This window comes from Ovis aries, chromosome X (assembly GCF_016772045.2).
Source record: "Ovis aries strain OAR_USU_Benz2616 breed Rambouillet chromosome X, ARS-UI_Ramb_v3.0, whole genome shotgun sequence".
In the NCBI taxonomy this organism is placed as follows: domain Eukaryota; kingdom Metazoa; phylum Chordata; class Mammalia; order Artiodactyla; family Bovidae; genus Ovis; species Ovis aries.
Genome location: NC_056080.1, coordinates 87,698,236 through 87,770,324, shown reverse-complemented (window position 1 = coordinate 87,770,324; position 72,089 = coordinate 87,698,236). Strand labels below are relative to the sequence as shown.

At 39.0% G+C, this 72,089-nt stretch overlaps 1 protein-coding gene across 20 annotated transcripts; it reads left to right on the top strand.

Annotated features, from left to right (window-relative positions):
* The first annotated feature begins 30,978 nt into the window (after positions 1-30,978).
* FMR1 (fragile X messenger ribonucleoprotein 1) lies at positions 30,979-71,189 on the top strand. Of its 20 annotated transcripts, none has more exons than XM_027963544.3 (17): positions 30,979-31,239; positions 41,309-41,361; positions 45,463-45,556; positions 48,088-48,159; positions 48,435-48,583; positions 50,227-50,320; positions 50,410-50,526; positions 52,728-52,898; positions 52,987-53,065; positions 56,762-56,871; positions 57,545-57,679; positions 58,184-58,246; positions 61,015-61,101; positions 63,478-63,673; positions 65,288-65,395; positions 66,093-66,175; positions 68,767-71,189. In XM_027963544.3, exons 1-17 carry the CDS (start codon positions 31,189-31,191, stop codon positions 68,875-68,877), a joined length of 1,773 nt encoding a protein of 590 aa, XP_027819345.1. In that variant the 5' UTR covers positions 30,979-31,188; the 3' UTR covers positions 68,878-71,189. The 20 variants fall into 20 exon arrangements, 19 of the variants coding, with proteins under 19 accessions (XP_027819345.1, XP_027819343.1, XP_060264443.1 ...); XM_027963542.3 differs by having other exon boundaries at positions 68,716-71,189; XM_060408460.1 differs by having other exon boundaries at positions 68,456-71,189.
* The last annotated feature ends 900 nt before the right edge of the window (positions 71,190-72,089 follow it).

Below are 72,089 nucleotides of genomic sequence, written 5' to 3'. Positions count from 1 at the left end.
TGCCATTGCCTTCTTACGGACTAAATTATGTGCCCCACGAGACCTGTATGTTTACGTCTTACATATGAATGTCAGTATATTTGGTGACAGGGTCTTAAAGAGGTAAATAAGTTAAAATGAGGTCATTAGGGTGGACCCTAAACCAATATGATTGATATTCATACAAAAAGAGTAAACTTGGACACAGACATATATGGAAGGACACACACAAATACATATGTGCAGACAGGGAGAAGAGGGCCATCTATAAGCCAAGGAGAAAAGCCGCAAAAGAAGCCAACCCTGCTGACAGTTTGTCTTAAACTTCTAGTCTTAGGAATTGGTGAACAATAAATTTCTTGTGTGTAAGCCACCCAGTCTGCGGTACATTACAGCAGCCATAGCATAGTATAGGACTGTTATACTAGTATAGGACTAGTATAGGACTTTTTCAAATTCCTCTCAAAATGGCCCAGTTTATCACCCTGCAGTGAAACTCTACATTGACCAGGTCTACCCACAACCTCCAAATGACTGCTTCCAAATGACTTTTGGTCTCCCACTCAAGCATTTTAGCATACATCCAAGGATTATCAGATATCTATGGAATGCTTCCAACATGAAAGATAGAACCCAAAGCAAGAAAATAAGAAACAAAGAAAAAAAAATTCCAAGAAAGCAGCGACTATTCATGAAGGAAAAAGAAAACACTTCTAAAGTACTAATCTATGCTACAATATGGATAAACTTGAAAATAGTATGCCAAGTGAAAGAAGTCAGACACAAAAGGCTATGTAGTATAGGGATACATTTATATGAAATGTCCAGCATGGGCAAATTCATAGAGACAGAAAGTAGGTTAGTGGTTGCCAGGGGACGGGATGGGAAGGAAACAGGGAGAAACTGCTAATGGGTACAAGGTTTTAGCAGGGAGTGATGAAAAGTTTCTGCAATTAGATAATCATTGTTACACAACTCTGAATATACATTGAAAAACTCTGAATTTATACTTTGAAAGGTTGAATTGTATTGTATATGAATTATGTCTCAGTAATCTGCTATAAAAATTATATAATAATATTCTCAGAGATATCTGAAAAGATAGTGTATATAGATATCTATAAACAGAATGCTATAAACAAGGAAAATTTTTAAAAAAAAGCTCTTAGAAATATATTATGGTAAAAAGAATTTAATTCAATATAAGGATTGGAATATAAAATTGAGAAAATCTCCCAGAAAGTAGAGCAAAAAGGTGAAGAAACAAAATATTGGAATTAAAAAAAGGTAAGAAAATTAGAAGACCAGTCTAAGACACAACTTGCAAATAATGGCAGTGCAATAGAGAGAACAGAGAGAAAACAGTGAAATGTATTAGTTATCTATTGCTGCATAACAGGTTCCTCAAACATTCGGTGGCTTAAACAACAATAATCACTATCTCCTGTGATTTCTGTGGGACAGGAATTCAGACGGGGCTTGGTGGGGACTGTTTATCTGTGCTCCACAATGTCTGGGTCTCGCCTGGAAGGCTCCAGGACTAGAGACTGGAATCATCTGAGGGCTCATTCATATATCTAGTGGTTGGTATTGGCTGTTGACTGAAGGCCTAGCTGGGGCCATCAACTGGTATACCCATGTGGCCTAGGCTTTCTCACAATGTAGTGGCTAGATTCCAATAAGTGTTGGGAGAAATAGAGAGGGAAAGTAAGGTCCAGGCAGAAATCATATTTCCTTTCATGACCTACCCTTGGAAGAAGAGCAGTGTTACTTCTCCCATATTCTATTGGTTGAGGCAGTTTACAAATGCCCACCCATGTTCAAAAGGAAAGAATACAGACACTACCATTCCTTGGAGGAATGTCAAGGTCACATTGTAAGATGAGTATATGAGACAGGAGACATATTGGCATGGTCATCTTTGGCAAATGCAATCTTCCATAGAAGAAAAACTTCAAAGCAATATCAGAATATAAGAAAACTTTCCAGAACTGAAGGATATGAGTTTCCAACTTGAAAGGCACCATTGCATGCCCAATATAATGAAAGAAAATAGAAACATACCTAGTCATCTCATTGAGAAATTTTAGAACATTGAGATCAAAGGGAAGATCCTAAAAGTTTCTGTTAGTTTTCTCACTGCCCTACACCTTTTCTTTTCTTTCTTCCCTTTTTTTTTTTCCTTTTTGACTTTAAACTTGTTATTCTGTATTGGAGTATAGCCAATTAACAATATTGTGATAATTTCAGGTGAATAGCGAAGGGACTCAGCCATACATATCCATTCTCTCCCAAACTCCCTTCTATCCACGCTGCCACATAACATCCAGCAGAGCTCCATGTGCTATGCATCTTTTCTTTTTGGAACCTTCCACTGCCCCACTGTGGAGACAATCCATCACCACTCAATACTTCTTCCCCTACCTCAGGAGAGGGTGCCTCCTCCAGGTCAATCGAGGTGTCTGGTTGGTTCAGGAATGAATACATTTAAAAAATAAAGCCAAGCCCGGCTCTTTTTCAAGGACTGTTACAGATATTGGTTCTGAAAGGGCCTCTTCTGAGATTGTAAGCACCAGGGACACTATAAGCCTAGAGCTGCCAGGGGCTGTCTTTGCAGCCAAGTGTGAGAGGCCCACTTGAGAATGAAGCCAACACAAGGGAAGTAAAGCCAAGAGATGGAAAGAGAAAGGGAGAATTGAAACGATATTGTTTGAATGCCTGGAACTAGCTCTAGCCTTGACCATCCAAGGTTATGTAAGCCAACCAATCCTCGTTTTTTGTATAAGCTCATTTGGGATAAATTTCTGTCACCTAAAACCAAGAATATTGACTAATTCAGCAATTCATTACATTGGTATTTCAGAGGAGAATAACCATATGAGACAGTAATCACCAGAATATGCTAACTTTGTCAGTTTCCCAAGGGTAGGTTCCAATAGTAGCAAGCATTCCTAGTACACTCAAAAAATTCAAGTAACAACTATGAAGATTTTCTCCCCAGATTTACTCACATTTCAATGAGGTCTTTTAAGGGAGTAGAAAGATCTTATTCGCCTATCAAGTTATTTTGTACCTGTAATTCATCATTAGTGTGTTGTTGGTGTAAAAACTTAATTTTACAAAGACAGTGTTATCTTCATAAATGACATATATCTTAAATGTGAGCTCTAAGATATATGGTATGACTGAAGACATGACAAAAGCTTATAATTCTGATCTGCTAAGTTTCACAAATCCTTTGGAATCTCTTAAACTTTCCAAATAGTATTTTTTAATTGTTCTAATTTCCTATTCATAGTCTGTATATATGTATTCTCCTCAGGGTATATTTTCAGAATTACAAAGAAAAATCTTTTTAAATACTGCTATAAACAATAAGTTTATGTGGGACTCAGATTAGTGTGAGGTTTTAATTTGTGTTTTTTTTCTTTTGGAAATTGAATACATGCATTTTTCTTTCCAGAAAGGAGGAAGGAAAATGAAAAAGAGGGAGGGAGGGAAAGAAAGGAAAAGCAAAGAGAAGAGAAAGAATAAGTTGGAATTGAATTATTTGTTAATTATGAGTATAATTGCTAATTTAAGGGTGCAAAAATACAAGGCAGAAGATTTTTGCATAATTATAAGTCTATTATGCCAGGTTCCCAAACTGATGTGTTCTAAGCTGGGTATAAACAAATTGTAACTCAGGGGTGTGTATTTTCCCACTACAGTATCTCAGAAGGAAAGGAAGTTTTCAAAATCAGATAGCTTTACCTTTGCAGTTTAATGTCATACAGTTGCCAGAATGAAGAACCAAGTAAACCATCTATTACTAGACATATCTCAAGTCATTTTAAATGGATTTAGAGCCATCAAAACACTTGATCCAGATTTTTGGCTTTGCTTATCTTTTAAACATGTTACTCACCATGGAGGATACAGAGTCAATTAGGATTTTTAGGGGAGTAGAAGACTAAATACTCAAATCACTTTGATTCTTTGGAATTGACTTTCAAAAAAATTAAAATACACGAAATTATTGGCTTCTGTCTCCATTTCTTAGATAAAAAGAAAGGTATTTTAGAGCACAATTTTCCGATGGTTCTTACAGGAACTGGACGGTTGTTTTGTCTCAGACACAGAAATGACATATATATATCTTAAATGTGAGCTCTAAGATATATGGGATGGCTGAAGATATGACAAAAACTTATAATTCTGATCTGCTAAATTTCACAAATCTGCTTAAATATTTCATATATTTTATCACACTTGATTGTCACAAAATCCTGGGTGGTGAGTACTATTATTGTTTGCATTTGAGAACAGAGGAAATAGAAGCATCGCGTTATTAAGTAACTTGCCAGAGGCCTGACAGCTAGTAAGCAGAGGAATCAGGATTTGAACCTCCAGCACAACAGTCTTACAGTCTTAACTACCACTCTCTAATTCCTACAACTAGAACTAGTTTTAAAATGCCCCCCTGGAAGTAGCTAACCAGTCTGGAAAAAACCTTAGTTTGTCTTGTTTAACAGAAAACCACATAATATACAAGTTGGAAATACCAGCCACATAATAAAATAAAATATCTTTCTATTTGATAAATATCTATTCAGATTAAATCATTATTATATAAAATACAGAGAAATTTCATTGTTATAAATATCCAATTCATGAGAATAAGAAAACATCTGAATCTAATTAATCATGATAAACTTTGTGTTTTCATATTCAAAAAGCAATCAAATTTACTCTGTCCAAAATCAGCTAAGAGTGAATTATGGTAATTCATGCATATTAGCTTATCACAACGCAAAACAGCAAGCATCTTTCCCTGTCTTTATTTCTATTTTATAAAAGCAATGAATGCAAACAGTAATCCACCAACAAAAAATCCAAAGACAAGAGGCCACAGACCCTCTCCTTTCTCACTGTTTCCCAACAGGAAATCCACCTCTCAAAAGCAATCCCTTTTTGCTATTTCTCTCTTTAGCTCTTTGGAAGTATGAATGATATGCTTAGACATCTATTTCCTGATTTGTATCTGCTGACGCCCTGATAGCCCTGATATGAAAGAAGCACGTAATTTACAACATCCTTCTGGCCCTCTCTCATCTTCCTGATTGTTGATCTTTGTTATTTTTAGTTCTCTCTCTGGTTACCTTGGTAACTTTAAATATTGTACTTAAAGCTCTATTTCTAGTTCTATCAACTTTTGATAGTATCTCTTGGACAGAATGCAAATATAAATAACATAGACAGTATAGGAGGTGGAATGTGGACAGGGCCAGCCTCTTTGGCATGCAACCTGTGCAATCTACACAGAGCCTCGCACCAAGAAGAACTAAGCACTTGGTTTAATACTCTGCTGTCGTTGTCTTGAAATTCTTAAGATATTAAAGAAAATCCTCAAAATGGAAAAAGATGCCTTGTTCATGGTCAAGTGATCCATAATTCAGTGTAATTCCAACTCAAATCCTAGCAAATTTTTTAAAGGAATTCAACAGGTACATTCTTTAAAATGTACGTGCTCAAGAATATCCAAGGTTTGCCTTTGCTATATCAGATGTCAAAAGTTACTATAAAGCAAAATTAATATAATATTGGTATAGGCCTAAAGAACTGAAAATGAAACAGAATAGGGTATGGAGAAATAAACCCATAAATATATAAAAATGATATGTGCTAGAAATGGTACTATAAAAATAAGATAGATTATTCAACAAATGATGCTGCAACAACTGGTTGTCTGACCATAGGCCATACTCAAAAATCAGTTGCTAGTGGATTAAAACTTTAATATGAAAAAACAAAATTTTTAAAAATTTAGTACAATATAGTAGGATATTTCTATAAACTCAAAGTAAGGAGATATTTCTTAAATAAGACACAGAAAACAATGACAAAGAAAATATTGATAAATTTGACTCCATGAAAATTATTAACTTGTTTGTCAAAAAAGAAAGTAAAAAGTAATAAACAGGGAGAAGATATGTACAACATATCTGGAATACATAAAGAATTCTTACAAATCAAAAAGAAAGGACAAACAACCAATTAGAAACTGGGCAAAGACTTGAACTGACATTTCATAGAAAAGAAAAATGAATGGCACATAACCATGTAAAAAGATGTTCAAACATATTAATAATCAGAGAAATATATATAAATTATATCATTATTAGACATTATTTAATATCCACTAGGTTGCCAAAAGGAGTAGGCAATGGCACCCTACTCCAGTACTCTTGCCCGAAAATCTCATGGACGAGGGAGCCTGGTAGGCTGCAGTCCATGGGGTCGCTACGAGTTGGACACAACTGAGCGACTTTACTTTCACTTTTCACTTTAATGCACTGGAGAAGGAAATGGCAACCCACTCCAGTGTTCTTGCCTGGAGAATCCCAGGGACGGGGGAGCCTGGTGGGCTGCTGTCTATGGGGTCGCACAGAGTCGGAAACGACTGAAGAGATGCAGCAGCAGCAGCAGCAGCAGCAGCAGCAGCAGCAGCAGCAGCAGCAGCAGCAGGTTGCCAAAAATTAACAAGTCTGGTCATACTAAATCTTTGTCAGGATACAGATCACTGGGAACTTCTGGTGGGAGTATAGACAGGTATAAACATTTTGGAAAAGAGTTTGCATTATGTTGTAAAGTTTAACATTCATATATTCTGTAAGGCAGCAATTCCACTCCTAGGAATATAGCCTACATATATATAAATGGCAACCCACTCCAGTATTCTTGCCTGGAGAATCCCAGGGACAGAGGAGCCTGTGGGCTGCTATCTGTGGGGTCACGCAGAGTCGGACACAACTGAAGCGACTCAGCAGTAGCAGCATGTATGTATGCATATACATATATATGCATATATGTTTATGTTCTTGCATATGTTCACCATGATTATACACAGTTAATAACAGCAAACAATAAAAATGGGAAAAAATCTCTAGCAACAGGTGAATAAAGACAAATGATTGTAAATTTAGACAATGGAATGTTATACAGCAGAGAAAATAAATTCACTATAACTACAATCAACATGAATAAATCTTATAAACACAACAGTGCTTTTTTTTTTTAAAAAAAAAGCAAGTCACAAGACTATTTTAGTATTTCATTTTCATAAAGCTCAAAAACAAACAGGTATTTGTGTCAACACAAAAACATAATCCCAAGTAATAGTTAACTCTGGGGGAAACTTGAAGACAGGAGAGGGAAGGAGCACATAGGTGTTTCCAGTTCGTTTTTCACTGAGACTGCCTCAATATTATTTGAGGATCTCAGTTTAACTCTCCATGTCATGCAGTCGCATGGACTTATCTCCCATCTGGCCACAGTCACTGTATTCTAAACCTTTTGTTACTGATGTTGGCAGAATGACACCATAGGCTCAACTTCAGCTCCAGCTTACCCCTCTGGTTTTCAGCTCTACTTGGTTTATTCTTTGGGAACTGCCCTTACTTTCTCTTGAGCTCAGGTAAGCTTTTGACAGGATGTTTGTGAAAGTTTATCCAACATTGTCTGGCGGATTTTGCCATGGTATATCTTAAATCACTTTTGTAATCTCTTTAATGAAATTGATCTTCCCCAGTTTTCCACAACTACTTTGGTCAATTTTGGTCACCACATACTAAAAAAAAATCAGTGATCCCTCAGTTTTCAGATCTGCTGCCAAACACATGTATGTAATACTGACATACTTCTTTCACTACAAATTACACACAAGTTTATGTCTCCTTTCTGCTTATGAATGTTAAGGATTTCTGTTTTTTCTATTTTTTCCCCTTAGTCTAGCAAAGAATAGGTATTTTCAAAGAATAACCATTTTTGTTTCCCAACTTATTAATGCTAGCTTTTATTTTTCTTAATTACCTTCTCCTAGTTCTTCTGGTTTATTTCATTATCTTTCCCCAATATTTTTAAATAAGCACTTAGTTTACTTTTCATGGTCCTTTTAAAAATGAAGATATTTAGGGCATGAATTTTACTCTGAGAATATATATTTTGATACATATTGCACATTGTTTTCTAAATAGTTTTCAATTTTTTCTTTGATCCAAAGATTATTTGGAAATCTGAGAGGTTTTTGATATCCAAATAGATTAGTCTTTATATTATTTACTTCAAATGTTATTTAAATTTTATTACTGAGTATAATCTATAAAGGAACTACTTTTATTTTTTAATTTATTTATTTTTTTACTTTGTTTTACTTTACAATACTGTATTGGTTTTGCCATACATCAACATGAATCCTCCACAGGTGTACACGTGTTCCCAATCCTGAACCCCCCTCCCAATGTATAATATCATATAAGGAACTACTTTTAAAATTCTGCTTCACGTCTGTTTTTGGACCAAGTCATGATTGGCAGTGTATATATCCCCTTATTCCCCCTGCCCTTTGCCCTCACAAAATACTATACTTATCAATACACATATAGCTACTAACTTAAGTTTATTAATTATATTATTCAAGTCCACTATGTATCAGACAGGAATTATGTTCAGCTGCTAGAAAGAGGATCAGCACGACGGTAGCTTAAACAAGGTACTGGTTTTCTCTCTGCCTCTCTTTCACACACACACACACACACACACATACACACAGAGTAAATTTCAGCTCAGGGCTGATATGGCATCTCTATGATGTAATTAATGTTCTGGGTTTATTTTCTCTTTCTACTTTGCAATTTTTAGTGCCACAATTCATCCTCAAAGTTGCTTCATGGCCAAAAGAGGGCTGGTAGTTTCAACCATCGCATCCAATATTCCAGGCAGAAGGGGGAAAGGAAAGGGCAAAAAAGATCTTATAGTTAAGTCATCCTTCCTTAAAGAGCTTTCCTAGAACCCCCATCCAATGATTCCTGTTTATAGGTTAGTGGCCAACCCTACTTTATGTATTCAATTGCTATGTTGTTTCCTGCATATAGCTCTATGTTTACGTTTATTATAGCCTCGCCCCTTATAATTACATAATGTCCTTCTTTGTCCTCTTTGGTGCTCTTAATTTTAAATCCCTCCTATATTCTTTTTATTTGTGTTTGCCTAATATTTTTTGCTCATACACTTAATTTCAATCATTATCATTTTAAGTGTGTTTTCAATCTACTAGACAGTCTCCATATTTTAGAGATAAAAAGTCCATTCAAATATAACATGAAGTCTGATGTGCCTAATTCTATGCTTTGCATAGAGCATCTAGCTTTATATTTATTATTTATTTTACATTGCTGTTTGCTATTTTTCTTTCTAACACACATATTTCTTTACTATTTAAAATAAGATATCAAATGTTGTTTCCATCAAAATGCTCCATTTCCTTCTCCATTTCGCCCCATTCCAGGAAATTGAAACATTTAGAATACTTTCACTCTACCCTCTTCTGCCTATTCTCATAAAGGCCTTTATTTCTTCTCACCTCCCAGCTTTCGATGTAGCCCCTACATTTTATGCTGGAACAATTCAATATCCATTTGAACAAAAAGTTGAAGTTCAACTCATATCTCCCACCTTACACAAAAGTTAAATTGAAGTAGATGATAAAGCTAAACCTAAAAGTTCAAAGTATAAAAAATCTAGAAGATAACACAAGAAAAAAGTTTTGCCACCTTGGTGTAAGCAAAGATTGTTTTTTAGGTAGGAAACACAAAGCACAATCTATAAAGAATACATTAATTGGACTTGATCGCAATTAAAAATGACCGCTCTTCAAAAGACGTATTAAAAGAGTGAAAAAAGCAGCTACATATCTAGCAAAGGATATGTATCCAGGATAATATGAGAAATAAACAACCTATTTTTAAAACAGGGAAAAGATTTTAGAGCAGTTTACACACAAAAAAGATATACAAGCGAATAATAAACATATGAACTTGATTACTTATCAGTTCAGTTCAGTTCAGTCGCTCAGTCGTGTCCGACTCTTTGCAACCCCATGAATCGCAACAGGCCAGGCCTCCCTGTCCATCACCAACTCCCGGAGTTCACTCAAACTGACATCCATCGAGTCCGTGATGCAATCCAGCCATCTCATCCTGGGTCGTCCCCTTCTCGTCCTGCCCTCAGTCCCTCGCAGCATCAGAGTCTTTTCCAATGAGTCAACTCTTTGCATGAGGTGGCCAAAGTACTGGAGTTTCAGCTTTAGCATCATTCCTTCCAAAGAAATCCCAGGGCTGATCTCCTTCAGAATGGACTGGTTGGATCTCCTTGCAGTCCAAGGGGACTCTCAAGAGTCTTCTCCAACACCACAGTTCAAAAGCAGCAATTCTTCGGCGCTCAGCCTTCTTCACAGTCCAACTCTCACATCCATACATGACTACTGGAAAAACCATAGCCTTGACTAGACAGACCTTAGTCGGCAAAGTAATGTCTCTGCTTTTGAATATGCTATCTAGGTTGGTCATAACTTTTCTTCCAAGGAGTAAGCGTCTTTTAATTTCATGGCTGCAGTCACCATCTGCAGTGATTTTGGAGCCCCCAAAAATAAAGCCTGACACTGTTTCCACTGTTTCCCCATCTATTTCCCATGAAGTGATGGGACCGGCTGCCATGATCTTTGTTTTCTGAATATTGAGCTTTAAGCCAACTTTTTCACTCTCCTCTTTCACTTTCATCAAGAGGCTTTTAGTTCCTCTTCACTTTCTGCCATAAGGGTGGTGTCATCTGCATATCTGAGGTATTGATATTTCTCCTGGCAATCTTGATTCCAGCTTGTGTTTCTTCCAGCCCAGTGTTTCTCATGATGTAAAAATGGCAACCCACTCCAGTATTCTTGCCTGGAAAATCCCATGGATGGAGGAGCCTGGTGTGCTACAGTTCATGGGGTCGCAGAGTCGGACACGACTGAGCGACTTCACTCACTCACTCACTCACTCTGCATATAAGTTAAATAAGCAGGGTGACAATATACAGCCTTGACGTACTCCTTTTCCTATTTGGAACCAGTCTGTTGTTCCATGTCCAGTTCTAACTGTTGCTTCCTGACCTGCATACAGATTTCTCAAGAGGCAGGTCAGGTGGTCTGGTATTCTCATCTCTTTCAGAATTTTCCACAATTTATTGTGATCCACATAGTCAAAGGCTTTGGCATAGTCAATAAAGTAGAAGTGGATGTTTTTCTGGAACTCTCTTGCTTTTTCCATGATCCAACAGATGTTGGCAATTTGATCTCTGATTCCTCTGCCTTTTCTAAAACCAACTTGAATATCAGCAAGTTCACAGTTCACATATTGCTGAAGCCTGGCTTGAAGAATTAATACAAATTAAAACCCAAATGTGATATCACTTCACACCTATTAGAATGTCTATTTTTTTAAGTAACAATACCAGATGCTGGCAAAAATGGCTGAGCAACATGCGTTCCTGGTAGAGAAGCAAAATAGCACAGCCATTTTTGAAAACAGGTTGGCAATTTCTTATAGAGCACACACTTGCCTTATGATCTAGCAATCCCATTCCTTGGTATTTACTTCAGAGAAATAAAAAACTGTATGCATACAAATATCTCCATGCAAATGTTTATATCATGTTATGTACAATCTCCCAAAACAGGAAACAATTTAAATGGCCTCCAAAAAAGTGAATGGATAAAGAAACTGGTACACGTGCATATGGGACTTTCCTGGTGGCTTAGTGGTAAGGAATTTGCCTGCCAATGCAGGAGATGTGAGTTCGATCCCTGGGTCAGGCATGGAGAAAGAAATAACAACCCACTCCAGTATTCTTTCCTGGAAAATCCCATGGACAGAGGAGCCTGGTTGGCTATACTCCATAGGATTGCACAGAGTCAGACAACAACATGTGCATATGCGCATAATGTAATATTACTCATCAATACAAAGTTATGGACTAGTACTAATACATGCAATTTCAAATGTATTTTGCTAAGTGCAAAAATTCAGACTCAAAAGGCTACATACATATTGTATGATTCCATTAACATGACACTCTGGAAAGGGAAAAACTTTAGGGAAAGAAAACATATCAGAGTGGTTGCCAGGGGCTGGGTGTGAGAGGCAGAGGTTATGGTTATACAACTGTAACCATTTGTCAAAATTCATAAAAAGAACCATACACTAAAAAGAGTAAGTTGTATTTTACGTAAAGTACATTCAAAACTAAAAACAATCCAAAGGAAAAAAAATAATCCAATTCTGCACTCTATGATGGCCTCATAATCAACACAGTGATAAAGCACAAAGTTTATTCCTTCCAAGTGATCTAATGAATACAACCCATAAACTCAAGTATGGGATGCGGTTTTGCCAAAACCCTAGCAAGCCAACTAGGGATTGAAATTCTATTCAAACTTGGGTGGGACCAGGGCCAGTAATGTATTCTTCAGCAATTTAATTGCTTGAGATTAACTCTTTTCTAATGGAGATGGAAATGGCAACCCACTCCAGTGTTCTTGCCTGGAGAATCCCAGGGACGGGGGAGCCTGGTGGGCTGCCGTCTATGGGGTCGCACAGAGTCGGACAGGACTGAAGCGACTTAGCAGCAGCAGCAGCAACAGCAGCCGTTCTCATTTTGCATGTCCAATCAGCACCTGCTGTCAGCAGCAAACTGACTTTGGGGGCAGCGCTCAGTCAAGCTTGGCTCCCCAGAGTTCAGTTTTCTAAACAGTGTTTTCCCCGAATTCTACATCTTCCCTGTGCCCAAGCTGAGTCTCTTTTCTGGGCTCTGAAACTGAGGAGCAGCTTCTCTTCCACCAGGTCTTACATGACTTCCTTGGCCTTTCTGATTCATGACATCTTTCACCATGGCTGTGCAAGCAGGAGGAGCTCATTGTGACCTGGCAGGGTGGGAAAGTGGGAGTTCTCAGATCTCCTGCGGGATTTCCTCCTCTTACTCTCCCCTCCCATGCGCCCATTGCTAGAACTCCTATGGCACCATGAACACAATAGATCTCCATCCTGTCCCATCCTGTCCATTTAACACCGCTCCCATCTTTTACAATGTGTGCTTCCCCACCTTCTATTAAAGGAATAGTCCAAATTCTCTACTCACCAGCTCAGATATCTCAGCCTCAAGTCAAGATGTTGAAACATTCGAAGAGGAAGAAAGCAAAAGAAAAGGAAACAAACTATTCTTTTCCCAAGACTGCAGCCTTAGAGAGGAACTGTTCAATAACAACTATGTGGGTTTATCTACAACAACCACCTCCTTCCTCCCAACGTCAGTTGCATGCCGTTCCAGCAGGACCATCTTCTCCCTTAAATAAAGTCATGTCTGAAGTAAACTAAAGTGCTTTGTTTTAAAAGGTCATACTTATTTTAACCATTTAGATAAATTGTCTGAAAGCCATTTCAGTTCAGTATACTTCGCACAGATAATCATGTACATACTGGAACTTAGGGATCAATTGCTCAGGTCTATTAAAAGTCCAAACATTGTCTGGTCTACTTGCCCAAAATTCATGCATACACTCATTTGTCTTTGAAGAAAAATGCCAGAAACTTTTTGTTTGTACTATTAGCCAATGGAAGCTTTATGTCTTATTCAGATGTACATATTTGGGCAGGGGGTGGAGGGTCACATTCCATGAAGAAAATCATTTCTGAATTCTTGTCCTCTGACCATCGATTAAAAACAAAAGAATTCACTCACATAAATCACAGAGCTCAAAGATTCCAACTGCCTTTAAAGAATTCTTTCAAAGAAGGAATTCTTCTAACAAACTTGTAACAAAATTTCTTTTTAACTTGAAGCTCATTTCCTCCTTAGCCACTTTTGCAGGGAAAGTCAATAAAAGTAAAAATTTTAAAGCTCTATTGATATTACTATTATTCCTTCCTATATTTAAACCTTCAGATATTGACTTAAATCCCCTTGTTTCATAATCTCTGTACTTTGCACCATTTTTGCAAGAGTTAGCTCCATGAAGTTAAAGCTTTATCATCTCTGTTGTCACCACTTTCTACTTCGAAAAGCCCTGGTCGCTATCAAACCCTGTCTGAAAAGTCAGTTTAACTGTTCATTTGTTAGGGTCTCAAGGTGGTCCTCAAGACATCCTTCATTTCATATAGGAATTGGGGCATCCAACTGAGATACTTGTTCATGCCTCTGCCTGAACATCAAGCTTTCCTCCCCTTCAGGGTTCCAACTCTCTTTTTGCTGTTAATAGAAATAAAATAAACCAAAACAAACAAACAAAAATAGAGGGCAGCAATGTAATTTACTATCCTGTTATCAGAACAGAAGAGAATTCGAATTATTTGGTAAACAGCACTAACGGCTACCACAGTACAGGAGCTGATGCAGCCTAAATTGCCCTGGCTTTTCCCTGGCCTCTATGTTCCATGTATGGGCACAGTCTACAGTGGCATTGTCCATGCAGGCAGGGTTCCCCGATCAGGAAAGTAGCTGGCTAGTTTCTCCACCACAGCCCTTCTAGTCTCAAACTCATGTCACCTTCTGGACAACTTGTATAATCTGCTTTCCTTTAAGGAAATGTTGATAAACAATGAGCTCTTGTGGGTCTTGACTGGGGTTTGGGACCTGTTAGGAGCACAGTCAGTGCCCTGTTGTCCCTGGCCAATACTTCATCCTCCAGCTTTCTGGTGTCCTGGACAGCCTATCTCCCCTTGGTGACTCTTCCCATCACTCACTTGGGAGTTTGGTGACCTCCTTCAATCTATGGATTCTGGTCACTCTCTCATTTCTTTACTGTGGACTCTAGTCCACCTGTTCCTTTATCTCCTCCTAGAATTTCTGTTAATTTGCACATAAAATCTCTTAAATCTCTCCTCCAACTCTGTCCTTCTTTTCTCTCATGATTCCCATCACTCTCTATTTTTGTGTGTTTCGAGTTGATGTTCTAGGCCACAAATTTGGACCTCAACAGGGACTGCTCTCTCCCATGATTCACTGGCCTTATGATGTAGTTGGGAAATTAACTTGCAGAGCTTCAGACTTCTTTTTAATCTACTCTTGAGTCGCCTCAAATGCTCTAGTTATTTTCTATTCGAGTTTTCCTGTGTCCTTCCAGCAGGTTGCTGACTGGGATGCATCCTTATGGATCTTCCTCTCTGGCTGCTAGGCCCCTGGGCTGGTAGTTATTTTACTGTTGTTGTCCCCTCTTTGAGGCTGAGTTCTGGATTTTAGAGAGCATAAAGTTGAATCAGTCCTCTGGGTGAAGGCAGGTAAAAAAGACTCAGTCCCCAGGTCAAGAATTTGGAAGCAGTCAGATTTCCAGTGCCCTGCAAGCAGCCACTGAAGTCTGCCTTTGGCTCAAATCACCAGCTTCTTCCAGCATGGAGAGTGTCCTCCCCCTCAGACCATAGCTTGTGCATGCTGGCCTCCAAGCATTTCTACAGCCCATGGAGAAGAAAGTCCCATTCCAATTCTCTCCACTGGAGCTTCCAGAGTCCAAAGCTTCATTTGCACCCATTAGCTGGAGGTCTCAGCATCTGTTTGCCTCAAGAGAAGCAGAGAGACATATGATCCAGCAATCCCACTCCTGGGCATATATTGAGAGAAAAGCATAATTTGAAAAGATACATGCGCCTCAATGTTCATTGCAGTGATGTTTATAATAGCCAAGACATGGAAGCAACCTAAATGTTCACAGACAGAGGAATGGATAAAGAAGGTATGGTACATATATACAATGGAATACTATTCAGCCATTAAAAAGAATGAAAAAGAAAAAAAAATGAAACAATGTCATTTTCAACAATGTGGACGGACCTAGAGATTATTTTGCTAAGTAAAGTAAGTCAGACAGAGAAAGATAGATATCATATAATATCACCTATATGTGGAATATTTAAAATTATACAAATGAACTTATTTACAAAACAGAAACAGACTCACAGATTTAGAAAACAAACTGATGGTTACTGAAAGGGAAAGGGGGGTGGGGAAGGATAAATTAGGTATTTGGGATTAACATGCATACACTACTATGCATAAAAGAGATAATCAACAAGGACCAGTAATTGTACAGCACAGGTAACTCTAAAAACAGTCTGTAGTTATCTACATGAGAAAAGAAACTGAAAAAGAATGGATATATCAACATGCATATGTAAAACTGAATCACTTTGCTATACACCTGAAACTAACACAATGTTATAAATCAGCTATGTGTGTGTTAGTCGTGTCCAACTCTTTGTAGCCCCATGGACTGTAGCCTGCCAGGCTCCTCTGTCCATGAAATTTTCCAGGCAAGAATACTGAAGTGGGTTGCCATTCCCTTCTCTGGGGGATCTCCCAACCCAGGGATCGAACTCAGGTCTCCCACATTGTAAGTGGATTCTTTACTGACTGAGCCACCAGGGAAGCCCATAAGTCAACTATACTCCAATATAAAATAAAAATTAAATTTAAAAAAGAGAAGAAGAGAGATTGGAACTAGGATCTATATGTCCAAAGGCTCTCTCTCCACTCCCAGGACTTTGTAACTCCACTAGTATTAGGGAATGTATTATTTTAAGCTGCAAATTGACTTTACATTAAAAAACTCTGCCCAATTTTCTGCTAGGTTTATTGCAAGCACTACAGAAATTCATGATAAAGAAGCCCCTGCTTTTACAAACTACAAGATTTGTAACATTTTTGGTTTTCTTCACAGTCCTATCACAAGACCTGTCAGTGATCAGATTTACACCAGCCCCAAACCCTGGTGCTGAAGAATTAATTTCTCCTGAATAATCAGTTGGTCATTTTCCATGAATAATAACAGTGTGTTTAACATGTAGCTTGTTATATTCTTTCTTACAAGGCAAGATTACCATTTATTGGGGAAAGTAACATTTTTCAAGGACACATCTTTCAAGCCAAAGTGATTTTCATTTCCTTTTTTATCATATTGTATTTGGTCAGCATCCCTAAGTCAGATTTCACACACTAAAAGAACCCAGCTAATAGCAATCAGTTCTACAGTGTTTTTATTCTATAGTGAGGCCTTACAAAATGCATTCTCACATAAACTGTGATTCTCAGGTCACATCAACCAAGGTGTCAAAAGAGAGTCCCAATGTCAGTTGTATATTAGTGTGACTCTGACCATGCTCCTGTACAATTCTGAGAAAATCTTGGCCTCTTCAGCTTCTCAAAAATACTTCTGGTGAATCTCTGACTGTGCCTCATCTGATCTCTTAGAACTAGCCTTCTTGGCTCCTGCTGCTGCTATTGCTGCTAAGTCGCCTCAGTCGTGTCCGACTCTGTGCAACCCCAGAGACGGCAGCTCACCAGGCTCCCCTGTCCCTGGGATTCTTCAGGCAAGAACACTGGAGTGGGTTGCCATTTCCTTCTCCAATGCATGAAAGTGAAAAGTCAAAGTGAAGTCGCTCAGTCATGTCTGACTCTTCGCGACCCCATGGACTACAGCCTACCAGGCTCCTCCATCCATGGGATTTTCCAGGCAAGAGAACTGGAGTGGGGTGCCATTGCCTTCTTCTTGGCTCCTGAGGCATTTTATATTTCTTTCTCCTGTATTTAGATCTCCTATCATTAAAACTATGCTACCACAGCTAACTGGAAACATGACTACTAATACCTCTGGCCTCCCATTAGGTCACTGATGCTTGGGCCCATTGCTAAAGGTCCTGTGACCAGCAAACTGAAGATAGAAAGCCCATCACTGCTAACAGAGCCAGAGTTATGTCCATCACTTGAAAAAATCATAGGCTCAATGTAGCTGATACCTTCCATCCTCAGTAGTTCAGCTTTAAGAGCTCTTCTACTGCTTCACTTTTTTTTTTTGTAATGTCTTTTTTTGCATTTATTATGTTTTTATTAGAATATTAGGGCTTCCATGGTGGCTCAGATGGTAAAGAATCTGCCTGTAAAGCAGGAGACCCACATTCAATCTCTGGGTAGGGAAGATCCCCTGGAGAACAAAATGGCAATCCACTCCAGTATTCTTGCCTGGAGAATCCCATGGACAGAGAAGCCTGGCAGGTTACAGTCCATGGCTTTACAAAGAGCTGGACATGACTGAGGGACTAATATTTTCACTTTTCACTTTCTTATTGGAGTATAATTGCTTTACAATGTTGTATTAGTTTCTGATGTACAACAATGTGAATCAGTTATAAGTGTGCATATATCTCTTGATCCTCCCTCCTATCATCAACCTACCCCTCTAGGTCATCACAGAGCACAAAGCTGAGCTCCCTGTGCTATATAGCAGCTTTCCACTAGCTAGCTAGTTTACACACAGCAGTGTATATATGTCAATGCTACTCTCTCAATTCGTCCCACCCTCTCCTTCCCTCTCTGTGTCCACATGTCCATTCTCTGTGTCTGTGTCTCTATTCCTGACCTGCAAATAGTTGCATCAGTACCATTTTTCTAAATTCCATACTATATCTTATATCTAGAACTCTGGCATGATGCCAGGGGTTCTAGAACCAGGAAACAATCTGAATGACTAATACCACACTAACAATCAGTCCTGTCCCATGGTGGCCTCAGTCCTGGAACCACATCTGCTTGATCTCTCTACTCCAAATCTAAGTTTTTCCTAATAGGCTTTGCATCTCTCATGAAAAATAGACTAATGGCCTTCCTCCCATCCATTTTCTGGACATGCATCAATTCTAGCTGTGAAAAATACCTTAGGCTCATTCCAGTACATCTGAATCCCTCTCATTCTAACTACAGTGGCTACTAAGGATGTGTAAATACTTCATTTGTCATGTAACAACTTTTTCCTTCAGCATTCCCTTAATTTTTCAATGCATTTTTATTTTTTTATTTTCTTAAATATAAATTTATTTATTTTAATTGGAGGTTAATTACTTTACAATATTGTATTGGTTTTGCCATACATCAACATGAATCTGCCACAGGTATACACGTATTCACCATCCTGAACCCCCTCCCTCCTCCCTCCCCGTACCATCCCTCTGGGTCGTCTCAGTGCTCAATGCATTTTTAATATTGAGATAATTTTCAACTCACAAAACAGTTACAAAGGTAATCTAGAGTTCCCATACATCCAGTTTCCCCTAAGGTTAACACATCACATCACCTTGAATTTGTCACAACTAAGAAGCCGATTTCTGCATACCAACTTTATTCTGCTTTCACTAGCTTTCCCACTACCTTCCTTTTTCTCTCCCAGGAGCCAATCCAGAATACCACATTGCGTTTTGTCAGCATATCTTTTTAATCTCCTTTTGTCTGTTAACATCCCTCAGTCTTTCCTTGTACGCTGAATTTTTAAATAGTTGAAATATTTTTATGTCAGTTCTACAAGAAGAGTCTGAGCCCCGCTCTGTCTATATACAAAAGGGTATGGAAAATATTTCTTCTTGTTAATTCTGAAAAGGCAGGTTTGTCATTAAAGAGAGGAGCGAGAAAACTCTAGAGTGTTGCTTTATAACATAACAATCCCAGATTCTATTTCTGAAGTTGGACTTTCCTCTCAGTTCAGTTCAGTTCAGTCGTTCAGTCATGTCCGACTCTTCGCGACCCCATGAGTCGCAGCACTCCAGGCCTCCCTGTCCATCACCATCTCCCGGAGTTCACTCAGACTCACGTCCATCAAGTCCGTGATGCCATCCAGCCATCTCATCCTGGGTCGTCCCCTTCTCCTCCTGCCCCCAATCCCCCCCCCAGCATTAGAGTCTTTTCCAGTGAGTAAACACTTCGCATGAGGTGGCCAAAGTACTGGAGCTTCAGCTTCAGCATCATTCCTTCCAATTAAATCCCAGGGCTGATCTCCTTCAGAATGGACTGGTTGGATCTCCTTGCAATCCAAGGGACTCTCAAGAGTCTTCTCCAACACCACAGTTCAAAAGCATCAATTTTTCAGCGCTCAGCCTTCTTTACAGTCCAACTTTCACATCCATACATGACCACAGGAAAAACCATAGCCTTGACTAGACAGACCTTAGTCGGCAAAGTAATGTCTCTGCTTTTGAATATACTATCTAGGTTGGTCATAACTTTTCTTCCAAAGAGTAAGCGTCTTTTAATTTCATGGCTGCAGTCACCATCTGCAGTGATTTTGGAGCCCAAAAAAACAAAGCCTGACACTGTTTCCACTGTTTCCCCACCTATTTCCCATGAAGTGATGGGACCAGATGCCATGATCTTCGTTTTCTGAATGTTGAGCTTTAAGCCAACTTTTTCACTCTCCTCTTTCACTTTCATCAAGAGGCTCTTTAGTTCCTCTTCACTTTCTGCCATAAGGGTGGTGTCATCTGCATATCTGAGGTTGTTGATATTTCTCCTGGCAATCTTGATTCCAGCTTGTGTTTCTTCCAGTCCAGCGTTTCTCATGATGTACTCTGCATATAAGTTACATAAGCAGGGTGACAATATACAGCCTTGAAATACTCCTTTTCCTATTTGGAACCAGTCTGTTGAATAGGCAACCTTTTCATGGAGGCCGAGGACAAAAATCTCTGCACTTTTTACCCACATCGTCTACTCTGTCAACTAGCTTGCAACTGTGAGCCATGGTTAGCCCAGCTATTACTGTTCTACAGTCGACACTGCAGATGCAGAGTGTGGCACTCGCGGCTAGCTGCATACCCAATGCCACTCACAATTTTCTCTTCCAAAAGAAGGCCAGTTTTGTTTAGCACAGCAATGTGTCTGGCTAAAAAATGTCAAGCTTCAGGCTTCCTTTCAGCTCTGCATGGCCAGGTAACATCATGCTGGCCAATGAGATGGAGGCAGAGGTCTACAAGGGCTTCTGAGAAAGTTATTATTTTTCTGATTTGAAAACTAGGGAGTGGGGAAACAAGCTGTTGGCATATGCCCTGTGCATTCTATTCTTCCCTCTTTTTCCTGCATAGAATGTAAGCTCAAGACCTGGAGGAGAAGCAGTCAACCCACAAGCATGGCAACATCATGGCAACATCAAGGACAGTGAGTGTGAAGCAGAAGGAGCTCCCATAGCTGCTCCACCCAACCTGTCTCCAGACTTTTTATTACATATGATAATGAAATAGAAATAAAATCTTTTAGTTAGGTCAATATTTGTTAGGTTTAAGTGATAGATAATCAAATGTAATCATACTGATAAACAGAGTCACACTTGCAACATGCACTGACCTAGTACTGCAGTACAGTAATGGTCAGTAACTGCTGTAAATCTTCTCTGAGAAATGAAGAGGATGAGAAAAATGCCAAGAAACTGGAGACAGACAATATTCCCCATTTCAAAAAGGACACACAGACCTCCAAACTCAGTCAATTCCCAGCAGAACTCTAAATGTGATTGTAACTCAACAAACTCACACTTCTGAAGGACTTTGCTTACTGCCTTTCAGGTGAAAGTTCACTTAACTTTGGCAAGTTATCAAGTTCCAATGAATGATCAAACCAAGGTCCATCATAGCTTAGAAATACTTCTCTGCCCTGATATAAGAGCCATTCTTGGAGTACTCCGTTGATGTCAGGAGAACAAGCCATCAGATGCGCTGCTCTTCAGAGTGAGGCAGGGTTTGTAAGTCTGTGGCTGGTAATGGCAAAGCAAGCAGAGGATACACCCACAACCCAGTCCTAACACAGTTGATACAGCCCTTATTGTTTGTAGACACTGGTTAAGCTCTTCACATAGATTATCTCCTTTGATGTTCACAATGCCCCCTATGAGCTGCATTCTATTTATTATCCCCATTTTACAGATAAGGGCTTCCCTAGTAGCTCAGCTGGTCAAGAATCCACCTGCAATGCAGGAGACTCCCGTTCGATTTGTGGGTTGGAAAGATCCCCTGGAGAAGGAATAGGCTACCCACTCCAGTATTCTGGCCTGGAGAATTCCATGGACTGTATAGTCCATGGGATCATAAAGAGTCGGATATGACTGAGCAACTTTCACTTTCACTACAGATAAGGAAACTGAACACAGAACAAATAACTTGCCCAAGAAGACTGGCAAATTCAGAAAACTCTAGCAATCCATCCTTAGACTGGTTCCCTCTGTGCAGTACTGGGATACTGCTACAAGCCCCACCTCCATGAAAACTGCCTTTTTCTCATGCTTGGTCACTGGTACTCTGAACTTCACAGAATCAATATTCCCTCCACATTTCACGTAACATATGTAGACAACAAATGGCAGTCAAAACTCTAGCCCTCATTATTTCAACATTAAGACTAATCTTCCCTTCCATTCTTTGAACGGGATAGGTGTCAGCATCACTTCTTCATTGTAACCAAATTTACTGCTGCTTTTCCTCGTGTTTATCTATTAGACTGATTTCTTGGTTTTGCACCCCAGCTTCCAGCTAGGTTAGGTGCTCCATCAGTTAGAAGTGCATATGGCTGCAGGTTATAGAAAAGCTATCTTTGGAAAGCTTAATCAAGTAGGGGTTTATTTTTCTCACATAAAAAGTCTGGTGGTAGGTGGTTGCTGGTGACAGTCCAGTGATACCACTGTGATTTTCTTGGCTCCCCTCTCATGGTTTTCCTAGCTTTCGGCACCTCATCCACTGCCAAGGCAGGCATTACAGAGGAAGAGGCAACATCAGCCAAATTTGTCCCCTTTTCTCAAAAAAAGCAAAAGCTTCCCCAGAAACTTCCCAGTAACTTATGTTTACATCTTCAGTTCAGTTGCTCAGTCATGTCCAATTCTTTGTGATCCCATGGACTGTAGCACGCCAGGCTTCCCTGTCCATCACCAACTCCCAGAACTTGCTCCAACTCCTGTCCATGTTTACATCTTATTTGCAAAGAAATATGTCACATGGCCATTCTAGCTGGGAAGTAGGGGGTGGAAATGTGCATATTTAGATTTTGCAGCCTCTAGGGTAGGAGAAGGAAATGGCAACCCACTCCAGTACTCTTGCCTAGAGAATCATGTAGACTGAGGAGCCTGGCGGGCTGCTGTCCATGGGGTCGCACAGAGTTGGACACGATTGAAGCGACTTAGCATGCATCCATGCATTGGAGAAGGAAATGGCAACCCACTCTAATATTCTTGCTTGGAGAATCCCAGGGACAGAGGAGCCTGGTTGGCTGCCTTCTATGGGGTCGCACAGAGACAGACACAACTGAAGCGACTTAGCAGCAGCAGCAGCAGGGTAGAGGCAAGCAGGAGAGAATGAGGCTGGGAATGGAAGAGGAGTTAGCCAACACAGTGTCTGCCACAGATCAATGCTTATTTGTTCTTAAAGGATAAAGAGAAAATAATGTGATTATCTCTTTATGAAGTAGGTACTGAACTGACCTTGAGCATTAATACTTCCACCTGTGCAGGCTTATTGGTGATGTTTGGACTATGAACATGAATCCTGACACTCAAACCCCAAGTACAAAAGAAATTCCAACCAAATGTTTAATATCAAGCTCTAAAGTATAGAGCTTAGAAACTGAAGTGTAGATTAAGAGCTTAGAAATGGTCATTCCAAGCCTTAAAACAAGAAAGACATTGAGGCAACAGTAAAGCAATGACTTTTATTAGACCTAGAGAACTGACATCACCAGGCTTGTCCCAAATGTGGAGAGACAGGTGAATACAGATAATCACAACAGAGTTCAGGTTACCTGAGGCAGAAGCCACTGGAGCCAATTATTGGTACGAATACTTAAATGCTGGTTTTGATGAATTGCTTGAGGCTGAGTGGGGCTAGCTTGAGAGTTGAAAACTCCTGCGGGAATCAATCTTGGGCTAAGTCCTATATTTTCATGGCTTTTGCCTCTGGAAACCAGCCTGCCCTTCCCCCTGCCCCCTCCCCCCCCCCCCCCGCCCCCGCCCCCATCCTGCCCCCACTCCAGGTTCTCAGAGTGAAGTTCAGAGAAAAATTCCCTCCATTTCCTGCAGGAGGTTGTAAAACACAATCATTTAAAAATACACACAGTGTTCTCTGTAACAAATGCCTGCTCTCTAAAGGAAATTACCTTACTCAAGCACTTCCTAACCTGGGAGAGGGGCTATTAGCCATTGCCAGTCCCCTCTAACCTTTCTGTATCACCTAAAGGGAGGGGAAGAAAAAAAAAAAAAAAAGCTAAGACGGGCTTTTGAAGATCATAGCCCAGGGACTCAAACCCACTAAAAATCTGGGAGTTAATCATAAGATGACAGAATGCATCCCCTCCCTAACACCTTGCCACCACATCAACAAGGCTCCAGTATAATAGCTGATTAGAACTAAAAGAGCTGAGAAACACACTATGTAAGGAGGAGTTCTTAGGGAAACTCAAAGATAACAAAGGAGACAAACAAGGTTACTAGAAGAAACTGAAACAGCTGCAGCAAACATTAAACACAGCTCAGCCCCTAGTCAGATTAACATAAGACCTCAGGTTCACATGGAACATTCACCAAGAATGGCCCATAACGAATCGGAAATAGTAGAAATCACACAGGGTCTTCTCTCAGACCACAATGAAGTTAATGAAGGTAGAAATGAAGTTTCTAACAACGTTTATAACAATGTTTCTAACAAGTTTCTAACAATGTTTCTAACAAGTTTCTAACAATGAAGTTAGAAATCAATGACAGAAAGATAACTGTGAAATCCCCAAATATTTGGAGATTAAACAACACACTTTTAAACAACACATGGGTAAAAGAAGTTTCAAGAGAAACTTTTAAATATTTTGAACTAATGAAAAAAATGCAACTTATCAAAATTTATGGGATATAGCAAAAGCAGTGGTTAAAGGGAGATTCATATATTAGCAATGAACAACTGGAATCTGAAATTAAAAATAAAATATCACATCAGCACCAAAAAAAATGAGATACTAAGGTATAAATCTTACAAAATATGTATAGTATCTAAATGAGGAACACTACAAAACCTTGATGAAAGAAATCAAAGAAGATCTAAATGCAGAGACATTCCACATTCATGAATAGGAAGATTCATTATTGATAAATTGTCACTTCTTCCCAACTTGTTCTATAGATTCAAGTGTGATCTCAATCAAAATACAGCCAAGTTATTTTGTGGATATTGACAAACTGATTCTAAAGTTCATATGTAAAGGCAAAAGACTCAGAATAGCAAACTATATTGAAGAACAAAGTTGGAGGACTGACTTTAAAATGTACTTTAAATCAACAGTAAAAACTAACACAACATTGTAAAGCAACTATACACCAATGAAAATTAATTTTGAAAAAGCAACAGTAATCAAGACAGTGGTATTAATGAAAGAATAAACACATCAGTGAAGTGAACAGAGACCAGAATTAGACCCATACAAATATAGTCAAATGATCTTTTACAAAGGAGCAAAGGCAATCAATGAAAAACTAGTCTTTTTTTAAAAAATGGTGCTAAAATCATTAGACATCCATATGCAAAAAATAAGTCTAGCCACAGACCTTATGCCTTTTACAAAAAGTAACACAAATGGATCACAGACCTAAATGCAAAACACAAAACTATAAACTTCTAGAAGGTGACAAAGGCGAAGATCTAGGTGAACTTAGGTTTGTTGATGACTTTTGGGGTACAATACCAAAAGCATAATCCATGAAAGAAAGAATTGATTAAGTTGGAGTTTTCAATGAAAAACCTCTACTCTGTGAAAGACAGGTGAAAGAAAAGACAAGCCATAACTGGGAAAAATATGTGGAAAACACGATCTGATAAAAGAGCTGGTATTTAAAATATACAAAGGACTATTAATATTCACCAATAAGAAAACAACCCAATTTAAAAATGAGGGAAAGATCTGAGCTCTGGGACAACCCAGAGGGATAAGGTGGGGAGGCAGGTGGGAGGGCGCTTCAGGATGAGGGGGACACTTGTATACCTGTGGCCGATTCATGTTGATGTATGGCAAAAACCATCACAATATTGTAAAATAATTATCCTTCTATTAAAATTAATTAATTAAAAAATGAAAATGAGCAAAAGATCTGAATAGAGACCTTCTCAAAGAAGATATACATATAACAATAAGAGTACAAAAAGATGCTCAACATTGTTAAGTCAAATACTGGAGTGGGTAGCCTTTCCCTTCTCCAGAGGAATTTCCCAACCCAGGGATTGAACCCAGGTCTCCCACACTGCAGGGCAGATTCTTTACCAGCTGAGCCACAAGGGAAGCCCAAGAATACTGGAACGGGTAGCCTATCTCTTCTCCAGGGGTTCTTCCTGACCCAGGAATTGAACCAGGGTCTCAGGCATTGCAGGCGGATTCTTTACCAACTGAGCTATCAGGGAAGCCCCTATTAGGGAATTGCAAATTAAAACAAAATAAGATTCCACATCACACCCCTTAGAATGGCCAAAATCCAGAACACTGACAGCACTAAAAGTTTGGTTGGGCTGGTGAGGATGTGGAGCAACAGGAATACTCATTCATTGCTGGTAGGAATGCAAAATGACATAGCCACTTAGGAAGACAGTTTGGTGGTTTCTTCCAAACTAAACATCCTCTTACCATGGGATCCAGCAATCACACTTCTAGGTACTGCATTTACCCAAATGAGTTGAACACATAACCACACAAAAATGCACACATGGATGCTTATAGCAGCTCTACTCCCGTCAAAACTTGGAAGCAATCAAGATGTCTTTCAATAGGCAAATGGATAAATAAGCTGTGATACATACATACAACAGAATATTATTCAACCCTAACAAGAAATGAGCTATCAAATCATGAAAGGCATGGAGGAACCTTAAATGCTATCGCTAAGTGAAAGAAGCCAGTGTGGAAAATCTCCGAACTGTATGATTCCCATTCTATGACATACCAGAAACGGCAAGTATATGGAGACAGTAGAAAGTTCGGTGGTTGCCTAGAGTAGGGGGTTGAGCTGATGAATACATACGTGAAGCACAGGTAATTTTTAGGATGGTGGAACCATTCTCTATGATACTATAACGGGGGATACATGACATCATCCGTCAAAACCCATACACTATACAACCAATGTACATGTATGTGTTAGTCGCTCAGTTGTGTCTGGCTCTTTGCGACCCCACGGACTGTAGCCTGCCAGGCTTCTCTGTCCATGTGATTCTCCAGGCAAGAATACTGCAGCGGACTGCCTTTCCCTTCTCCAGAGGATCTTCCCAACCCAGGGATCAAACTTGGGTCTCCCTCATTGCAGGAGGATTCTTCACTGTCTGAGCCAACAGGAAGTATACCTTTAAGGCCTCCAATTACTTCCTGGTCTCCTGCATCGCAGGCAGATTCTTTACTGTTTGAGCTACAGGGAAGTGCATTTAAACTAATGTATGGACTTCGATTAATAAGATGAATCAATTTTGGCTCATTGGTGATAACAAATGTACCACAGTAATGCAATATGTGAATCATAGAGGAAACTGGGAGGGAAGTATCAGGGAAGCAATATGGGAACTCTCTTACTATCTGCTCAATGTTTCTGTAAATCTCAAACTATTCTAAAACATAAGGACTATGATTTAATTTTTTTCCTAATGTCTAGTTCAAAGAAGATGTCAAAGTGAAGTGAATGAAGATGCATGTGTCAAAGAATGTGTCATGACAAAAAGTGAGGCTTTAGGTGGATCCAAGAGAATACATAGGATTTCAAGAGCTGGAAAGCGCAAAGGGTATCTCAGTTGGGATTGAGGCAGGAAAAACATTCAAAAGGCTCAAATTTTGAAGCAGCAGGAAATAACACAGAATCAATCAATGCAAAGACAACAGGTAACAATTTAATGGAAGCTAGGGGCCAAGGCAAGCCTAGAGGTGCTGAAGCCTCATTCTCATATTGAGTAAATGTACAGTAGCAGATTTGAGCCAAGCTACATCCTCAACATGGATTCATTCATTTCATAAATATTCAGTAGGCACGTGCTATGTTCCGAACACTGTGGTAGGCACTGGGAACCAGCAGTAAAAAAAAAAAAAAATCTCTGTTCTCACTGAGCTTACGTTTTAATGATAGAATACAGAACTTACCTGATGTTTTCGAGACAGCAAAGAAGCCAGTATGGCTGGAATGGAGATAAAGGAGATAAAAGGTGAGAGACAGAGGAGATAAGTGAGGCCAGTGACTGAAGGGCACTGAGGCCAGAATGAATAAGGACTTTGGCCTTATGCTGAGGCATTTAGGGTGCAGTTGGAAGGTTTTGAATAACAGAGTGACTTGATTGACACCTGAATAGGGTCAATGCCTGTGCTGAGAACAGACAGAGGCTGAGTGACTGCAGGTAGACCAGGGAAATTGTTAAAATAATCCAGGTAAAAGAGGAAAAGGACTTGAACCATGGTTTTAGCAGCACAAGTGGTGAGAAGTAGGTTGTGGACTCTGAAAAGATTTGCTGATGGATTCAATGCGTGAGAGAAAGAGAGTCAGAATGACTGTTTTAGGCCTGAGCAATCACCTGGAAGAAGGGGTTGCTAGTGACAGGGAGAAAGAATATGGGAGTAAAAAGTTCATGAGTGGGACTGAGCCCATGTCTGAATTCAGCTGAGCTGTCTTGAAAGTGGGCATTTCAAGGACCTAGAGATAAGAGCAAGGCTGAGACTGAGAGTTAACTGGGAAAGACCAAGTCATAGTACATAGAGGCAGAAAGGATAGGCATGAATTCATTCATCCAAGATTTCCTAAAATCAACCACCACTCTGAATGTGCCAGGGATGTAAAGACACCTAAGACATCTCTCCTGCCCATAAGGCACTCACTGTCCAACAAAGGAAACAGAAATGTAAATAAATGATGATAGTACATTAAGCATCATAGGTGAGCTTTCAACATCGACTGAGTCCCTTCTATATGCTGAGTAGTGCAGTGAGAAACAGGAGGCATGTACAAAGTCTTTAAGAGCACAAAAGTGGTTCTTGCAAAGGTTCAAAAAGACACACACAAGGATTTTCACCACAAAGTGACATAAGGGAGTTGGCAGTAACCTAGACGCCCATCACTAGGGAAATTGCAGTAATGTGGATATAGCTCAAGAATGTAGCATTGAGTGAAAACAGTGGGAAATAAGAGATTTACAGTCCAGGACCATCTTCATAAGTGTAAAAGGCATACACGAAACCCCATGTCTTAAATGATCAAGAATCCATACCAAACATATTGCAGTTTGTGTCTAGAAGAAGAATGGGAGTGGGTATTGAGAAAGACAAGGACAAATAATTTAACCAAAGTAAAACAATATAAGTAAGAAAAGGGCCTTGCAGGGACTGATGATGACAACGTGCTGAGAATTGTGGAGCAGAGTAAACTCTCTGCACCTGAGATACAAATAACAAGCTAATGGGAATCCAGCCGATAACCCTAATGAGAAGATTTCTGGGGGCCAAGATGCTGGGACACACGAAGGCATGAAAGTGCATCAGAGCTTCAGGGAACAGCACCAGGTTTAGTGTTGCTTGCAGTGGTTATGAAGAGCTGATAATATTTGAATGCCTGGATTAAACTGAACAACATCCTACACGTGGAACTTATAATATCCGTATCAATCTGTCCCCCTTTATTATATCGGGGTTAAGGCTGATGCTCTGCTCTGCTTCCATCCAGTCAATGGTGATAGTCTCTTTTAGCTGCACTGGAATCTTCGCATCTTGTGACGACTCCAGAAACCCTAGTTCAACAAATCACTCCTGTTTATGTGGCCTCAAGGAATGTGGCCTTGATCTGAGGCTTTCATGTTGGAGCTCCACCAGAGGCAAGGCGGCTGCTCTGGCCAGGAGTGGGCTGGGAAGGGAACTGGAGGCCCAAGGATGCCTCGCATTCTGGGGCATCTGCCTGGGGCAGTTCAACCGCCTCCACCAACTCAGTGCTGCCAGTTAACTCTCACTGGTCACATTCCAGGTGGAGTCGTTTCCCAGCTGTGACCACCCTTCCCCCACCCCACACTGGGTCCTGCACCACTATCATAGGTGTACCTATCCTTCAGAGCCCTTATCACAGCTGCCACTCCAGATTTTCTTTTCTGATAATTTATGTTCATCTAGGTTCCAAGTTCAGTGAAGGTGGTCTTTTCTTTACTTTTTCACTTTTTCTTTCACCAATGTTTCACTAGCACTCAGCAAGCCGTCTGGCACATAGTTGTTGTTTAGTTGCTAAGTCGTGTCTGACTCTTTGAGACCCCATGGGCCTGCCAGGCTCCCCTATCTGTGGGATTTCCCAGGCAAGAATACTGGAGCGGGTTGCCATTTTCTTCTCCACTGGCATAACGGTAGAGGCTCAGTAAACTTCTCAGTGGAATACAAGCCTTCAAAAGGAAACCGAGGTCGAGGTGGATACAAGCATGGTGCAGAAGTCAAAATGTGAAAAATTTAGGGTTTGTTCTACTGTGAGGGGTAAGCGGGGAGAGCTGCAAAGAGGTGCACTGGCCCCTGTAGACAGGTCACCTCCGGTGCAAGGCGGGCATGCGGCAGGCGTGAAACAGTAGGGAAATTAACTGTAAAGAAATTAACGAGTGTTTAGCGCATTTTTTTAAACGTGTGTCTAAATGGTATGAAATAGAATAGAGGGAAGGGGAGCACGTGGGGCAGGGCTGGGTCTGAGAAAAGACATTTCCAGAGGTCCTGACACAATTCACTGCCTCTCCTAGCACACGGGGCGGCCCAAAATCTCCTGGGGAGGGGAGAGCGTTACTCTCACCTTCTAAGGGTCACACAAGCCAGGTCACCGCTGTTGCCAATGTTACTAGTTTAAAGTCTTCGTCAATCTAATTTTTCACCTCTATTCTGGTCTCCCACTCCACCTCCAGCTCCATTAGGCTCTGCCCCACTTAAAAACACAAAACAAAAATCACCTCCGACCCAAGCCAGTCCAGATCTGGAGAAGTGAACACACTTGTTCGCTACGGGAGGCCCTTTCACACGCCCTTGGCTTGACCCCCAGCCCCCAGTAACGGAACGGGCGCTCAGGACCATGCCAGGCCGCTCCAAAAGGCGCGACCTCGGCGAGCGGTGCGACCTGTCGCCGCCCTTCCCGCCTTCCCGCCGGCCGCCGAGCCCGCGCACGCCGAGCCCGTGCGCCTCACGTTGCGCCCCGCCCCCCTGGCCCGTCCAGAGCAGCGCGCAGGCGCGCGCTCCTGGGCCCGCCAGGGGAAAGAGGGCGGGGCCGAGGGGCCGAACCCGCGGGGGGAGGGGCGGCGTCGGTCACATGACGCGGTTTCACTGTTTACACGCGGAGCGGCCGGATCCTTCGGCCTCAGTCAGGCGCTCGGCTCCGTTTCGGTTTCACTTCCGGTGAGGGGCTGCTTCGGAGCGGGCGGCGAGCCGAAGACGAGCGCAGGCGGCAGCGGTGACTGCGGCGCCGCTGCCGGGGGGCGTGCGGTAGCGCGGCGGCGGCGGCTGGGCCTCGAGCGCCCGCAGCCCACCTCTCGAGGGCGGGTTTCTGAAGCGAGCAGGGCGGACGAGAAGATGGAGGATCTGGTGGTGGAAGTGCGGGGCTCCAATGGCGCTTTCTACAAGGTACTTGACTCCAGGGCAGGCCCCATCTTCGCCCTGCTTTCCCTCCCTTTTCTTCCTAGCCTCGGCCGGAGGCAGGCCTGGAGCCCTCTTCGCGAGCGCCGCGCCCGGGGCCCGGGGCGCACTCGGCGGGATGTTCTTGGGGAGGGAGGGAAGGACCGGACTTCGGGCCTTTGGGAAACCCCTCGAGCCCCACTGCCTCTCCAGTGTGAGGCCCCAGCGTCTGTCGGAATGAGAAGCGAGCAAGGAAAAGAGGGTGCCCTTTTGGGAGCCGAGCCCCAGCAGGGAGCGCTGGGGGTGGGCGAGGGCCAACAGCAGGTAAGAGATCCGGGCGGGAAGCACCAGTATCCGCGCGAAGTGACGGTGAAGGCTTATTTCTGTTTTCTTAAATATCCTTTTCCAGTGGGATCCGGGCCTGACGTGTGGGTAGTTGCCGAGGAGCGGGGGGCGCTTCCGTCAAGCCGCCTTCTGCCTTGCAAAGAGGGTTTGCGTTCTCCTTTGGCTTCTCTTTTCCGGTCCAGCATTGGGACTTCGGAGAGCTCCACTGTTCTGGGCGAGCGGTGTGAAGAAAGAGTAGTAAGAAGCTGTAGTTGGTACCAAATCACAATGGCAACTGATTATTAGTGACTTCTTTTTGTGGATTTCAAAAGAGATTTTAGATTCAAAAGTTTCAGGAAGACCCTTACATATCCGAGTAATGGATTGAAGAAGTTCGTAATCTTGAATGTTTGCACTCCCCCCCCCCCCGTTATAAATGTGGGAAATTCTGGAATACAGATGCTTCAGCGTCTAAAAACATTGGCAACTCTACTTAAGAAAAAAAAAATTAACCCTCCAAAGGCCTGGGTATATGCCATGAAACTTTAGGAAATTTACTAAGCGTATATCATTCCTATGGAATTTTTAAAAAGTGAGTGGAAATGATTGTTTTGTGCTTCAAGCGCTTGACTTATATTCTCTGAACGTTAATGTTGCAGCTAACTATATTGTTGAGGTTTTAAATAGGCATGCATGGTTTTGCTACAGGCTTTTTTAAAGTTACAACATTTCAAATTTCACTAATATCTTACATTTTCAAAAAGAGGCTTAATAATATTTTCATATGTCAGGTAGTGCCTCTTGGTTCATACTTGCTGTAGATCTAGCAATCTATAAGTCCTCATACCCTCTTGAATGTCTCTCTGTAACTTCGGTGGGTGATGTCCCACCTTACTGCAGTATTTTGGCAACAGAAGGTGCATATGGAAAAGTGTGGAAATTAAATATTGCCATTGTCCAAGCGCCGTTCTTAACTCTACATAGAAAAACGTAAACGTTTCAAATGAGGTATAGGCAAATAAACACTGACTTGACTATATATGTGTTTACCTATTTCATGGAGAAATTTGAAGAGCATTATATTTCATAAGTGAGTAAAGTATGTAAATTGTTCCATGCTTTTAGCAAAATGATAAAATCTTTTGCTGTAAAAGGAGGAAAAATTTAACCCAGCATTTCTGTTCCTAAGTCTCACCAATATAAAATTCTTCCAGTTAACTCTGCAGTTTCTGGTTGCATTTATTTCAATGATCCATAATTATTGCTGGTTAGTTTGTGTAGATCCCTTCTGTTTCCTGCTGCTGCTGCTAAGTCGCTTCTGTCGTGTCTGACTCTGTGCGACCCCATAGACGGCAGCCCACCAGGCCCTGCCGTCCCTGGGATTCCTAGGTTGGTAGTTTCGCTAACCAGATTTGGGACGCTAAATATAATAAATATGAATAGGGGCTAAAGGTGGAGCGGTAGTCTAATAGATCTGTGATATTAGATCGGATGTCACTGTTACTGTGGAGTTGGCTTGTTAAAGAGGGCAAGTACATCCTAGTCTTGAAGGATTTATTGTTCTCTTCCAGCAGCCTATGATTTGCTTTGTGATTTTACTTGCAAACTGATTGGAATATAAGAAACTTCCTCTGTCTCTCCTCTTTATCACCCCCTCTTTTTTGTTCTTTAGCAAAAGTTGCTTAATATGAAGGTGAATAGAAGGAATGAGTTGTCTGTTAGTTCCTTGAGGGGAAATATTAAATGGTGAACACACACATGAAGAAAAATTGCCGAGATGCTTATTTAATTAGGTTTTGTTTTTAAGAAAACCTCAAATGGTCTGTGTTGATAGAAAAATAGTTTCTAGAATGAAAAATGTTTAAATTCTTATAGGACTCAATACTGATTTGAGTTATGACAGAAAAGATGGGAAATAAAGACAAAAAATGAACTATTACGGAGAAATGTTACATTTACGAAAAATTAGAAACCTAGGTTCACCAGATTGAAAAGGCTTAAGGAATTAAACAACTCGAACTACTTCAGTATAATTGAATTCAGACTTTGATTTGCCTACCAGAACCGCCATACTGGAAGGTGCAGTTCTCTGTCTTCTGAGCACATGGTCCAAATTTGCAGTATAAACTGAATAGAATGTATGCTGGTAACAGGTAGGTTTTTTCCCCTAAAAAAATTAAACTCAGATTCAGAATTAACAGAACCATGAAATCTAAACCTAAGATCATAACAGCTCATTTCTGTTTTTCCCTCTGGTGTTTATTCTTAAAAACTTGAAAGTTAAATTTAGTAACTGTCAGAGCCACTATTTTTGTGCTTAGTTATTTCTTTGACTTTGGAAAAGTCATGAGTACACCATATAGAGGCTAGGTTACTTAGGACATGAGAACACTTAAATTATACCTCACAGAATTTTTTACAAAACATCTCCTAAACAAAGAATGTTGAAAAAGGTCTTTATCATCAGGACATCTGCCTAAAAATGTATGATCAAGAGGAAATTTTTTAAATGAACATTGTCTTCATATTTTCTCTGAAGTCTTCTGTATTTCAAGGAAGTACAGCTTTAGGTCAACTGCATTTTTTTTCTTCCCAGTCTAAACACCCTTTTTAGTGTTTTAGAAGCAGCATTATTACCCTTTTGAATTGAGCATTTTCCAACTTCATACTCATGCACTCTGAAAATCTCCACAGATTATTAATTAAATGTAAAGTTAGATTTCTGATTCCTGACCACTGTGAGAATGTGGTTCCTGACAAAACTACAAGCATAACTGTTAACAGATACTGAGAGCTTTCTAGGTGCCAGGCACTGTTCTAGGTGCTTTACCTCTTTTAAATTTGTTTAATCACCTCCCACAACCATGAGGTACTATTGTTACTCCCATTTTAGGTAATAGATTAAGGACATAGATGTACAAAGAGATGAGGTAGATGACTTATTACTTAAGTGTCAGAGCTAGTAAGGGTCAGATTGGGGCTTTGAGATGAGGTACTCTGACTTCCTGAAGCAATGAAATTTAACTTAAAGAAATGAATTGGATTTCCTGGTAGCTCAGATGGTAAAGAATCAGCCTGCAATGGAGGAGACCCAGGTTCGATCCCTGGGTCGGATCCCCTGGAGGAGGGCATGGCAACCCACTCCAGTATTCTTGCCTGGAGAATTCTGTGGACAGAGGAGCCTAGCAGGCTACAGTCCATGGGGGTCCCAAAGAGTCAGACGTGACTGAGCGACTAACACTTTCACTTTCAAACTTTCATTGTACTTTTTAAAATTTAATTTTTTTAAATTTTTTATTTTGGTTTTGCCATACATCAGCATGAATCCGCCATGGGTGTACATGAGTTCCCAATCCTAACCCCCCCCCTCCCACCCCATACTATCTCTCTGGGTCATCCCAGTGCACCAGCCCCAAGCATCCTGTATCCTTTTTTTTGTACTTTTTAAAAGTTGTAATTGTTACTGTAATACTGTCTTAACATTATTCTGGGCTTCACAGGTGGCACTAGTGGTAAAGAACCTGAATGCCAACACAGGAGGTATAAGATATGCGGGTTCAGCATTATTCTATAAGTTCATACAATGACATCATGCAATACTCTGTTTATGTGTAGGCTTCCTTTTTAGTAACTCCTGCACACTGTAATTCTTCATGTGAATGCCTATTAAAGGAAGATAAAGTTTGAAATCTTTGATTTTCCTATAGTATTTGTTTTGTTATGTTAGGAGCAGGTAAGAAGTGATGCATTCAAAAGAATACGTAGGCACAGGAAAATTAAGAATTCACTTCATACTATTCTTTCTGTACCTGTGTGTTGTCTTTGGGTCAGAGAGAGCCAGAAAGAATGCATTTTCCTCAGAATTTGTGGTAAATGCCCAAATGAAGTCAAGTATTCCTAGTCATGCACTGTGGTTGGAAGAATTGTTGATGAGTTTTATTGTACTTTGCCCTCTCCGTTGTTCATTCTCATATGTTGTTAGCGCCCACATTCAAAGGGTGGCAAAGTAATAACTCACTTTGTATGTGAAGCCTTGGCTTTGAATCATATTTTATCAGATTTCATATGTCCTTGTCATCTCCTACAGATTTTCTTGAGGGATATTTTGCGATGCTTTTAAGTTTTCTCTAATGAGAATCATCATTGCACTACATGAGCTGTCTTCAGTGATAATGTAATAGCTGTTCATTGCTGGTCGGTGGCTTACACTGAAATTTCTCTACACAGTCACCCCTCTCATGTTTGTGAGAAGAGTTTGCCGAGGTGTGAGGTGTAGTGGGAGAGTAAACGTTCACTGAAATGGGGACAGACTTTCTTTTGGTTTCATCAGTCTGGGTGATGTGATGTTGGAATTAGATAACTCTAGTCAAGACACACTTTGGCTAGTATCATGTTATGATTGCCTCTTTGGCGCAGTTGCCAGTAAGGTGGATGGGATCCCATAATGATTTTTTTTGTGTGTTTATTGCCCCCAATAAGAAGTCTCTGTCTGTCTTTTTTGGTTTTTGTTTTTGAAGTATAGTTGCTTTGGATATCTTGTCTTTAACTGCACTTTTAGCAGTTTCTCAAACCCCAAAGGTTTTCGTCACTTTTTTTTCTTCTGAAAGTCTAAACTACCTGTTAGTACTTAGTATCTTTGAGGAAATACCCTTTTCTTTTTCTGTCCTAAGTTTTAATATCTTTTTTAAAAGTATGATTTTTTGAGATGTAACTTTCTCAAGTGCAAGAGTGTTTATGGCTCTGCATCTTTTATAAAATATGCCCTTCTCTGCTTTACGTGTAACTAACTTAGTGCCAACTATGTGTTAGGCCTCATGCTAAGCACTAGACATGTGTGATTTCTTTATTCACGACAGCAGACAGCAAGTCCAGTTCTGTATCCATTCCTTACTTACGCAGACAAGGCATACAAGGCCCAGAGACCACTTCTTGGAGAGTCCCACGGCTATTATGTCATAGAATCAAGATTTTGAACTTAGCTCTCATTCACAGCAAAACTCGTTTTTGTTTTGTTTTTCCTCAAAGGCTCTTTTCTTTGTTGTTGTTTGCGTTTTTTATTTGTTTTGGCCATAGATGAATGTGGGATCTTAGTGCTGCATCCAGGACTTGAATGTGGGCCCCCTGCTATAGAAGCGTGGAGTCTTAACCCCTGGACCTCCAGGAAAGTCCCCACAGCAGAACACTTAACCACCAAGTTTACTGACTCCTGTAAGAGCCGTAGTTCTCATCCAGTTCCATGCAACTCTCTTCCTGTATTCATTCAAACCCTTTCAGTTGCCGCCTTTGGTAACCAACCCCACAGAAATTCCCTCAACCTATCGTCTCATCAACTTTGATGTGTGGATAGGTAGAGAGTGCAACCAACCTTAGTTTTCCACGTTGGTGGGTGGGGTGATAGTGCTCTGCGGGCGGCCAGGGAAGGAAAGGACATGGTTATTGGGATAAGGGAGGAGCAGGGCCAAAAAGGAGAGTTATTGGAGAAAGTATGATGAGAAACAGAAAATTGGGACCTTTGTTGGAATTTTAGCAAAAGGCCTCTGAAGTCACAGGAGACCTTTGTGCTTGGCGAGTGTGTGAAGCAGAGGTAACCTATGAATTTATTTTATTCCACTAAAAATGACTGGTTTTGAAACAATCATGCAAACATCCATATATAGATAAGCCTCATTAACTCGAAGGCAGTGGCCCTGGTAGGCTGTGATGATTGCTTAAGCCATTTTTGACACTGTATATCCGGAATTGTTTTTAAAATCTTTGAGAGCTGTTTTTGTTTTTTTAAATAGTCACAACCATTGCAGATCTTCCTCCTTTGAAGGAATGTTTAATTTTAGGAAATAGGCAAATGCGGTGAATGAGTGTGATTAAACTGTACAAAAATTTTTTTGCAAATAGAAAAAAAAAACTAAAATGTAGTGGTGAAATAATGAGACGAACTTTAGAGTGCTTTCAACGTGGATTTGAAATCATTCCCCCAAATTTCTAAGTGGGGAAATCAGTGCTGTCCACAGATCTGTCCATCTGTGATGATGTAGTGTGCTCTGCCTGTGCTGTCCTCTGCAGTAGGTACTAAGCCATGTGTGGCTTTTGAGCACTTGAAATGTGGCAAGTATAACTCAGAGACTGATTTTTAATTTTATTTACTTGTACTTTATTAAATAGAAATATTTATATGTGACCAGCAGCTTTTGTGGTGAACAGTAGCACAGTTTAGACAAGGGCAGTAGTATTGAAAAGATACCTGATTTAGTGAGAACAAATCTTCACCCAGCTGTAACAAGGTTCTCTAAGCTGACTAAAGGACTTAACATTTTCAGCATTTAATATACAGTGCGTGCATGCTCAGTCACTTCAATTATGTCTGACTCTTTGCAACACTATAGACTGTAGCCCACCAGGCTCCTCTGTCCATGGAATTCTCCAAGCAAGAATAGTGAAGTGGGTTGCCATGCCCTCCTCCAGGGGATCTTCTCAACCCAGGAATGGAACTTGGGTCTCCTGCATTGGCAGGCAGGTTCTGTACCACTAGAGCCACCTGGAAAGCCCCATAATATACAGTAAGGAACTAATATTTGTTACTGCCGTGACATGCAAACATAAAGCTTTAGACAAGCTTGAAGACAGAGGCCATGACATTTTTTGGTAAATAAGGGATTAGCTCCTAATAGAAGTCTCACCCTCAAAAAGCAAGTTGTTAATTTGGTATTAGCCATCATTGTCAAGACGGGAGAAATTGAGGGCAGGGGGGCCCTGTTCTCCCTTTCTTTGTAATTTGTGGAAAACTAATTACTAAAACTAAAAAGCTTATTTTACTTTAGAAAACTAAATCTCCAGTTCCTCCAACTTTACTCAAAATCAAGCCTTTCTGTTGCTATAGTAATAGTGAGGCAAACCCCTTAGAGCAGTGGGGGCATGCGCCCTTAAGAAATCTCGAGTATATTCTAAGATATCATGGTCAGTATTTAACTAGAGTTCTCAACACTCTGTTGAAAATGTGTGTGATTTAAATAAAGCTGAGGGAAAATAAGCAATATCAAAATGATAGGAAGAAAATGTGAATTCCCCCCACTTGAAATGAAGAACTGTAAAAATACAGACATATGTTTAATTTAGAAATAATTATTTAGGCATCTTGGATATAGCAGAACACCTAGGTTCCATTACAGTCCACCTTGATCTTACAAGGAAACTTTCTTTTAGCATAGCTTTGCTTTATTCTTTACAGCATAATTACAGGAGTTTGGTGTCTCTGTTTAGGTTCAGTGTACAGTCAACCCTTGGACACTGGGACTAGGGTACCAAAAGCAGTTGATAAATGACTCACCCAAAGGCAGGAAGGTGAAAGAGCTTGGACAGAATCAGGACTCAAACCCAAGTTCTTTTGATTCTACATATTGTGACCTCTAATTGAACCTAAACCCTGTCCCTGCCTTTAGATAATTTAAATGTCTATGAAGTGAAAATATGGGTACAATACTTACGGGAAAAAAGTCCATGTGTAAGTGGATCCTCACAGTTCAAACCTGTGTTGTTCAAGGGTCAACTGTAAATGGTTTCCAGAGCCCTGTCTTTCTTGCCATTGTTTTTCTTAGGAGCAGCTATTTAATAGAAAAGGAAATGGCATCCCACTCCTGTATTCTTGCCTGGAGAATCCCATGGACAGAGGAGCCTGTTGGGCTACAGCCCATGGGGTGGCATAGAGTTGGACACGACTGAAGTGACTTCTCACAGCTATTTAATACTTGACTGATACGTTTTAATTTGATATTTTGGGAAGTTTTAGTTTTTAAACAATGCTTTAATTTCTGGCTTTTGATGATGTATTTGTTTACCAAGATATTTGCATTGAATCATTTGTTTAACTCATCTATTGGGCACCTACTGTATACCAGAAATTGTGCCAATTACTGAGGATACATAGAGAAGTTAAAGAAGGGTCTTACTCCAAGCTAGCTATCTTCCCAATATCTGAAGTCAGGGGGATTTACTACTATATTTTCTTCTAAGAGTTGTATAGTTCTAGCTCTAACCTTTAAGTCTTTGATTTTTGTATATGGTATAAGGTTAGGCCAAAATTATTTTTTTGCAAGGGGATAATCCAGTTGTCCCAGCACCATTTGTTGAAAGCACTGTTCTTCCCCTCCCCCCCGCCCCCCCCCCATTGAATTGTCTTGACTTCCTTTCCACAGAGGATTTATTTCTACCACACCCCTAGCTGTTTCTCCAGGTCTGAGCCTTTGTTCCCACTGCCCATTTAGGCCTGCTGCATAGGAACCTCAGCCTCTTCTATTTGTCTTCCCTGATCAGCATCCCCACCCCACCCCTTCCACCCTCCACCCCCACCCAGCTCCACCCCCTCAAAGCACACAAATACCTTTTCTCCTGGAGGCTAGGATAAGAACCCTTTAGGCAGTGATCCATGATGATAACTATTCAGTGAACCCTTAATAGGTACTTTGAAGTTCAACTGTAAATAAAAGACACCCTCAGGAAGCTTACCTTTGGTACGAAAATGGGCAAAATAGTAGGGTAGTTTATGGAGGGGGGGGATACTGGTAAAATGCTCTAAGAAGTTAGAAGGTGAAATTGAACTTAGTCTTCTGGGTTTTCCCATAGGAGGTGACATCTGAACTGAAATAAAACCCATAGGAGATAGCTCAGTGAAAAGAGGGGAAGGACAGTAGGCAGGCAGGAAGAGAGGCCCAAGTTGTTTAGCATTGCTGGGTTACAGCCTTCAAAAATGCTCACCTCCAGTCACCACAGGCCTTCTACAGCCGGAGGAGTTTGACCATAATCCTGTAGACAGGGAGAAACCACAAAAGTACAGAGACATGCCCAGAACACACTGGAGTAAGAAGCTGAAATCTCTAAAACCATTTTGAAATGAATTAAGATATAAAAAGCCCCTTGGGTTTCTTTATCCTTTATCCTACTCCTCTAATTGTCAAAACAAAAAACAAAGCCTCCTTTTCTGCACCTATTAAAAACTTAATTTTATAGAATTAAAGACAGCATGCTGATTAAAGAATTCTTGATAGTTAGCTATTTTGTTATATCATTTTATAGAATTACAGACAGCATGCTGATTAAAGATTTCTTGATAATTAGCTATTACTTTTGTTATGTCTTTTTGCAGATTATTAGCAATTGCGTCATCAGATTTAAAAGATTTAAACTTGTACTTTATATTATTGTTTTTTCCACCAAGTGCCTGTGAGATTGAGAATTTAATTAAACTCTGGTAATTGGACTTTTTAGTGGTATTAGCAGCATATTGTTAAAGAGAACTTAGTGTACTTGTGTTCACAGAGATTTGAGATTATATTTAGTTACTTACTATTGTATTCTCCTAAAATTGTATTAAGGAGAAGAAGATACGTTATAACAGATCCATACTGACTGGTATATAGTTCTGTAACAAGTTTCTTAGTTTCTAATACTTTTAATCTAAAGTATACCTTCAGCTTTGCATTGTAATTTTCAGTTTACTTATCTGTCTTTCTCCTATTAGATGCTGAACTCTAGAGCAATTCTTTTTCCTCTGTTTTAAAAAATCAGTATTCCTAGGGCCTAGCACGTTGTAGGTATGTAAATACAGATGTGATTCATGAATGAGTGAGCCTCGCAAACTAACAAACTTTTACTTGAAGCTTCATTCTGTTGTTAAACATAAAATATTTGTGTTGCTGTAAAGTGTAACTAAAAACAAAAATGATATTTAAGCTTAGAAGTTAATTTAACTGTGTTTTTTTAATAGGCATTTGTAAAAGATGTTCATGAAGATTCAATAACAGTGGCATTTGAAAACAAGTAAGTGTCTTGATATAATTTTAATATTTAGGTTCTTTAACATTCTATGCTAATTTTTCCTTTTACTCCTCATTTAAAAAAATTCAAGTCTAGTTTGAGTGTTTTTCAGGAATGGATCTTCATGTTACTGACCAGGAAGTTCGTGAACAATTCAGTATTAAACCAATGGAATGACTGTTCCTGCTAATGACCTCGGAGATCCCTTTTGTATAATCTTGACCCTTACATCTCAGTTCCTTTGAATGTGAACGAAGAAACCAGATTGTTCTGTGCTAGTAACTGAGAGTTTGAATAGAGATATTTGTAAATATTTAAAGATGAAAGTGAATGGATTCATGGGAATCCATTGGGAAAGTTGATGTGAGTTTTGTAATGTTAAATCTAAAACTGATAGTTTTAGTCCTTTGGTATATTTTGTTGGAAATAATTACGTTTGCCTATTAACATTTTTTATCTATTTCATATATTTAAAATCATCTATAGCAGTAACTGATCTTTTCTGTTTACTGTTAAATGAATACATAAAAATACTTAGAGGCCTAGGCACATTAGCTGTATGTACAAAGGCGTCAATAGTAGAGATAGATGTTAACATTTTATTGGGAAGACAGGTCTCTTGACTAAATTTTTTGAATGCTGTTAATAAGCTATTTTCAGAGTAGCTATTCAAGATTCTCAAGTACGTATAAACTCCTTTGCCAAACCCATAGATGTGATCATGATCTTAGGATTTTACTGAACTCTCAAGGATGGTCAACAGTTACAATGTTTGTTTTTTATTTAACAAGAGAAATTAATTGTTGTTGTTCAGTTGCTTAGTCATGTCCGACTCTTCGGACTAGCAGCATGCTAGGTTTCCCTGCCCTTCGCTGTCTCCCAGAGTTTGCTCAGACTCATGTCCATTGAGTCGATGATGCCATCCAGCCATCTCATCCTCTGTCGCCCCTTTCTCCTCCTGCCCTCAATCTTTTCCAGCATCAAGGTCTTTTCTGATAAGTCGGCTCTTCACATCAGGTTGCCAAAGTATTGGAGCTTCAGCATCAGTCCTTCCATTGAATATTCAGGACTGATTTCCTTTAGGATTGACTGGTTTGATCTCCTTGCTGTCTGAGGGACTCTCAAGAGTCTTCTCCAGCACCACAGTTCAAAAGCATCAGTTCTTTGGCATTTAGAGAGATCAGTAGTGTATCAAAAACAGATTACAAATCTATAGAGAAAATATATAAATAAGTGGTTGCTTGGGGCTGGTGGGAGTGGAGAGCCATAGCCAAAGAGTATGGGATTTCTTTTTGAAGTGATGAAAATGTTCTAAAATTCACTGGTAATGGTGGTGGTTTAGTTGCTAAGTTGTGTCTGACTCTTTGCAACCCCATGGACTGTAGCCTGCCAAGCTCCTTTGTCCGTGGAATTTTCCAGGCAAGAATACTGGAGTGCGTTAACCATGTCCTTCTCCAGGGGATCATCCCCACCCAGGAATCGAACCTGGGTCTCCTGCACTATAGGTGTATTCTTTACCAACTGAGCTACCAGGGAAGTCCCTGGTAATGGTGGCACATATCTATGAATCTACTTAAAGTCATCGACTTGTATATACACTTCAGTGGATGGCTTATAGGGTTATGTGAATTATATCTCAATAAATCTGTTAAAATACAGTGTCTGACCAAGACATGGTGTAAATAGAATGTTAGCAGGATCTTTTAGCTACCAATAGGACAAAGTACAGTTGACCCTTGACCAAGGGTCATGAGTTTGAACTGTGTAGGACCAGTTGTATGTGGATTTTTTTCAGTAGTAAATCCTACAGTAGTACACGAATCAGAGTCATTTGAATCCATGATACAAACCACAAATTCAGAGGAACTCTGGATATGGAAAGTTGACTATAAGTTATCCATGGATTTTGACTGCACAGAGAGTGAGTTAGTGGCCCTAACCTCCAAGTTATTCAAGGGTCAACTGTAGTAGTCTCAGATGCCTAAAATTTAAGGGGACAGAGATAAAAGGATTTAGAGTATCCAATCATATTTTCAGTTCTAGACAAATGGTCTTGGTCCAAAATACAAGTTTGGGTAATAGACTATCTTTCTTTGAATACATAGAGTCAAAAGTTTCAGAATCTGCTTCATTACATGATTATCCATGCATTATAGACTGGATAACAGCATCATGCCTCTAACAGAGGAATCTTTAATAACTTGGAGAGGAATTTTTTCCTTTACACCCTTTATCTGCTTGCTTCCATCATGAGGTAAACACTATTTTCCATAAAAGGAGAGTTTTCATTATTTGCTACTGTTTTAAGTTATTAAGCAAATACTCTTACTTCCTTTATGCGTTTAAGAAAGTGTCTGGTTTCTAGTTTTTACAGTGATCAGTTCTCGTATGTTTTCAATCATATTTCTACTATAAATTTAAAATTATTTTGTCTTTGGACCTTCTAGTTCTCTCCTGTACCATAGTTGTATACAAGTTTCTCTTACTGTCATGCTGGGAATTTGAAATAGATCAACTTTTTCCTTGTGTTTGTGTACTATGTATGCGATTCAACACTGGGTTTGAGCATGTCACAGGATTTGATAGGTCCCTACCAAAGTAGTGTCTTTGTACTCCCTTGCATTTCCTTTTTGTTTTCTGATTTTTGTAAAGCAAGCATATAAAAATGAACCTGATGTTTTATAAAACGTCAGCTTATATCCTTTCTTATCAGTCATAAACTCGTATAATACCACATTAACTTAGATGTCTTCTTTTTGTCTTCTGTGTTTCACATTTAAAAAAAAGAATTTGAGTTTTAATCTCTGTATCTTTAAAATAATTCTTCCTTCTTTGGAATGAAGAAAATTATGTATCACTACATGCTTTACAAATAAAGTTTAGCAATGAATCTGTGATATACATGTTTATCTGTAACATTGGTCACTAATTTCAGTAAGTATATTAAAAAAAGTTTTTCTGCAGTAAAGACACTTTTTTGTTGTTGTTTTTGGCCACACTGCACGGCTTGTGGGATCTTAGTTCCTCAACCAGAGATCAAACCTAGGCTCCCAGCAGTGAGAGAGAGATGAGTGCTAACCACTGCACCGCCAGGGAATTCCCTGAAGATATTTTCTTTTAAGTTGCAGAGTTTTCAAGGGTTTATAATAATGCAGAAAATAGGTGCAGTGTAACATAGGCCCGAGTCAGATTTCCACAAATTCTGACTTCTTTACCTTACTATCTTATATAATAGAATATTAAAAAAATCCCCCAAAACAAATAGCACATTTCTCGATAGGATTTTACTAAGAAAGCCCTTTAACAGAAAACCCAGAAATGACTGCTCTAGCAGTTGAATCTGCCAGCGTTTTGCAGAGTTTATCTTTTAATATTTCATATCATCGTGATTTAAAAGAATAATTTGGTGTTTTCAAAATTGTTCCATATAACTTTAAATGAAAAAACATAGGCAACTTACTGAACTCCTGTAGGCTGTCTCCATTGGGTTTCTGTGGTTTAGGAGACCCCACCCGTCCAGTGCATGTTGGTACGTCATACTGATCAGCAGCCAGCTATCCATGGCAAGAGTTGACCACCTCGCGGGATCTAAAATTTAAAGGGGGAAAAGTGAGTTGTGAATTGCTAATGTGCTGACCGCCCCGTTTTGCTTGGAAATTAGAGGGCATTAAGACCAGTTTCTGTGGTTGGTGGAATGTGGTTAAAATTCCTTTGCAAGTAGAAGTATGGTGATGACATTACTAACACATACTGATACTAACGTATTTAAGCACCAAAGGAAATTGCTGTCGTGGCCTGAATTTTAGAATTCTTAGAAGTTGAAATTATTGGAAGAAAGACTTGTTAAATTGTAATGTTGATCTATTGTGTTTAGAGAAATACTCTGAATAGAACTACAAGGCTGCTGTGTTGCATGCAGACTTTGTTGAAATGTCTCTATATTACCATTATGCCCCCACTCAGTGAAACACTGACAGTTTTAAAGCATTTGCTTCTTTAAACTAGAAAAACAGGGTCACACTTAACCAAAGGTTGATGGCAGCATAGTCATCCCTTCCATTAAACCAGAAAACATGTTAAATAATTGTGTTTGCTTATTTGCAGCTGGCAGCCAGACAGGCAGATTCCATTCCATGATGTGAGATTCCCACCACCTGTGGGTTATAATAAAGATATAAATGAAAGCGATGAAGTAGAGGTAAGTCTCCCCACCATCAAGTTATTAAGCACTGAAGAACTGGAAACATTTAACTTGTTTGCGCCTTTTGTATCCCTTGTCTTTAATGCTTTTCAGTCTACCTTGAGAATTGCAGCTCTTATGCAAATAGGCTTTTGACTGCACCATCCTAGTAATGATTTGACATAATGCATTATTGATGCTTAAATGTGGCTGCCTGAACAGCATTCAAGGCACAGCTTGGAAAAGTCACCACTGATTTCCCTTGTCCACTAGGATTTCTTTTCCCCATTTCCTCAATTTCTGAATCTTGTTTGAATAATATATTGTTAGTTTAAAACCATGTCCCCATTTTAAGCAAAATGGATTAGGAAAAGAACCATGCCTTTCAATAGAGCAGCATCCTAGGATTTCTTTAAGTAACAATAAAGACTTCTGGGATATTTTTAAAAACTCATCTACGAGTTTTAGTATATACACCTATAGGTAAAATATCTTTTCACAGGAGATGCTATGAACCAACTGCTTATGTGCCAGTAATGTCTGACCAAAAGGTGCTATGGAGATGTAACACATTGACAAAAAGATTGTGATTTCTCTAGCCACTGAAAATTTTTGTGAGACTTCAGGCACTTGGAGTCGGCCTTATGTTGTAGTTGGTCTGTGTAGTATCTTCTTCACCCCCCTGCACATACTCCATTTTAAGGTACTTCTCTTCTCCACAATGCCTTGTTAATGGTAGCAGTTTTATTTTCAGTATGATGGAAGCAGCTAAGAATCCATTTGTGCAGGTCAGGTGAGGTGTGCTAGGTCCTTGAATTCTTATTTTCTGTACTGGGTACAGATGGTGCAGTGAAACAGAAGAGGCCCCAGCCTTTAACAGGTTCCTGTTCTAGTGAGGAGAGTTAATATTAGGGCCATTGTGAATAAGGCTGAGAAAGAAAACCAAGGATGGAAGGTGATGTATGGGCAAGAGTGCCGTTTTAGGGAGTGCTTAAAGTCTCAATGTCCAGCCTGTGTTCTTTTCTGAAGTGCTATTTATTTACCCAAGATGTACTCAGTACTTAAACTAGGTGAAAGGAACTGGGTTTGGTTTTGTCAGGACTCAAGTAGAGAGTACAAACACTGTCTGTACTTGAGGACCTTTAGTTGTTCACTTCCCCAGGAGACTACATGTGTCCTGAAGTCAAGGACCAGGACTTTTGGTCTGTGTGTATCAGAAGGCTTCATAGTAGTGTTTGGGTTGATAAAAGGGACTGTTTTTTCTTTAGAGTTCTCAGCTGAGTCACATGACAGGTGGTAGCCAATGAGATCCTGTTGCCATAGTGACCCCACTAACAGTGATACATAACTGAGCTTATCACTGGCTAGAGCAGAGATGAAAGGAATTGATGGTTACAAGAAAATGTGGGTTAAATCAAGTTATATTTAGTCACTGTATTGTATAACCATTAACTTAGGTCTTTTGGTCTGTCTACACCAGGAATGCTCATAATAGTAATGGATAGAGGGGACTTTTTACGCACCTTAGTCACATGACCAATGGGAACCAATGAAAAGCTGTTGTCAGGATGACAAAACAGTTAACAAATAACTGACATTATTTCTCTGACTAGAGCAGAGGTGAAAGGAAGTAATGGGGGCAAGAGGGAAAGGTAGGTTGAGTTAAGTTGTGTTTCATCACTGTGTTTTGTCTCTATGAACTTCAGTAGTAAAAGGGGGACCAGAGTTGGAGCCCTGAGTTGTTTGTCTTCTGTCCTTTCCTCCCCATCCCCTTGTCCTCCTGTGTCTTCTTTCTACTTTTGAGTATTTCTGTCACTCACCATGTGTCTCTTTTCCTATTAACCTTGATTTGCTAGTGTCTTCACAAAAGGTTCTATGCTGTACATCATAAGTGAACTTTGAAGTGGTCACCAGAGAGATCAGTTTAGAAGAACTGATCAACAGTATGTGAGAGGAGAAAGGTGGTATCCAGAGGATTGCCAGCGTGGAGTTGTCCATTTTAGTGGAGAAGGGGACAGGAGACCAGAGAGTGACCCAGTTGCTGTCCATTTAGTCCCAGGAGACATGAATACCAGGTGGTATCCTTAGTGGGCTGAATAGTCAGTGGCTTTACCCATTTAGTGACCATGAGCCAGGCAGTAGGCCAGGATCACTAACTTTCAACTTGTTATTTGCTTATTAAAGTAAAACAAAAACACGTTCATCTTTACATGTTTAGATACATTTTCATAGCTCACAGAGTACCCAAAGAAAGCATGCCCAGCTTTATAAGTGGTCAGCTTTTCTCAAGCTTTCGTATTCAGAATACTGATGATTACTGAGGCAGCACAGAGACAGCACAGAGAAATAGGGAAGCGTATTTTACAGTACTCTTCCTGGTAACCAGGTAGTTTCTGAATGTCTCTGTCTAGAAGCGGGTACAGTCTAGTTAAAAGTCTACAACCAAGATACCTAAGGTCATTTTAAGAAATTTTCCTTGATGTCTGATAATTTACAGATTTCTGAATGATTTTAATCGTGAAATATTCTATGTTGTAATTTTTGTGTAGGTTTATTCCAGAGCAAATGAAAAAGAGCCTTGCTGTTGGTGGTTAGCTAAAGTGAGGATGATAAAGGGTGAGGTAGGAGAATGCTTATTTCAATTATTTTTCTTATGCTCTTCCCCTTTTCTAAATCCAGGTATATACATTTCTGTTTGGATTTCTATTTGAAAGTAATAGCTAGCTTGATTACTTTATTTAAATGTGTATATGTTCAGTATGTTTTGTGTGTTTCAGTTAGTTGATCAAATAGCTTTTTTTCCCTTTAAAGAATTTTAAAAGAACTGAATAGGTATAGCTTCTTGTTCTTAATGTGAACTCTGTGATCAGGAATGACTTTGATTTATTTCTCACAGTTTTACGTGATAGAATATGCAGCTTGTGATGCTACATACAATGAAATTGTCACAATTGAACGTTTGCGATCGGTTAATCCCAACAAACCTGCCACAAAAGAGACTTTTCATAAAATCAAACTGGATGTTCCAGAAGACTTAAGACAAATGTGAGTTGATTTGCAAGAAAGGCTGAGAACTTAAGAGGTGCTGTGCAATTAATTTAAAATAATACATTTTCAAATAATAGGAAACAATTTTTAACCTCAGTGAACTTTGACATAAATGGCTTGCAAAAGCAGTGGGAAAAAAAATTTAGCTTTTTCTGGTTATGTAATCAAGCCAAGGCAGGAAGAGAAGGGAATGACAGAGGATGAGGTGGTTGGATGGCATCACTGACTCAAAGGACATGAGTTTGAGCAAACTCGGGGAGTTGGTGATGGACAGGGAGGCCTGGTGTGCTGCAGTCCATGGGGTCACATAGAGTCAGACACAAATGAGTGACTGCACTGAACTGAATCAAGCCAACATTCCAGTTGTTTAAACTTACTTGGCCACATAGATGGCTAATGTACATTTTTTTTCTAACATAAACATTCATCATAGAATTTTAAGATTTTTGAAACTGATTAATACAGTTCTGTCATAAGTTACAAACCAATTTTTAGGCAATGTTGATTTCTCCAGGTTTTTTTCCCTTTTAGCTAATATTCCGAGATACATATGTAACAAGTATAGCTTAAAGAAGCTTCCAAAGGTCTTCTCTCTTACCATCCTTGATATGAAGTAATGCTTAAATAAGACTCTTTAAAGTAAGAGCATATATTAAATTTGATTTAGAATCACACTTTAGATAAACATTAACTTCTATTAATAGTTCAAAATGCATAGAAATCCTACTTGTTAATTATAAAGATTGCATATGTATGTTTGTGCCTTCTAATTCATACATGTTTTCTTCTCACCCTATAATTGATCAGCACTTTTTCTTTAGAAAAGAAACAGCAGAACAAAATTGAACACCTGGTAGCTATCCCCAAAAGTTTTTAACAATTGACTCAAGAAGATTAGTGACCTACCATATGTAACTAGGGCTTCCCAGGTGGCTCAGTGGTAAAATAATTTCCCTACCAATACAGGAGACACAGGAGATGTGAGTTGGATCTCTGGGTCAGGAAGATCCTCTGGAGGAGGAAATGGGAACTCACTACAGTATTCTTGCCTGGAAAATCCCATGAACAGTAGTCCTTGGGTCACAAAGAGTAAGACACTACTGACCATGGATGCATCATGTATAACTGAAGTCAGGAAGCCTGCAGAGGAGAGTGGTGGGCAGTCTCTCAGTTGTGTACAAACTCTTTGTGACCCCATGGACTGTAGCCCACCAGGCTCCTCTATCCATGGGATTTTCTAAGCAAGAATACTGGAGTGGGGTGCCATTTCTTCCTCCAGGGGGTCTTTCCAACCCAGGGATCAAACTCTGATCTCCTGCATCTCTTGCATTGCAGGCGGATTCTTTACTGCTGAGCCACCAGGGAAGTAAGTTCCCCTAAAGATGTCATCTTTGATAATCTAGGACCACCAATAATTTCCTATGAGCATAACTGGTTTTTTCGTTTCCCTATAATCTCAAATTGGCCTGAGAAGCCCAGCAAAGAAACTGAATTTACAGATGGATACAGCATATTTTGCATAAATCAAGTTTAATATGAATCTACAATTCTGCTAAGTGCAAATATCTCTGCATATATTTATCCCAGTAGTTGGTAATCATTCATCTTAACTTCACAATGGTTATTCTTTTTTCTTTTAGGTGTGCCAAGGAATCTGCACACAAAGACTTTAAAAAGGCAGTTGGTGCCTTTTCTGTAACTTATGATCCAGAAAATTATCAGCTCGTCGTTTTGGTGAGTGTTTCTGAGTTGTCTATTTTGGTGTGTTTCATTTAGGGCATGTGCTTTGATCATAACAGTTTTTTTTTTAAAATATCCTTCAGTCCATCAGTGAGGTCACCTCAAAGCGAGCACACATGCTGATTGACATGCACTTTCGGAGTCTGCGCACTAAGCTGTCTCTGATACTGAGAAATGAAGAAGCCAGTAAGCAGCTGGAGGTATGTGGCTTTCCCTAGCGATGCTTGTAAGGCTTATCTAGAAATGATAACTGTGTGGTTACAAAACATGACTTTGGGCAGCTTGTCCTTTGTTTATTGTTCTTAGCAATTCCTTGTATTCTATATTTTAAAAAATTAAATTGTACAATGCATAATCATACTAAAATTTTTATACCTGAGGTTTCAGAATTAAGCAGCAGTTTATGTATATTAAGAAACTTCTGGCCAACTCACTTTTTGCTAGAAGTTCATCAAAGCTGCTAATAAAGTGAAGCAATGATTCTCCCATATAACATGTTATCATTAAAGTACTAGAGAGTATTTAAGTATCTAATCATATTCCTTTCATTATGTATGTTTATCTCTGTTTAAAAGGGTATAGAACTTCTTCATTCTAATTGGTTGTCACTCTTTAAAACTCCTGTCTTCAGATTCCTGCCAGAGGCTCTTTCCCTAACTTACTATTTCGTCTCTTAAGGTGCATTTTATCTACTTTTATTAATCTTCCAATAATTTTCATCACCATACATTTATTTTCATTGATAACTATTTAGTACTTCCATCCATTACCATAGAAACTAAATGGATTTTAGTTTAGTGTGCCAACTCCAGTATGTAATTGCCAGATTCCAGACTTCCTCATCATTATTCATTTCATTAGAGGGAAAAAACCATGCAGTTGAAATAGTAAATAAAAAAAGGAGTTCCAGACTGCATTTGAAGAGAAAAGGTGACCACTACTAAAGGCTATATTCTTGTAAAAGTCTGTGAAACTTGCCACCTTCCAACTTAATTGAGATTGCTAACACCTAGCAGGAGAGGAGACATTTATATCTCCTTTTGCTCCTTTATTTTCTTTTTGGCCGTGGAGGTCTATTTAATTACTTTTTACTCTCATTTTTTCTTGATGTCCCTGTGTTCACAAGTTTGTGGTTTCTTTAGTGATTGTCTCGTAGCTTTTAGGTAGCTTTTAGGCCAGAACAGCCTCCTTACTTTCATTGTAATACGGAAATATACTCTTTTACCTCTTCTTAAACATCTAATTCTTCTTAAATGATCTGTTGTCATAACTTTGGCTTATCATTTATCAGTGAATTATCAGTGAAAAGAATGAACCAGGTGAATGAACCAGGAGTCAAAAAACATGACCTCTTGAAAAGTCCTAGGAATATTTGATTCACTTTTTAACTCTAATCTACAAAAAGGATTTTATACTTTTAAAATTGTTTATAGTAGTTAACACTCATTCATTCAGATTATCAGGTATGTTTGAATAATGAGAAACTAGTGTGCATGCCTATCTTTCCTCACTACTAATATTAAAGAGATCCACATATTCAGATAAGAAATTTCCATTTTTTCAACATGAGCCACTAATATGTTTGGTTTTCATTAATGGCATGCTAGAACTAAACATTAAATTTTGATAATACTGATGATACTATCTAAAGAGAGTGATTATCCACAAGTTTTGGGGTGTCAGTATAATCTAGTTCAGTCATCACTGAATGTAAAGAATTTATCATACTTGTGGATCCAGATCACAAGGTCTTACAGACTCTGATCTTATTTTAGGTTGCAGACACATATGTAAGATAAGTTGTAAATCTCTGACTTTGTAAACATTCAGTTTAATGTACCAACAATTTTTATGATTCCTTTACTCAGATTTGGGGGTGGTGGAGGGAGGGTGTCCCTTTAATGTCCATCAGGGAGGTATCTAAACTCACAGTATCTAGTGATGTTACATAAATGGCACCGTTTCTAGAAAAATATACACACCAATATCCTTTAATCAAATGAAATGAATACAGTGTTCTGTGAAGATGGTATTTAAAATTTTTCTTTACTTAATATTGAGTCTGTCAGACCCAGTGAGCTGGTTTTTATTTGGGAACAGTTGATCTCCTTCTTAATTATTACATTGATGTCACTGGTTAACTAAGGCAGCCTTGCAAATAGGTTTTCAAAGGTTACCTTGGAAAATTGTCAACAAGCCCTTTCCTATTAACAAAAATATATCAAATGACATAGACCTTTAGTAACCTGAAAAGTACTTAAGCTGTGCAAAATATTTTCTTAAACCTGTTAGTTTCAGATAGAAACTGATACACAGGGTCAAGATAATTTACATGGCTGACCTAAATACAGTTGTCTTAATATTGATAAAGCATACTAATCAGATGTGCATTTCTCTTCAGAGTTCAAGGCAGCTTGCCTCAAGGTTTCATGAACAGTTTATCGTACGAGAAGATCTAATGGGTCTAGCTATTGGTACTCATGGTGCTAATATTCAGCAAGCTAGAAAGGTACCTGGGGTCACTGCTATTGATCTAGATGAAGATACCTGCACATTTCATATTTATGGGGAGGTAAATATTTATAGTTTTTTCTAAAATAAAACGGTATTTCAGATGGCTCATCTTTTGTTGATTTAAACCTTTTTCCCATTTTGATTAGGATCAGGATGCAGTGAAAAAGGCTCGAAGCTTTCTTGAATTTGCTGAAGATGTCATACAAGTTCCAAGGAACTTAGTAGGTGAGTCACAAATTGCTTTTGACACACACTACAAAAACAAGTTAGGTAAATAACTTATTTATGCTCATAGAATTCCATTTTCACTCATTGTGGAGTTATTTAGCTGAAGCTTAGTCTTTGAAATAGAGTCTATTGCTGCAGTATACAAAAAATATTCAGTAAATACACTCAAAGATTACATTTTCAGAAGGCATACAAACGGTACTGCTTTGCTAGTTCAGACCTACTGGTTCCTGGAAGGATAAGTTTTGCACAGCCTTTTTGCTGTATATATTTCCATGTTAAATAATGTTTTTTCAAAATGAATGACATTTGGGGCCTTTTTATAATTTAGAGTAGATTGGTATTTTATCTCTCTAACGGGGCTATAAAATATCAGTTATCTCAGTGTTGAAGATCTGAATATAGGTTATTTAAATCTAATAAATTCCAAAGCTAGAAGTAATTCTGAAAGTCTCTTGGGCTTTCTGCAACATCAGCTATAATTCTTCATTTTGACTTGAGTTGTTTCATGACCATCACAATAATGTGTAAATAACATAGGAACTCTCCACCAGTGCTCTTCAATGGTGCAGTTATCTTTAGTAAAATCTATCAGCAAAGTGCAGTTTTATCAGAATACTGCATATGTTTTAAATTTATCAATAAAATTGGGACATACTACGTTTAAAAAATATTTTTAACTTTGGCTAATTACAAAAAGTAATACATGCCCTTTGGAAGGTTTAAAGGAGAAAATAAGGGCTCTTTGTGCATTTTCTTCACAAACTTTCACTTCTACTTAGCTTGCTGTTTTTGTCAGCATAGAATTGTAAACATCTTCCTATGCCATTATAAAAACACTTAGAATAGTATTTTTCGCCCAAAGAAAATCAGTTTGAAGATAAAGTGTAAATACTAGTGAAATAATGCAGAATTATTTTCTCAACTATATACTACATACAGTCAACTAAAGAGCATGATGATGTAATGTCACTGCCAGTTGTGTGTATGGGAAATGTATGATTAGCACTCTCCTGATTACCTCAGGAGAAGAGGGGTTGTGAATGTATTTTTCCCTCTTATTTACAGTTTGTCAAGCAGTTGCATACATTTTATAGTTAGAATGAAAGTAAGTGAAAGTGTTAGTCACTCAGTCATGTCCTACTGTTTGTGACCCCATGGACTGTAGCCCACCAGGCTCCTCTGTCCATGGGATTTTCCAGGCAAGAATACTGGAGTGGATTGCCATTTCCTTCTCCAGGGGATCTTCCCAACCCAGGGATTGAACCCAGGTTTCCTGCATTGCAGGCAGTCTTTACTGTCCGAGCCAGCAGGGAAGCCTTGGGGTCATAAAGAGTCAGAAGCGACTGAGTGGCTAACACAACAATAACAATGGAACTGAAATTAATTATATTTTGCTCCTTTTATTCAGTAGTGTTTTCTAAAAACCTATCACTTAAAGTGCTAAAAAATCAGATTTCAAACAAGGTATCTCTTATTTCCCACGAACTTTTCTAATAATTTGCTTGTTCTTCACCCACTTTGACACTGAATTTGTTTAATTGTTCAGTCGTAGTTAATACACAGTATGTATATATATATATATTTATATATAATAGTATATATCCTATCTATATATAGGATGGTTAAGATACTAGTAGAAACCTGGGCCAAAATCTCCTTTTTCTTTTTGCTAACTCATTTAAAAGACCTTTATTAAAATCAGCATCAGTTCATGAAAATGTGCTACAGATTTAAAGAAAAGAAAATGGGAAGACTCCATGTAACTTCTCTCCTCCTTCTATCCCTTTTCATTTGAAGGGAAGAACAACAGAAATAATTGCAGAAACACCTAGGTCAGGAGTCCTGATTTAGTGTGTCAGTTCTTTTCCCTGACCACTGACCAGTCAGAAGAGGTTGTGGGGGTAAGTGAGAGTGGCACACACAGCAGGAATACCAAGGCTATTCTGATTGGAAGAACCACAAGGTCTGGCTTTGAGAAGGCTTTCCCTGCATTTTTATCTAGGATTGGCTCAACAAATTTTCATTCCTGTTTTTTTCCTTTATTGTTGTTCAGTGGCTAAGGCGTGTTTAACTCTTTCTGAGCGCATGGACTGCAGCACACCAGGTTTCCCTGTCCTTCCACGATGGACATGAGTTTGAACAAGCTCTGGGAGATGGTAAAGGACAGGGAAGCCTGGCATGCTGCAGTCCATGGGCTCAGAAAGAGTCGGACACAACTGAACGACTAAACAACATGTTGACTGAGTCAGTGATGCCATCCAACCATCTCATCCTCTGTTGCCCCCTTCTTCTCTTGGCCTTGATCTTTCCCAGAATCAGGATATCTTCCAGTGAGTGGGTTCTTGGCATCAGGTGGCCGAAGTATTGGAACTTCAGCATCAGTCCTTCCAATGAATATTCAGGGTTGATTTCCTTGAGGATTTCATTTAGGAATTCTTTAGGATCCCCATCCCTACCTTAGATGAAGTGGGGGGGCAAGCCCATTTATGGGCATGGCCAGCTCAGCTTGCTTTAAGTACCTGGGAGTGTGCCCTTGGAATTGGATGTAATTCGTATGTACATTTCTACAATGAGTTGTTTTTAGTACTTGGAATGTCTTGTTTTGCTGGCTCTGAAAGCAGTCATTTCCCAGCTAAGTACATGATTAAATTTTTTAAAGTGAGAGAGATTTGAGTGCCTATCCATTGCTGGTATTTGAAGTCTTCAGAGTTTTAACAGGTGATATGATAAAACTTAATCTTGAACTGGTTTTAAACTTTTTCATTGTGGTTTTAAGCTAAACTGTGATTTCTTAATCTTTTATTCTGTAACCAATCACCTCACCTTCTAACATACTAGTTTAATTTGTGAGTCATGCACAAGAGTAGTAGTCCACTAACACATTGGCCTGAAAAATGTGTACTTCTAGATGAATGTATAGCTGCTTATGGGTTTCCCTGGTGGCTCAGATGGTAAAGAATCTGCCTTCAATGTAGGACACCAGGGTTCGATCCTTGGGTTGGGAAGATCCCCTGGAGGAGGGATGGCTACCCCCTCCAGTACTCTTGCCTGGAGAATCCCATGGACCGAGGAGCCTGGTGGGCTACAGTTCATGGGGTCACAAAGAGTCGGACACAACTGAGTGACTAAGCAGCAGCATAGCTGCTTATGCCGCTTTTAGAGTGTCTTATAAATGTGCTGTATAAAATTCTAAAAATATTTGCCGTGGGCAAAGAAGCAGGTGTAAATCAGATGCAGATAGGATTGAAATTGTCAAATAAGCAATTGTATTTTCTATTATTTATCCTTTTCATTAATTCTTTTTATAGAGCTTTGCAGAAAGAAGGATACACACCACTCTACCTGAACATTTAAAGTGTGCCCTTGTATGCCAAATAAGAGCCTATTTTGAACTGCCTTAAAAATGCAAAATTATCCTGTCAGTTCACAAGTTATTACTCAGTTCGTACCGGACCAAAGGAGTTTGAACTGTGATGACTTCATAGAATGAAAAGCCAGTTGCACTGTTTTTGTGTTTTTGTTTTTGTTTTTGTTTTTTTTGAAAAAAGTCTCTGTTTTGCTTTTGAGATAGAATTAAAATTATATGAAATTTTATACATAAAAAATGTTATAGTTTACAGTAGAGTGTGCTTACTGGTTTGAGGTGTGTGATTTTAAAACCAAACATGAATTATTCATTTTTTAACTTAGGCAAAGTAATAGGAAAAAATGGAAAACTGATTCAAGAGATTGTGGACAAGTCAGGAGTTGTGAGGGTGAGAATTGAGGCTGAAAATGAGAAAAATGTTCCACAAGAAGAGGTATGTTTCTAGTGCATGTTTCTGGTTTGTCTAATAAAGTCTTTTATTTGACACAGTAACTTAGAGGCCTCTAATATGCACATAATGTGAATGTAAAACCTCTGTCAGGCTTGCCAGTTAATTGAAGTTATAGATGACGGCCTCTTTCTAGTCTCTGATGCTGTGATTATGTATTAGCCCCTTTAACTCCTTAAGTCTTTTTTCTAGATCTTTAGCATGGGCCATCACAAATGTAAAAACAAAATCTGAAGCACACTTCAAATATCACTTAAGTTACTGGCAGAGACAAAATTGGGACACTAATTAGGTTTTTGGCTTTCATCTTTGGCTTTTTTAGTTTGTGTGTTTGTGTTTGTGTGCCTTACATTTTTTGAAGTATTGGGATGGAGAAGGTGAGGGCGTGCTCTTCTGTACAATGGTACTGTTTAAAATAAAATCCTTCCAAATTGCCATAATTTTCTTATGTTGTCTAGTCTTTGCTTTTGTGAAAGGTTCTTTTAACTGAAGTTCAATTTGTGTGCATTTTTATTGCACAATTTTTGCATTCTGTAAGTTTGTTTACCGAAACTGTCTGTAATAGTTTCTGTTCTTAAAGATGATCATTGATACAATAATGGTGCTAAGTAAAGTCTTAAAAATGGACCCTTTTTTCTCTTTTGTGTTTTTCATCCAGGAAATGATGCCACCAAATTCCCTACCTTCTAGTAACTCAAGGGTTGGACCTATTCCCTCAGAAGAAAAAAAACATACAGATATAAAGGAAAACAGCACTCACTTTTCACAACCTAACAGCACAAAAGTCCAGAGGGTAGGAAATAATTTTCACTTTGAATTATACTGAAAGTAATTTCTTTGCCCCAAATGTCACAGTTGTTGTTTTGGGTGTGTTCTCTGGTTAGGCTTATAGGCTATTCATGCTGTATCTGTTTCAGATCTGATTGCCAGCTTATGAGATATTACAGACCAATGGGATAACTACTTTTCAGTTTATTCACAGTGACAAATCTTATGCTGTAAACATAAAATATGGGGTTGCATTTAGTGGTCACATTTTTCTTTTGAGGGTGGACTTTTATTTTTTCATGCTCTAGCTCTTGAAATTTTGCAGGTTGTAATATATCCAAATGTACCTTCTGTTAGATGCATAATTGTTACTTAAAGCCATATTTTTTAAACTGACTTTCAATATTTGAACTAACCGAATTGTTTAGAAACGGATTTAGAAGTCCTGCAGTGAAAGTCCTGCGTTCAGGCTTCTGTGTATCATTTGTTATAGTTAATGACATCACTTGCATTCCTTATACTGCTTTAGGTGTTAGTGGTTTCATCCATTGTAGCAGGGGAATCCCAGAAACCTGAACTCAAGGCTTGGCAGGTAGGAAACCATTCCTTGAAAAATACATTTTAATTTTATATTTTAATGTTTATTCCCCTTGTTAAGAAAGACTTCAAATGATCATCAGAGTTGGGGCATGGTGGAGGTGTATCTGTGGGGTTTTTGGCTCCATTGCCCTGGGGAGAAAGCTGATACTCCTTCCTGTTGCTTACAAGGCCTTTTTTTCATAGCCACCTGACCAATATCATCTCTTTCCACTTCTCTTCCTTGCACTGGAGAGAGGCTTGAGCCATACTTAGAGTTGTCCAAACACTGCTGTCTACTCCTTGTTGCTTCTAGAGATATGCATATGTTTCCTCTGCCAGAAGCCCTCTGTTTTCTCCAGCTTGCCACCTTGCTGTGGGCTTGCTTCATGTGCCTCTTTCCTCGTGTACTTGCCATCGGTCCCTCCCCATGATGAGCTCAAGAGCCTTTCTCCCCTTTGATGCTCTGATGTGGTCATCCCTGTCTGTAGCACTTACCACATAGATGTTTACTTGTTATATCCTTACATTGTTAGTTTCTTGAGGGCACGCCCCCCCCCCCCACCGGGCCTGTAAGAACTGTTGATGGGAAAAAATGGTATGAGTAACAAGGGATTAAAAGCGAAAATACCATTTTATAAAGAGAAATGTAACTGCAAGTGGATTGGAGATTCCTCTGTGCAGGGGAGTCCAGTTCTCATCCCAGATCAGGGAATCACTTTTTCCTGGTATCTACATTGAAGGTCACTGTTCCGCTCTTGCCTTTCTTTGTCTTAACTATTTTGGTCCACTAGTGCTATGCTTAATAGAGTGGCACTTGGGTACATCATCAGTTTGGAAATGTTGAAAGATAATTTTGTTTTTCACTATTTGCTTCAAAGTTGATCAGCTAAATCTATGGCATTAAAGCTTATTTTGATAGTATGTGATCCAAGGAGAAGGGCATAGCATTTCATCATAGGGCATTTTGGAAAATAATATGGTTAACTGCTTTGTAAGAAAGTCAGTTGGGGAAAAAAAACTCAACAAAAAAACTCAACAGTCAAAAATATTTTTGAGAAAAAGAGATCTGGGTCATAGGCCTGATTAATTCCATAGTTCATTCAGTCAAAAAAAAAAAAAAAGCCCATGCGTTTTCAGTGGCACCTGATTCTTCAGGTGGTCCTTCTTACTAGGAAGCAATGCCTTGCCTACCAGATGGATGCCAGTTTGCAAGTAATATTTCCCAATTATTCAGTCTTGTACCCTGTCAACAGCCACGTCCATGTGGAAGGAAAAAGAAAAAAACCTATTCCAACCCCACATATGTTTAAGATGCTATGTACTGAGTGCAAGCAGACAAAAGCAGCCTAGCAGTACCAACACCTATCGAATAAATGCTCTTTTTAAAAGAGTGATTGATACTTGCTAAGTTTCTTGGCTGCTTTCACCTAGAAAATTCTAATATATCTACATCAAAACTACTGTGTACTTTTCTTTAGTCACTTGTGACTATCAGTAACCATGAGAATTTCATCAGTAGTGAAATACTGAATTATTTTCAGCTTGGAAGGTCATAATTGCCAGCTGTTAGCTTATAGAACTAGCCTGCTGCTGCTGCTAAGTCACTTCAGTCGTGTCCAACTCTGTGCGACCCCATAGATGGCAGCTCACCAGGCTTCACCGTCCCTGGGATTCTCCAGGCAAGAACGCTGGAGTGGGTTGCCATTTCCTTCTCCAGTGCATGAAAATGAAAAGTGAAAGTGAAGTCACTTAGTCATGTCCGACTCTGTGCGACCCCATAGACAGCAGCCCACCAGGCTGCCCCGTCCCTGGGATTCTCCAAGCAAGAACACTGGAGTGGGTTGCCATTTCCTTCTCCAGTGCATGAAAGTGAAAAGTGAAAGTGAAGTTGCTCAGTCGTGTCTGACTCTTCACGACCCCATGGACTGCAGCCTCCCAGGCTCCTCTGTCCATAGGATTTTCCAGGCAAGAGTACTGGAGTACTGGTGCCATTGCCTTCTCCGACAGAACTGGCCTAGGCTTCCCTGTAACTTGTGACAAGAAACAATTTTTTTTTTCCCCTCATTTCTGCTGATGATTTAGAAGTATACATTTTGAGCTAGAAGTACACATTTTTAGTATACTTGTTTTTTAAAAAAATTTATCCTTAAAGTTGTATCATAGGGAGATCAAACTTTCCTAATGATTCAGTCCTTTTCAGTGTTCAGAGTACATTATTGAAATATATTGAAATGTTAAATTTTATGTTCATGAATATGCCCAGTTTCCCCCCTTCACATAATAAGTACTAAGTGCACATTAATTTATCCTAACTCTTCTTGTTTGTGTCTTGCTTGTACTCTGTTGACTTGGTTAGCAAAGTTGATTCAGTTTTTATTTTTGTGTCCTAGTATCTAATTTTAATTTTTTTAAAGAATTTTATCTAGATAAAACCTGTAGTAAATTAATGAGTATTTTAAAGTACTCATTTTGTTTATGTGTCTCATTTTAAAACTTGTATAATTTTGAGTTACATAATTTACACGCTTGCCAACATTTAACAGTGTTTAAATCATAGTAACGTGATACATTTAATGGTTGCTATGTTGATCTGTCCTTATACACAGGAGGTGTGTAAAATATACTAACTACTCTTGTTTTTATGTATTTCATATTTTCAACAAACTTTGCTGTACCTACCATTTGTCAGATCCTGTGCTAGGGATTTAGTCATTATTTGCATATTTCAGATTGTAATTCATCATTAATTTTATAAGATTGTTTTTGTCATTTCTTTTTCAGGGTATGGTACCGTTTGTTTTTGTGGGAACAAAAGACAGCATTGCTAATGCCACTGTTCTTTTGGATTATCACCTAAACTATTTAAAGGTGAGAACAGGAAGAACTTTGAATCTTTTTGCACTAAAATAGAAAAACTCCATAGTAAATCTTAACACAATTAAGATTTCTTCTAGCCTGTACATGATAATGAAAGACCTATGAAAGATAATAGAAAAAAACCTCATTTTGTTTAGCTTATTGTATTCTTTCTGAAAACATAAGTCAATTTTCCATCATTTTAAATTTAAGACTCAGTATCCCTATTCTGAAGAAATTCCCCTATTTCCCATTTTTTTTTTTCTGTTAAACCGTCATACCACTTTAGATGATCCTGTCTGAAATCTTTTTCATCTCATTGATCCTTCCTAACCCTTGAGAGTTTTTTCCAGGCCAAATTTTATGTCTGTAACACTTAACTTTGTTGTCCCCTTTATGTCATTTATCAGGAATAGCCCAGAGTTTCATGAAGTCCTCTGTTTGAATGTGTACCCTTCATAATTTTCTCTATACTCCGTTTTACAAACTAGAAGCAATTTATGTCTCCTTGTAGAAAAGCTCATTTTAGTTGGTATTTGTACCACTGTGCCTACTCCAGCTTAGAATCTGGAAAGCAGGAACCAGGAGACTGCAAGGCGTAGCAGAGAAAGCAGTGGATTGGCAGTCCAGCACTTGATTGTAATCTTCTGCCATGACCAGCTCTGTGTTTGTAGGAAAATCACCTCCCTAGACTAGGTGTTTTTTAAAATTTATTTTGGCCAACTGTTCTGTAATTCAAAAAAATAGAATTTTACCAATGTCACTTTTATAATTCCATCTTTTGTATCCACATGTATCAAAAACATACTGTAACAGGTAGTAAATGTTATTTTTAAAGTAATCCAACTTTCTATTGTATTTATGAGGCTATCCTGTTAAGAATTTTTCTGCTGACTTCTTAAATAAAATGAAGCAATTTATAGTTACATGTAAATAAGGAAGAAACACATAGTAGCTAGGCACTTCTTATCCTTCTTATGGTGGTCAATTAATAATTGAAAATGGAGAGGTTTCATCCAGCAAGGTTTATGTGGGTAGGATACCCCATTGATTTGCTTATTCACTTTTGTTTTAAAGTGTGTCTTATGTGTAATCTGTTGTATGTGTTTTTCTTCCTATTCTTAGCTTAAATAATGTGGAAGACCTGGAAATTTAAGGTTGCATTGCATCAGTCCCTTGTTCTTTTAACCAGTGTTCTTCTTTAGATCTTTTGCTTTATATTTCACATTGAATATCTTTTTGGATTATTAGCAGCTGTCCTGTTGCCATGCTTCCCATCACCAGATCTTCCCTTGAGTGGGCTTTGCATCTCTCACCGAGTGGTGACTGCTTTGCCCCCATGGGATAACCTGGACTACCATTCTGTTTTGCAAGATCCACCCATTCCATGAGCTATGACTGTACTTTTGGAGTAAGCCACTCAGCGGCAGTCTCTCCTTTAATTAAGTCCTTTGTAAAACAATGTCTGGTTCAAAGCACAGATGACACTCGTCTAGATCCTTACCTGCCCTTTTCCTGAAACTGCTGTACTAAGATTTTAAGAACTTAGCTTTACAGGGGCTTCCCCAGTGACTGTTCATGTGGACAGTCCCTATGATTGCCTCTGCTTGACTGAGACACCCAACCACTACTCTAGTTGTGGACCCAGTTCCCTGCAGCTAGTAAATCGATGTTTATGAATAGATTGGAAGGAGAAGGGTTAGAACTGAGACATCATCTGGTTTTGACAGAACCTAGCATATTGGAAGCATTGTGTGTGAGGGTCTGTTAGTGGACCCCAGGTGTATATTTTGGTCAATTGATTTTATACTGTTCATCATACTTGTCTTAGCAGAGTTGTAGTCTTTAAGAGGTTTTCAAGGCATGATATCCAATTTTTTGGGTTAACTGTTAGATAGTTCCTGTTCTTTGAAAGTAGAAGATGGCCCAAATTCAGTGTTTCATTAATTAAGGTTATTTACAATGTGTGATTTTTAAGCTTAGCTGGTTAAGTCTTAAATGTCATTTATCTGTATTCATACATTTTAGAGTTGTTTTATTCAATAACCTATTATCAAGAAGTCCCAAAACTACCATATTTGTGCCTTAGCAGATCTATTGGATAATATTGCCAAATTAAATAACTTTAAATTCTTTCAGTATAATTTTAATGCTGAGTATTTTTGTTCTGTCTCTTAATTCTGGACATCAATAATATGTTATCTGTAGTAATTTTCTTTTTAAGGAGACCATTCAATTTCCTGATAATTCTGTGTAACAGTGTTTACTATAAACTTAGAGCTGAAATTGAAATATTTCCAGTATACTTTTTATCTGATGAAAAGGAGAAAGGTTTTATTAAGTAAAATGTCAAATTATTTTTACTGTTATCTTGTATATTTTAAATAGGAAGTAGACCAGTTGCGTTTGGAGAGATTACAAATTGATGAGCAGTTGCGACAGATTGGAGCTAGTTCTAGACCACCACCAAATCGTACAGATAAGGAAAAAGGCTATGTGACTGATGATGGTCAAGGACTGGGTCGAGGTAGTAGACCTTACAGAAATAGGGGGCACGGCAGACGCGGTCCTGGATATACTTCAGGTACAAACTAAGCATTTTACTCAGTAACTTTATCTGTTCCTAGACTTAATAGCTGCTAATCTCTAATATTCATTAGAACCCCATTATAACAATTTCTCACTACATGGTTTCCAGTTCACAGTGGGTCAAATTGTGTTGCAAGACACATAGAGTGAAAAACCTGATAATAACCCATAGAGTTCACAGGGCAGGTGTGAGTTCTGTCCACAGTCTGACTGGGGATAAATCTGCTTAAGCCCTTGTATGCTAATGCCTTTCCTAAGGCCTTTCCTTATTTTATTACTATATAGCCAAAAGTTTTTTCATTTGTGTACTGTGGCTCATGTTTCGTCAGGCATGTGCTGGTCATACTTGCTGGATGGACTGTGTAAATCAGGGGTCTGCATCCTGTGGCTCATAAGGTGATTTTGAGTGGCATGGCCAAAGTCAGCCCTAGGCAAAGTCAAGAAGTAGGCGAAGTCTCTCTTTGCCTCCCCAGCTCTTCTCTCAGTGCTTCTTTCTTCTCTCCCAGTACCTTTCACTGAACGCTATCCCACTGCCCGTGCCTACTGTCTTGCTCAACTGTGTATCTACTATGTAACTTGCTAATGATGGTATAAGGTATAATCCATCTCACAAATATTTGCGTTTCAAAAAGGAACTCTGTAAGATGGAAAAGCCTTCAAGATCCACAGGAATGAAGCTATAATGGTGAAGCTATAATTGCTCATTAGCTCCAACAGAGGAAGAGAGAGGTAGTAGAGTTGCTGTTCTGGAGTGGGGGAGAGAGCTACCTACTCCTAAGGCCAACCTTGAACCTGAGCCCTCATCCCTTTCCCAACAGTCTGTTCTTGATGCTGTGGAAGGTTCCCCCTCACCAAGAAGTTATTTTCCCATCTCCCATCCCCTGTGTTATTAACCCACCCCCTCAGGCATAATAAGTTGACTACAGTAAATCCTTTCTAATAATCAGTTATTCCTGCGGGAGTGGGAGGGAAGGTTGTGGACCAAGCATCAGACAAGCATATCCCCATTCAACGAGGTCCAATCCCTGATCTCACAAGAGACCATTCCCTGAGATAGTAGCCACGATGGCCACCTTTGCCACCCTCTCTAAGATGACCAAAATGTGTGCATTCCCCTTTGTCCCTGGCCAAACCTTGTTAAAAGGAACTCTCTTTCTAGAAGTTTTGTTTATCAAGGTATTGCATTTAATTGTTGTAGGCAACTTTTCCTCCAGAGAGCACAGATGTTTAAAGGAGCACAGCTGTTAAATGATGTGGCATACTCAGGTTTGAACTTAGATGGCTAATAGAATTCCTTTTTTTTTTAAAATGAGAACCAAAAATGTTTGAAACAAAATTGACCTCAAATATCGTGAAAACCTTCATTTTAACTTAAGATAATTTGTTTTACAAAATGGAAGGTGATATATACTCTTTGGTGGGCTTATAAATTGGGAAGTGTAATGGATTACCCCCAGAAACGTCTCTGGAAGTTTCTGTTAACCTAACGTTTTTTTAAGTCGGACAATGGTATATAACTTTTAACTCTCGATAGGAACTAATTCTGAAGCATCAAATGCTTCTGAAACAGAATCTGACCACAGAGATGAACTCAGTGATTGGTCATTAGCTCCAACAGAGGAAGAGAGGGAGAACTTCCTGCGCAGAGGAGACGGGCGGCGGCGTGGCGGCGGAGGAAGAGGACAAGGAGGAAGAGGACGTGGAGGCAGCTTCAAAGGTACAGAGGGTTTTTCGTTTAAGAAATGAAGCTGAATTGTAACAACTGTCTGAAGTTCTATGAAAAAGCTAGGTGATTCAATGACATACTATCAAGCCCCCATTTCTTCCATTTTGTACTGGTCACCATAAGAAAGGCTCACGTAATTAATTAGCAATATCAGACAGGCTTCCTTACAGTTTACAAACATATGAATAACCCCTGATAACTAGTTCAGCTTCTTTGGGTACTCTAAACATCACATCTAATCATTAGTTCAGATTGACCTATCACACAGTTGATGTAGAACTGTGATGGCTTAGGAATGTTTTTTGTAACATGTGCTTCTGTGCACTAAGCCGCTTTAGTCATGTCCAGCTCTTTGTAGCCCTGTGGACTGTAGCCCACCAGGCTCCTCTGTCCATGGGATTCTCCAGGCAAGAGTACTAGAGTGGGTAGCCATTTCCTTATCCAGGGGATCTTCCGGACACAGTGATCGAACTCAGGTCTCATGTCCCTTGCATTGGCAGGCAGGTTCTTTGCCACTAGTGCCACCTGGATGCTAGATTATTAGACAGTGTGTAACTGAAATTGCTAGGTTGATTATATTTTAGATTCTGTGGTTGGTCTAAATAAATTGAGGATGTGGGAACAAAGAACTCTACAATAGGCATGTCAGAATCAGTGACCACTGAACCTTTTAAAAATGTCCCTATAGGAAACGACGATCACTCCCGAACAGATAATCGTCCACGTAATCCAAGAGAGGCTAAAGGAAGAACAGCAGATGGATCCCTCCAGGTAAACCTATGTGCCTCTTTTCATCCAAATTGTCCCAGTTACATAAGTTTGAGATTTAGGTGAATTTGCCATACTATATAGGTATTTGTGAAATACTTTCCTTTCAACATTACATTTGTGGTCAATTTTAGTCCTTTATGACAAGTATACAAAGAAGATGTATCTAAAGAATGTGCAGTCTCAGTATTTGTAAAGATTTCGACAACCACATTATGACTTAAGTACCACATAGGTAATCCTCCCTACCCCCATTCTCCAAGGAAAGAAACATCCAGGAATGTACTGAGAGAGACTTGTATAAGCCCTGAGGAACCCACATCCCTTCTCACCAGAGTTGCAAGGATAGGGTGTCCTCTTTGACTGGAAAGTAAGAAAAAGAAGGTATCTAGCTCACAATAGACAGGGCTGATGACACTTGGCTAGTACATGCTGAATCAGTCAGCTGCCTATTTAGAGCCAACCTCTACCCTGAGAACGCATCTCATGTGGCCAGCACCTGTGCTGAACACATTGTTAACATAATTTTAAAATGAGCCCCCAAGCACAGCCAGGTATCTTGGCTGGGTGTATTGTATCTCACTTAATGTTTCAACAGTACCCTGAGGTAAGAAGTTCTATTATTCTGTTTTATAGGTGAGTAAACTGAAGTTTAGAAAGACTGAGTCACATAGTTAGCATACACTAGAGTGATATTTCAGAGAAGGCAATGGCACCCCACTCCGGTACTCTTGCCTGGAAAATCCCATGGACGGAGGAGCCTGGTAGGCTGCAGTCCATAGTGTCGCTAAGAGTCGGACATGACTGAGCGACTTCACTTTCACTTTTCACTTTCATGCATTGGAGAAGGAAATGGCAACCCACTCCAGTGTTCTTGCCTGGAGAATCCCAGGGATGGCGGAGCCTGGTGGGCTGCCGCCTATGGGGTTGCACAGAGTCAGACACGACTGAAGCAACTTAGCAGCAGCAGCAGAGTAATATTTGAACCCTGGTACCTCATTCCCAGAACGCATGATCTCTTCGGCTGCTTCTTTAACTCTGAAGACTTAATCCAAGTAGTTGGGGGTCCCTTCATGACTATGGATTGGTTTGGGACCAGTACCTAGAATTAGTGAGACATAAATTTTAAGAGCAGAAACTTCATGACAGAATATTCCTTAGAATTCATAGCATTTGTAGAAAGAAAGAAAGAAAACGAAGTCGCTCAGGTGTGCCTGACTCTTTGCGACCCCATGAATAGTAGCCTGCACCAAGCTCCTCCGTCCATGGGATTTTCAAGGCAAGAAGTACTGGAGTGGGTTGCCATTTCCTTCTCCAGGGAATCTTCCAACCCAGGGATCGAACCTAGGTCTCTGGCATTGTAGACAGATGCTTTACCGTCTGAGCCACTAGGGAAGTCCTAGCATTTATAAGTAGGTGTTAACTATTAGCTGGTGCTTAAGGATCATCACAGAAAATATCTTAGACCTAGAGATTGATGAAATTATAAGGCGTTTATGTACCAGTTTCATATTTCCCCTGTTGACAACCAAACAGTTAAAACACTCACCCAGGACCAACAATTAAACACACTTTGAAATTCGAGTGCACCATTTTGGGACTATAGGTAGTCCCATTTGTACTTGAAGCATATCAGTACTTTCATTAATTGTTTTAGGCCTGTGTGTCAACATTATCTTTCTTTTGTACAGCATCTACAATTGCATTAGCAGTGTTAAGTGTTCAGTGCTGGCACTTAAAATATTATATAAATCTCAGAATATTATTTTTTAAATCATATCCATCTCTATTCTCTTCCTGGGATTCCAGTTCTCCCACGCATTAGTGTCTTCAAATTTCCCTGTACTATTCTTATTCTTCAGAGTTTAAGTTGTATGATCTCTGATTTTCCTTACGGTAATATAAGCTACTAGAAACCAGTGCTCATATGAGTATATATAGTGTGTGTATATATACATATATATGAATATATACAGTATGTGTGTATATTTATATACACACACATGTTGTAAGACAAAGGGAGCCCTCAGTGTAGAAAAAGTTAATCATACTTACGATAGAAATGAAGATGTCAACTAAAGACTAGTTAATAAGTGAGTTAAGTTATTGCTCTGGTAACGTCAGAATAGGAAGACAATAATTTGTCTCTCTCCTCCTGGGTTTCATATCTTTGAAGAATAAACCATTTTTTTGAACAGACCTGTATATTTTGCATATATATTTTGCAATCCGTAATAGGAGTTCATTTTAACTATTTGTTTCTCATTGTTTTGTTCTACTTAGAAGAAGACACAGTAGGATTGTGAGTTTTTATCTAACTTTGGATGCAGTGAGATGACCAAGGTGTTCCAGTTACAGAAGAAGAGTGTTTTAGAATCATAAACCAAATAAAGCTCCTACCTGACCTTAATTTCTCACACTTCTTCTATTCAAATCCCTTTTAACATGTGGAATATACACTTTGGGCTTAAATTTCTTGTCAGGCCAATTGCAGATTACAACAGAATATGGTCTGTGTATATAACAACTATAACTTGTTTTAGATCAGAGTTGACTGCAATAATGAAAGGAGTGTCCACACTAAAACATTACAGAATACCTCCAGTGAAGGTAATCGGCTGCGCACGGGTAAAGATCGTAACCAGAGGAAGGAAAAGCCAGACACCGTGGATGGCCAGCAACCACTTGTTAATGGAGTACCCTAAACTGCATAATTCTGGAGTGATATATCCCCTATACCATTTCCATAATTCTTATTCCATATTAGAAAACTTTGTTAGGCCAAAGACAAATAGTAGGCAAGGTGGCACAGGGCATGAAATGAACAATTCCGTTAAGAATTTTGCTTTTTTCACATTGGCCATAAGCAGCAATTTTCAAATTTGCACACAATGAGGTCTTAAAATTTTTGAAACATTACTTTTAAATAATTAAGTATACTTAGCACTTCAGGACAGGATTTTCATTTGGTTTACTTTTTAAATACCGCGCAGTTGATATTCTTTGTTAATTTGGACCGTTTACCCTGCATTGGGTGATAACTCACTGGTATATTTCAGTTTTTCTGAATAATAGCATTTATGGTAATCATATTAGACTTCTATTTTCAATCTCATATAGAAGTCCATAAAATACTAAGGCATTTCATGTCCTGTGTCAGTTTATGTTTTGGTCCACTTTTCCAGTATTTTAGTGGACCCTGAGATGTGTGTGATGTGACGTTTGTCATTTTCATTAGCAAAAAAAAAAAAAAAAGTTGTATGATCTGTGCCTTTTTTATATCTTGGCAGGTAGGAATATTATATTTGGATGCAGAGTTCAGGGAAGATAAGTTGGAACACTAAATGTTAAAAGATGTAGCAAACCCTGTCAAACATTAGTACTTTATAGAAGAATGCATGCTTTCCATATTTTTTTTCTTACATAAACATCAGGTTAGGCAGTATAAAGAATAAGACTTTTGTTTTTGTTCTGTTGCACTGAAGTTTGACAAATAGTGTTATTGAGAGGGATGTGTAATTTTTCTGTATAGACCGGAAAAGTAGTAACGGTCTTTTCATTTGCAAGAGGCTCAAATATTTTCAGCTAGGAACAAATCTTCCTGGTTGAAAGTTAGTAGGATACGCCTGCTCTTTGGCCTGATGACCAGTTTTAACTTAGAGCTGTCTTTTATTTTGTCCTCCCCGAGTTTTGTGAAGTTTCTCATTTTCATTTCAAGCTTATTTGGGGGAGGTAGAAAGGTCATTTGTGTGCATAATAATCCTGTGAAGTACAGGTACTTTGTCTGAGAAACATTGGAAGCAGGTTAAATGTTTTGTAAACTCTGAAATATTAGGTCTAATGTATAAGCAGAATTGGAAAGCAGACTAGGATGGTTAACACATGAAACTTTTTTCTTTAGTTTTTTTTTCCTTTTGTTTTTTTGACATATTGGGTTTCAGTTTTGAGGGTTTTTTTGTGTTTGTTTTTTTTTTTTTTTTTTACGAGATTTACTGAGGAAAATATGTGAAGGATCTTCACTCTAAGATGTTATATTTTTCTTAAAAAATAACTCCAAGTAGGGGTACCACTGAATCTGTACAGTGCCGTACAAACCGAAGTTCTGCCTCTGATGTCTGTTGTGAGTTTGTTTCTTTGAATTTTCATATTACGGTTACTTTTCCTTGCATACAAATAAGCATATAAAAATGGCAGCAAACTGCACATGATTTCAAGAATATTAAAAAGTCTTTTAAAAGTATTGCCAAACATTAATGTTGATTTCTAGTTATTTATTCTGGGAATGTATAGTATTTGAAAACAGAAATTGGTACCTTGCACACATCATCTGTAAGCTGTTCGGTTTAAAATACTGTAGATAATTAACCAAGGTAGAATGACCTTGTAATGTAACTGCTCTTGGGCAATATTCTCTGTACATATTAGCGACAACAGATTGGATTTTATGTTGACATTTGTTTGGTTATAGTGCAATATATTTTGTATGCAAGCAGTTTCAATAAAGTTTGATCTTCCTCTGCTACATTGATGTTGATGCAATCCTTACAAATGATTGCTTTTAAAATTTTAAGATAGGAAAAGTCTATAGAAAGTGTTCTGTTACAAAATGTATCTGTTACCATTGGAAATTTCACATGTCATAGGAAGTTAGCTGATATCTACCAACTTTCAAGAACTTGATCTTGTTTAATAAGGTGAAAAATACCAACAAAATGGTACAAAAGCACATTGTGCCATTACAATATGCACTAAGTCTCTTTTTTTACCACGGCTGAATTCAGCAAGGCGCTAACTTGCTTAAATGTGAATTACTAACTTCTAAAACTGTAATTTGAGTCACATGTTTTCATGTGGAGTTGGAGTTGATTCATATTACAATATTTGTGTGCTAAACATGTATGTTTTTCAGTTCAAAGTCATGATGTTTTTAAAATCTTATTAAAGTTTCAAAAATCTGAAGATTGTTTATCTAGATGTAAATTTTTATTAAAAAGTTGCACTTATGAAAAAGCAAAAATTTAGTCTGACAGATGTTTGCTCCTGGTCTTAAATTTCTAAGTGTAATGAAACCTAAAGATGGGGGGAGATATTAATCATGCAAAGCATATATTATGCCTTGCAAATAATTTTTTATGTGCTTCTAAAAGGCAGAAAGAAATGTAGATAATTGAAAAATAATTTTATATATTCCCAGTTAGAGGATTTGAACACATTAATTACATAGGATGCTACTAAACCATGTTAAAGACATGCTCCTGTCAGTGCACACATGAACATACTTGCCATTTGGAAACTCTTAAATATGTCTATGAATCTTAAAAAAAAATGTTGATGTCAGTAATAGAGAACATGATAGTCTGTAGGTAGAATATGTCTGAATTGATTATTGTGATAACTTGATGGAAACTCTGGCACAACCTAGAAGAGTAGATAGAAACAGGTGACGGTGTCAAAGTTCTTCCCCGTGTTAGAATCCAAAATGATCCAGTGATAAGCAGGACAGTCTCTATATATAATTTTTTTTTCCTGGAGAAAAATCCATGTTTATTTTCTGGCTTTCTAGTTTTCATTCTGGTACTTTTTTTGAATTTCTGTTACCTCTTCTAGACTGCACAATCCATTAGAGGTGATAAGTAGCAACCATCCTCAAGTAACTTTCGGGTTTTCGTGGTTTCATGTTTCAGTGCTTGCTACATGTGAATACCCTATTGGTGGCAGCAGGCTTGAGACTCAAGCCTGTCTTGTGTCAATTGGCTCACTTGGAGGCATTTCTCTCATCTGACCATGAACTTCCGGTTCCTGGTGGTTAGTACCTTTTAGAGTCAATATACTGATTAGATCATTTTTGACCAGTTTGCTTCATGGCCATAAATAGTGTCTTTGCATCATGACACTTTGAGCCTCTGATAAGCAGTTA

Coding starts and splice junctions, on each gene's coding strand:
- FMR1 (XM_004022288.5), top strand. CDS start 31,189: ATGGAGGATCTGGTGGTGGAAGTGCGGGGCTCCAATGGCGCTTTCTAC. Junction 31,240..41,308: donor CCAATGGCGCTTTCTACAAG/GTACTTGACTCC, acceptor TTTTTTTAATAG/GCATTTGTAAAAGATGTTCA. Junction 58,247..61,014: donor CTGAACTCAAGGCTTGGCAG/GTAGGAAACCAT, acceptor TTTCTTTTTCAG/GGTATGGTACCGTTTGTTTT.